The sequence below is a fragment of the Benincasa hispida genome, chromosome 9, assembly GCF_027475165.1.
Source record: "Benincasa hispida cultivar pf3 chromosome 9, pf3_genome.v1.1, whole genome shotgun sequence".
In the NCBI taxonomy this organism is placed as follows: Eukaryota; Viridiplantae; Streptophyta; class Magnoliopsida; order Cucurbitales; family Cucurbitaceae; genus Benincasa; species Benincasa hispida.
Genome location: NC_143486.1, coordinates 73,378,286 through 73,450,374, shown reverse-complemented (window position 1 = coordinate 73,450,374; position 72,089 = coordinate 73,378,286). Strand labels below are relative to the sequence as shown.

The 72,089-nt window shown below is 35.1% G+C and overlaps 1 long non-coding RNA gene and 2 pseudogenes across 1 annotated transcript; all 3 read right to left on the bottom strand.

The window, feature by feature from the left end:
- The window catches only part of LOC150034065 (uncharacterized), a 1,312-nt pseudogene extending 365 nt beyond the window's left edge, over window positions 1-947 (bottom strand).
- A 251-nt stretch (window positions 948-1,198) lies between these two features.
- On the bottom strand, window positions 1,199-1,877 carry LOC150034064 (uncharacterized; annotated as a pseudogene).
- A 29,080-nt stretch (window positions 1,878-30,957) lies between these two features.
- Window positions 30,958-42,528, bottom strand: LOC150034063 (uncharacterized). Its single transcript, XR_016532396.1, has 2 exons — window positions 42,322-42,528; window positions 30,958-31,188 (listed from the first exon to the last, which is right to left on the bottom strand). It is a non-coding gene; the product is annotated as an uncharacterized LOC150034063 (long non-coding RNA).
- Between the last annotated feature and the right edge of the window lie 29,561 nt (window positions 42,529-72,089).

Below are 72,089 nucleotides of genomic sequence, written 5' to 3'. Positions count from 1 at the left end.
GCTCCCAACTTGTGGAGGACATTACAGAGAAAAAACGAGTAAATAAGAATGAAGTAATCCTTACGCACTAGATGTCTACTTAATATGATGAATAAGTAGTCATTGTTAATTTATACTTGCCTTTACTGTTCTCCATAAGGTTTGCTTCTGATTTTTTTAATATTCTTTTGAGATTGAAACATCGCAATTGCCCTATTTGTCAAGAAATAACCACAAATTATTCTAAAATAAAATACACTTTAAAACAAACACTACAAATGAAAAAGGTTAACTTACCTGTCGGTTATATATCGTATATCTACACATGATGTTGTCCTTATTGAGTCTAGGTAGTACACAGTATCATCGTATGCATTTATAGCAAGTAGTGCCTAATGGCCACTAGTTAATAAAATATAATTAGTATTTTTATTGCTAATGGAAATTGATAAAAATAAAACGTGTTTTAACTCACCCAGGATTAAAAGAAGCAAGAACTAATTGGTTTGCTTCTAAGACCATTAGTTTACTACATAGGTTTTGAGTTTTAACTTCCTGAGAGTTATGTCTAGAGAAAATGAGAGATGGATCTACAAAAGTGTATTGTGAAATTTCCTTTGAATCAATAAAGGATGAGTGCAAGTACCTATAAAAGATTTATAACATAAACATAGATGACTAAAATTGAAAAGAAATATCAGAACTGAAGTCTACAAAAGTAATAACATTACTTATGCCATGTAAGCCACCAAAGTCATTGTCTTGACTTCATCTATGTTACAAAAGTTAATTATGTCCTCTCGCAGGACACAACTCTTTCGACTGATGCCAAAAAGTCAAACTGGAAGTTGTAAAGAAATACTAGACTCTTTGGCCATCACCTTCTCAACATATCTAAGAATGGATTTCAAAGGTATCGGAAGAACCGATGTGGAGTCATTAACTTCTTTTTTCTTAGTCATTTCCATTGAAGATTTCTCCTAATGCAGCAAAATCATAGCAACAAAAGTATATAAAGCAGAAAAAATTAGACATTTGATGAACTTAATTGATTTTACTAGTGTCACACTTACCTTAAAGATTTTCAAATCTTCTGCGTTGCAATTTAGCACAATCAATACTTCTAAAACACCTTTTGAATTGTGGAATTGGTGGAAAATACCCTATCACTTTTGAAGGTATTCGTTCTTTTCCCACATTTTGTATCCTTCCCATTTTTCTAGCTTGATTCACCACATTCAGGACATTCAATTGCATCTGCATATTCTTTTCTATACAAACAACAATCATTAGGGCATGCATGAATCTTCTCATATTCCATTCCTAGTGCACCTAAAGTTTTTTTTGCTTCATACATTGAATGTGGGAGCTCATTGCTAGTGGACAAAATTTCCTTTAAGGTTTTTAGTAATTCTAAAAAAACTAGTATCACTCCATTCTTATCTAACTTTTAAATTATACAATTTGACTAATGTAAACAATTTAGTGTATTTTTTACACCCTTCGTATAATGGTTTTTCAGCATCATTAAGCAACTTCTCAAATCCATTCAGATCTCTTGAATATTCCTCGTGAGCAACTTCAACCATTTCTTTTAAACTTCCAACATCAGTCTCTTCATACATATCGGTGTCAAACTTAGAAGATTCTCCACAATATGATGAGTTAGGAAGTTTTTCCCCATGCCAAAACCAAATTTTATAACTTTCATCAATCTCATTGACATATAAATGATCTCTAATATCCTTGCTACTATGCTTTTCAAAATTCCCACATTTCAAACAAGGACAATGAATATAGGAGCTATTTGTATTAGAAAATCCAAATTTTATGAAGTTTTCTACACCCAATTCATAATCTTTGGATAATCTACTCTTGTGCATTCATGATTTATCCATGATTGTAAATCTAGTAAGAAAATATGATAAAGAATGATCAACTTCAAAAAACAAGTTGTGGAAAACAAACAAGTTCCAAATACATTCAACTTGTCATTTCTAACTCTACAACATTCCAACCTCAAGAAAGTAAGACAAATTAGAGAACCTCAAGGAAAATCAGAGAACAAAGACAAACACATCTAAAAAAATTGAACCCAAGGTGTAATCAAACCTAAAAAAATTGAACCCAAGGTGTGTACGTGCTCTAATGTGCTAAACATATATTAATTCCAATAGCTAAAAATTGAACCCAAGTTTAGTAAAGCATTACTTGGTTCATAAACCCTAAAAAGTTAGACACATTGACATATCTAACTTTGGCAAGCATTTAATTAAAGAAAAGTGACAAGTTCTCTAAAATTAAAGCCTTAACTTTGGCAAAGTGACAATCCCAACTTTGGCAAGTTCTCTAAAATTCAATTTCATTCAAGAACAATATGAAAGAAGATTAAGACTTAAACCCAATCTAAATAAAAAAATCAAGCCCTAACTTTGAAACTTCATGCCTTAAACCAATAAAATCAAGAATTAAACCTAATCTAAACAAGAAAATCAAGATTAAGCCTAATTAAACCAAGAAAATCCAGACTTAAACCCAATCTAAACAAGAAAATTAAGACTTAAACCCAATCTAAATAAAAAAATCAAGATTAAACCTTAACTTTGAGAGTTCATGCCTCAAATCTACTTACCTCAATGAAGATTCTCTTCAAGATTGATGGAATAACAAAGATGCATCAAAGGGAAGTTAAAAACCAAGAAGATTTCAAGTGTATTTGGAATAGAATCGATTAAATCTGCTAGAACTTCTTTTAAATATGTCTGATAACTTTGCAATGCTACTAAAAGAGCATTGCAATGCTGTTGAAAAGCACGCAATTTTCCTATCAAAACCCATAGCGTTGCAACGCTGCGTGAGCGAGGCACACACGTTTTTCATTTTTCCGTCGTAGCGTTGCAATATTACCATGTATATTCTACAATTCTTGACGTTTTTAAAACGTCAATAATCCATTAATTGAGCTTGAAATTTTTAAAACGTCCAGTACTGTATTTTCTAGGAAAAATGCAGAACCCCCGCATTTTAAAATCAATTCTTGACTGTTTTTCTTTAAAATCACCTATTTCTTGAAAGTCTTTCATAAAAAGGTCAAGTATTTAAAATTGCAAATGTCAAGAAAGATGGTTTTTCTTGTAGTGACATGTGAACGGGGTATTATATATAAAGGAGTTTGTATAAGATCGGACCATGAAATGATTAGTCTCTTTATATAACATCGTTTATAATAGAGACTTACATTTCACCAGGATGACCATAGGTGACATGACCTGAATCCTGAGTGAGTTGTGAACTCTTACCTATAAAGAAGGTCTTTTGATTTGTATAGGTGAGAGTGGCCTATTGCCGACTCAATAAACCTAACATTTTGGGGATTCGTTTGATTGAGGAGTTGGGAACACAGTTGCACAAGATGAAATTCACTCATTCCCCAATGTTAGGGTAAGTAGATAAATTGCTCCCTTAAGGGCTGATTCTGGGGCTTAAACAATGTGGCACCACACCCTCTCTTGGTTCGAGGGAGGTTTGGTCATAGTAGGACTATGACTTATTGTTCATTAGAGGGATCAATGGTACTTAAGAACTTAGATGTAATTACCGGGCCAAAACGATATTTTTGGCCAAGCTGTACTTATGAGCAATTTGTGAAGGGTCATCGCGTTGTTGACTGGTTATATCCTGACACAGAAATATATATGTAGTGAAAAAAGTGCAGTTGTAAGTCTTTATTGGAGTGACTGACAGTTAATGAATGTTGAGTAATTTAATTAAAGAAATTTAATTAATTATTCAAGTACCATTGGAGCTTCAGTCTACAGGTCCATAAGATCCACTCGACAGTTGAATTGGGATAATTGAGAATCAAATTAATTTTTAGTTAATTTGAATGGTTTAAATTAATTGAGGGAATTAATTATATATGATATAATTAATTTAAATTAATTATATATTATATAATTAATATAATGTATTTGTTACATTATAATATAAATTTTATTTGAGAGGAGTTAAATATTTGAATATGATCGAAATATTAATTATGTGAATTGATTCATATAACTAAATTTAGTATAAATGTGATTTATATTAAATACCATGCATTGATGAGATAATTAAAAACTATAGGTTATATTGTATTTGATACAATATAAAAACTATAGGTTATGTGTGTTGGGTTGTATGTCCTAAAACTCGCAGTTTGTAAAGTTAAACATATTCTATTATCAATAAAGATATTATTTGACATTACTTTAATAAAGTTGTTATTGAATCTATAAATTACACTTATCTTATAAAGTCTAAATCCAATAAACTAAGATCCATGGCTATTATATGAATACTTGAACTTTATGTGGAGACCTAAAAGTGGATAGATTTGAGTAAATAGCCAAAATGGTCTATAGTATACGAATAAGGTTTGGGTGTCTTATTTTGGTAACACTATCGGATGCGACCCACTCTGTATTTATTACAAGTTGTTGTAAAGGTGCTACAAACAAATGATCTTGATTCGTTCATGTATTGACATGAGGAATGGGAGTATATGTGTAATGAGTTTGCATAAGATCGGACCAAGAAATAAATCACTCTTACTTTATAACGTTGTTTACTGTTTAAGACTGACTATTTCGCTTAGATGACCTAGGTAACTTGATCCTAATCCTAAGCTAACTATGAACTCCTGTTTATTCGGGATTATCCTTGGATTTGAATAAGTGAGGGTTGGCTCAACAACATTAGAGGATAAGTGGAACTTAAGGAGCAAGATGTAATATCAGGGTTAAACCAACATATTGACCCAATCGTTATTACGAACAACTTGTAAAGGGACGACTATCGAGCTATAGTGGTGTAACTTGATAGTTAACGAATATTGATTAATTTGGTCTAAAATATTTTAGCCAATTAATCTTAAATCGTTGGAGCTCATGAGCAGTAGGTCCATAAGGTCTCTCTACTAGCTCGTAAAACATGAACACATTGAATTAATAAATTGAGTGAATTTGGAATGATATCAATTTGAATTTTTCAAATTAAAATTAGGGTTTGAATTTGAATAAGTTCAAATTCAAAAATTAGGGTTTGCATAACTATATTCGATATAATTATTTAACTTTTAATTTATTGAAATTAAACGAAATTGGAGAGTTAATAATATTTAAATGTTGATTTAAATATTAACTACATGAATATGGTTTATGTTTGAAATTAGGTGTGTGATTAATTTAATATTTGATATTAAATTGTTATTTAATTAATTAAATATCTTTAATCAATTAAAAATCAAATTAATTTTCAATTTCAATTCAATTTGAGATATTGAATTTTGATGTTTTAAATTTAATTAATTATGAATTAATTAAATCAAAATTTAGTTAATTTTTGAAATTAATTAAAATTTGAATTTAAACTTACAAAAATTGGAAATTAGTTTTGAGTGGAATCTTCCCACATTTTCACAAATTTGAGGTGTTGCTCCTATATATACACAAATCCAATTTACATACATGCAATTGAGGTGGCCTTGAGATGTCTCCTTCAGTGCCTGCATGAAAAAAGTAGATAAAAACACTCCAATTTGGCTGAGTAAAGAGAGACTTGTTGCTGAAAATAGGTTTTCTACAGAAAGCTTGTTCATCATCTAAAACCCATTGCCCCCCACAAATTTACTCCAATTTTAGTTCCACTACTCAAATTCAAGGCTGAGAATAGTAGAGAAGATCTCTTGATGGTTCACTATTGAATTAGAGTTGGAATTATGTGAAGAGCAATTTGGAAATGGGAGAATTCATCAAAGGTATGTTGCTAAGAAGCCCTCTTCTTAAATTTCTGTTTAAGCATGCTTTTAGAACTCAAATTAAACGTAATTAGAGTACTTATTGATTCTGTTTTCTTTTGTTGCATGCTAATAGATCCTAATAATTGGTATCAGAGCGTGATTTAAGCACTCAATTAGCGTTAATTTGAGTTTTGGTGGGTGTTTTTCATAAGTTGTATGAAAATGATGAACTGATATGGTTTTTCTGAGTTTTGGTATTGATTTCTCTTCAATTATGTTGTAATTCTTATAATTGACTCTTGTTTGATGGGCTTTAATGTGTGCTTAAGTGTCTGTAATTTGATTGGAGTCATTAGAGTTGCAATTAGGATGTAATTGAAGAAAGAAGTGAAGAAAGTTGAGTAGATCAGTTTGAAGGTAAAATTGTAGAATTAGAAGAATCTCTTGCAGACTCAATATCTTTGCTATATGAACAATTTAACAAGGTACTAAAGCGCTTTGAAGATAAATTTGGGAATTGTGTGCCTTGACATGTTAAAGAAAGTGGAAGATTGATATGAAAATCCTTACAAATCTTATAATCGAAAGAAGAATGTTGATAATTCAAGCAGTATTGATCAAAATAAAAGAGAATCCTTCTGGTGTAGGGAATGTGAAGGATATGGTCATTATCAGTTTGAATGTCCAAATTACCTCAAACGACAGAATAAGAGCAATGTGTTAACTTTGTCTGATAAAGACAATGAAGATACCAATGAATCTGAAGAAGATATCAGAGCTCTTATTAGTAACATTTTCAAGGACATTCATAGGGGCAAAAATCAAGAAAATTTGTGCAAGGATAGATTTAATGAAGAAGAAGAAGATTCCCCTTAATCGATTGAAACTTCTAATCGTACTTTACATTGACAATGAGTAGAGGATGTGAAGGTTATAGAGGTCCAAAAGGAGAGGATAGAATCTCTTCTTGTAGATAATCACAGGTTGATAACTACTTTATTAGAACATATGCGTGATTTAAATCATATTAAGGTTGAAAAAGACTTTATGTGTAAATCTATGAGAATCTTAAATTCGGGAACTGATGTTCTTGATAAGATTCTGAAAAATGGAAAGGCTTTTAGTGATCTATCTGATCTTGGTTCCATTGGACCTAAATGCAAAGATGCAAGTCATTATTCATCAAAAGGGAAACAAAAAGTTAAGTTTGTCAGGGAAAAGAAACATGCCCCTGAAAATATACCAGAATCATCTAAACCCTCTATTAATCAGAAGCAGATGTAGCTACATGTATCTTCCACATTTACACAGACATCCTCTCAGAAGTTTGTATAACAAGCCAAGAGAGTGTGGATTTGTCATCACTGTGGTAAATAGGGTCATATCAGACCTTATTGTTTTAAATTGCATGGTTTTATAACAATTATCCTGGTCATTAGTTGCATAAGTCAGAAAAGATTATGTTCAAAGGCCTGTATCTTCTCAGCTAAAACATGAGTGACGTATAAAAACAGGTATTCGATGCAATGTGGTACTTATTTCTTTTCAATCCTTCACGAAAGATGATTGGTATTTTGACAGTGGATACTCAAGACATATGACAGGTGAGAAGTCCTTAATAACAAATATTCAGCCTTGTGAATCTGGTCATGTCGTGTTTGGTGATGGTACAAAAAGAGAGATTCCTTGTAAGGGGCAAATCCAATATCCCGATCTTCCCTCTCTCTAAGATGTCTTGCTTATGGAAGGTCTGACAACAAATCTTGCCAGTATCAGTCAGTTATGTGATCAAGACCTAAATGTTAATTTCTCGAAAGACAAATGTCTGGTGATGAACAATGAAAAATTTCTCATAATGTCAGGTATGCGTTCTTCTGATAATTGCTACTTGTGGATACGTAATGTTGTTGGTCATGTTTATAGCATCTCTAATTAAAATGAAGCTATGTTCTTGCCTAAAAGACTTGGTCAAGCTAGAAAACAAATCAAAGTTGCTCCCAATAAACTTTCTCAACTTCCCACTGATTTTGCTCTCCGAAGTCTTCATATGAATTTAATAGGTCCTATTTTGTTGGAAAATATTGGAAAATTTTGTGCAACTAAAGGAATCCACCATGAGTTGTCTTCCCAGCAAAATAGAATAATTGAGAGCAAATACATTTTTCTTCTGGAGATAACTCTTGATTTGATGCAACATACTACTTTTTTATCTTATCACTCTTGGATTAAAGTTATTATTGCTGATTGGCCTTTTTATAATTGTGTTGTTCTTAGACTGTGGTATGCATACTCAAATGATGGAATATGGAGGGGAAGGAATTCTATTAATGTCAAATATTTCAATATTTTTGGCAGCACATGTTATATTCTGATTGGTTGCGTTTTAAGATAAAAATGGGTCAAAGAAGTGTACAATATTTTTCTGAGATATTTTTCAACAGTTGAGCACGTCAGATTTCAAATTGAAGGATCCACTGTTTATCAAGAAGTTAGAAGGAAAGCTAAGTGTTTTTCAAATCTATGTTTATGATCCTGTTTTTAGAGAGATGTCTTAAAAGTTGGTGAAACTTTTTGTTCAACACATGCATACTGCGCTTGAAATGAAGGCAACTTTAGATCTTTGCAGAATTGACTTATAGTAGTTAAGGAAGATTTGGAAAGAAAGGCATGATGTTAAACAGGGTATTTTAACAATGAAAAACCTCACATGACATGTCACTCAATCCATGTTTCTATAGATAATTTAATTCGGCTCAATACCTCTCCTAAAGAACCTAAAGGTAATAGATCTACTATTTTATCTAGTAAAGAACATGAATCCTTAGTAGAAACAAGTGATCGCCTTTGTGTTAGTGAATTATGTTTAGCATGCTTTCTAAAAATAACAGAAAGGAAGGGAAGAATGCTTTACTCACCCTTGATGAAAATTCATTCTTCACGTTCTTCTTTCCCAATAGATCATGAACATTGCTCTCTCTTATGATCAAAGCAAAATCAAATCTCAAACACAAGACACCACCACCAAAGACTTCCTTGTTATTCTCAAGGTAAGCAACAAGAAGGAGTCATGGGCTTTTCTTTGAATTTTGATGAGGGAAAGAGATTTCTTTGAGAGAGATTTTGAGAGGAAGAAGAATACCAAAAAAAAAAAAAAAAAAAAAAAAAAAAAAAAAATCCTTCTCAGTAAGTTTCATGTATCTTGCCTACTTCCTCTTCTGTGATCTTGTGTTATAAGAGAGTGAGGAGAGTTATTCAAAATAACTCCCTCCAGCACATGTATGTGGTTTTGATGCTTTGGTCTATTCAACAGGCTATTCTATTGACGGCAATAGAATCTCTCTGCTGTAATTTGAATGAAAAGCTTGTGTTTTCCTTGAATCAGGTGATCCTGCGGGGGCTAGGATGAAACCTGGAAGTGGATATGGTATCGACATTTAATTATATTAAATTTAATATAATTAAAGTAGAACTTTATATTATGTCATATATAATATAATCATCACATGTTTGAATCATATTCAAACTATATTCTCTCACATGACCTATAGTTTTAATATTATCTATATTCATATTCATATTAATTTTAAGTTATAGTTTTATATGAATCCGATTCATATAATTAATATTTGAATCATGTTCATGTTGGGGTTGATGCCCTAAATCTCGTAGGGTTCTATAGTTTGTAAACACTTGTATAAACAAACATTTAAGTGATTAATAATATTTGATATTTTATTCACTCTGTCTATGAAATTTATGATATTTTAGTTGCATTAACCACAAACCAATAAACTAACATCTAAGATTATCGTTGTAACTTAAATATGTATGTGGAGACATACAAGTGGATCGTGTTTAAGCGATAACCTAAATGGTCTGTAGTATATGGATAAAGCTGAGTACCTTATCCTAGTGACACTACGAGTATGGCCCGCTTTGTAGGTGTTACAAATGTTGTAAAGTGCTATAAATGATCTGATCCTGCTCATTCATGTAATAGACATGCAAGTGGGGATATTCTATACAAAGGAGTTTGTATAAGACCGGACCACGAAATGTTTAGTCTTATTATATAACCATTCATAATAGAGACTTTCATTTCAAGGATGACCAAGTAACATGGCCTTAATCCCAGGTGAGTTGTGAATTCCTGCCTAAGAGGGTGGTCCTTTGATTTGCATAGGTGAGAGTGGTCAAATCGTTGACTTAACAAGCCTACCATTTTAGGGATTCTTCTGATTGGGGAGCTAAGAACTCAACTACACAAGATGAAATTCACTCCTTCCCCAAAGCAGGGGTAAGTAGATAAATTGCTCTCTTAAGAGATGATTCCGGGTCTTGAACAATGTGATGCCATACATTTTCTTGGCCCGAGAGGGGTTTAGTCATAGTGGGACTATGATCTATTGTTCATTAGAGGGATCAATGGCACTTAAGGAGTTAGATGTAATTGCAGAGGCAAAATGGTAATTTAGCCTAATTGTACTTACGAGCGATTTGTGAAGGATCATCGTACTGTTGATTGGTTATATACAATGGACACAGAAATATATTTGTAGTGCGAAGAGTGCAGCTGTCGTCTTTAGTGAAGTGCCCGACAGTTAACGGATGGTGGATAATGTGATTAAAGAGTTTACTCAGTTATTCACGTACAGTTGGAGCTTCAAGCTAGAGGTCCATAAGGTCCCCTTGGTAGCTCAATGGATTTAAGTTGAGAATCAGTTTTTAGGTTAATTTGAAATGTTTAAATTAATAAGAGGGAATTTGATCATATATGATATAATTAAATTAATTCAATTATATATGATATAATTGATATAATGTATTTGATACATTATTGTTTAAATTGGAAGAACAAATATTTGAATATGATTCAAATATATTTTCTATGAATTAAATTCATAGTTATTAAATTTAATATAAATATGATTTATATTAAATTCCATAAATAGAGAAAAAGAACTTTGGTTTATATATTGTATATGATGCAATATTAAAACTATAGGTTATAAATATAATATGATAAGTTAGTTATCATATTTATTTATAATTATAAATTATTTGATAATTAACCTTTTTTTCTCTCTAACCACCCCTTAGTGGGAAGTTATTTAGTTTTTGTGGCAAAAATAAGATATATGAAATACGATTTCATTTTTTCCCAAGTGATTACCATTCACGATTAAGTAACTACACGATAGCCTTGAGAGCCTATGCGATAGGCTCGCTTCTCTAAATGATAAAAAGTGTCTTGCTATACGATAGCCTTGCTTCTACTCGACCGTCTTCCTCCTCCAACTCCAAACTTCCTTTCTAACCAAAATTAGCAAGAGCCCACCACTCTTGGATTCTCACATCGAGAATACCAAGGTCACCAAGTGGTATTATTCTGTTTGTTTGAGTTTACTCGTTGCTGTTTATTGTTGTTCGAGGGAGTTCGTGACTTGTTCGACGTGTTCGTGAATGAGTACGATTGAGGGATTAAATTGAAGAACTGTTCTTCAAAGATATAATATGTAAACTTTGTTTTTATTTCAAAAGCATGCTGTAATTTAAGTTTTATGCGTAATCTGTTCTTGTATGACTGTAAATATATAAGTTCAATCACAATGGGATTTGGACGATCCGCTTTCACTCAAAGGTTCTCTATCAAAAGAGTTCATTCAATTAGTATTAGAGCCAGGTTGTGTTCTGATTTCCATGTTCCGTTTATTGTATTGAATTTCGTTTATAGTTTGGTGGGTTTTAAGTTTCTGCAATGCGTTTAACTGTTAAATGTTTGTGGATGTTGTTGATGGATAATTTCGGGATAGTTGTCTCTTTAAATGCTTTATGTTTACTTTTACAAAAGTTAATTGTAAGAGCCCTTGCATTTTTTAGCATAATTTTCTTGTAAATTAGTCTATATTCATTTAAGTTTTTGAGTCGTTCGTGAAGAAGCTTTAGATGCAAGAGTTGCAGTTTGCTTCGATGGAGAAGACAAAACAGTGGTCGCGTTTTGTAGCTTCAACTAGATGATCATTTGGTTATGGCTATGTGTTCGTGTAGAATTGTGCTATTCGATCGTGTAGCATTTTCTAAACGAGCACATAGCTATTGCTACGCGATCGTGTAAAGTGTTTACTCGATCATGTTGCATTGGCGGTATGATCACGTAGACACTCAAGGGTAAATGATCGTGCGGTATTTGATACTCGATGCAAGACATGCACGGTAAATGATCGTGTAGGCTATCATTCTCATCGCATAGTCATTAGCTACATGATCACATAGTATATAATAGTCGACACTTGCTACTCGATCATGTAGACTATCATGCTCATCGCATAAGCTACACAATCGCATGGCATGCGTTACTCGAAGCGCACTGCACAATCATGTGAACTTTCATGGTCATCGCATAGTCTTAAGCCATGCGAGCATTTCTACACGATCGTTTACACTCGACGCTCGTTGCTCGACGATTAGAAGATTTGCTACACGAACAAGTGACAAGGCTTCAAGGCGAGCGGTTCAAGACCTGGTTCACCTGTTCAAACTGGTTGACTCAAACTTTTGTAATAGTTTAGCATTTCCTTTCCGGTTTTTGAGATATACTATCTCGATCCATCAACTTTTATTAAATATACATGTGATGTATGTTTATCTTATATGCCATAATGTATGTCATATTGTTCTAAAATCTACCATAGGTTATGCATTTTTTCATGCATCATCTTTATATTATAAGAGTTATAATATATTAGTATGCATGATTGAATTATTAAGCATACTCACGCATCATATAATATAAGAGTTATAATATATGCATGCGTTATAGCATCTCCATGTATCATTTATACTATAAATGTTATAATATAAGGTTGTATGTTGGTATTGAATGTATGCTTAGTTCATTACTTGGATTATATAAAAGTTATATATTAGTAATGAATGAACATTGCATGAAGCATGACATTTAGGTTTATTTATAAATGTTATAAATAACTTATGCATGTCTAGCTAAGCAATGTGTAATGGTTTTAATTGTTTCATTTTTTTATAAAGGTTATAATTAATGAAATTAGAATTAAAATCAATAATAAATAGTTGCATGCACACCTTAGGCTTTAATCATCTTTTAAAATTATTTTAAAATTTGATTGAGATAGATCTAAGATCACAATTCTAATGAGATTAGAAATCTAAGTTTAATCTTTTAATTCGGTTTAACAGGATTAAATTGACTAATAAAAGATTAAATATGTAACAAATGTATCTAAAAGGGACCTTTTGGCTAAGGCTGGTTCTGGCTAGACTAGGGTACTTAAATCGATGGAAACATCGCACCCCTACCTGGGAATTTACCTAGAAAGGTGAATTGGATAGAGTTGTTACATGCATGCAAATTTGATGAAAGTCTGTTAAAGTATTTAATAAGACTTGAATCAAACTTGTTTAATCATCAGAGCAAGTGTTATTTTTTAGCAAATTAAACAAATCACTTAGATAAAATCAGTAGCCAGATTTTCTAAGTTAATAAAACCTAGACAGAATATTCAGTGAGAGGTAAATGGGGTATATGATACTTCACTTTGCTTTTACACCTTTCTCTCTAAAAAGTCCACACCGTGAGATCTATCCTCGGCCTCGAGGCATCTCTGGAGTGTCCCCCTACAGGTGGCATTTGGGTAGGTCAATACCAAGGTGAATGGAGAGTGTTGGGATTGGTGTCCTAATTCTCCCCGAGTCTCGTTGTTTTGTAAGGATACACATTGTTTGATGAATAAAATAATTGTTATTTAATTCTGGCATTTACTCATATCCAATAAACAAAGCTTCTTGGTTATCTTATGTAAACTTAAGCATGTATATATGATAAAGAAGTGGATCGTGCCTTAAGTGATAACCCAAATAGGTCTGTAGTTTAAGGATTAAGGTGGGATACCTGATCATGGTGACACTATGGATATGACCCACTTTGTAGAAGTTTGCAAGTGTTGTAAACTACTACAGATGGTAGATCCTAACCATTCATGTGGAGATGTACGAGCGGGGGTGTCCTATACAAAGAGTTTGTATAAGACCTGGACCACGAGATGACTAGACTCTGTATATAACGCCGTTGATACTAGAGATTTGCATCTCACCTAAACGACCATAGGTGACATGATCTCAATCCTAAGTGTTTTGGGAACTCCAACCTTTGAATGTGATTCTTTGATTAGTATGGGTGAGAATGGCTAGATTGCCAACTCAACATGCCTACCTTTCTGGGGACTTGTCTGATCTGGGAGCTGGGAACTTAATCCACAAGATGGAATTCACTTCTTTCCCGAAGCAGGGATAACTAGAGAGATTGCTCCCTTAAGGGCTGATTCCAGGGTTTGAACATAGTGGCCACAACTTCTCTTTGGAAGAGAAGATTCAGTCATAATAGGACTATGACTTATGTTCATTAAAGGGATCAGTGGTACTTAAAAAGTTAAATGTAACTACAAGGACATAACGGTTATTGGCCCATCTGTACTTACGAGCGATCTGTGAAGGGTTATCGCACTTTTGATTGGTTAAGATGGACACATAATATATCTGTAGTAAGGAGAGTTCAGCTGTCGGTCTTTAGTGGAGTGCCTGGCATTTAACGGATGGTGGATCCCATGACTAAAAGGTTTAGTTAGTTATTCACGTACCGTTGGAGCTTCGAGCTATAGGTCCATAAGGTCCCCTTGGTAGCTCAATGGATTAAGTTGAGGATAAGTTCTTGGTGTTGATTTGAAATGTTCAAATTGACAAGAGCTATTTTGATTATATATGATATAATCGGTATGATGTATGGGATACATCTAGTGGAGGATTAATGTAAATGAGATTTACATTAAGTACCATGGAATATAAAAAGAACTATGGTTTATATGTTTCATGAGATGAAATTTAAACTATAGGTTCTAAATATATTATGGTAAGTTGGTTATCATTTATATTTATAATATTAATTATTGGATAATTAATTCTTTTTCTCTAATAAGCAATTGAGTAGGAGGTTATTGGTGGTTCATGGTAACTGTGAGATAAAAGGAAAATGGTTTTCCTAATTTTAGTAAGTTTTTGCAAATGATGAAATATTGTTTTTGATATTTTTCTCTTGGAAAAGAATCTCACAGAGCTTGTCAAGTAAATATGGATTTACTAAGCGAAAACTTATTTTAGTAAACGATTGTGTAGTGTTTTGTAAGCGACAAACACGGTACTAAGCGATGAGCTAAACGATCGCTTAGCTTTTGCTAGATGATTGCTTACCTTTTGATAAACGATTGAGCATTGACCTATACGATAGGTTTCAGCTATCTCTCACTTGCCCAATTGTGTACAAGATTGTTCATTCCTCCTTCGTCTGCCTCAAACCAAGTCCAAACAGAGCCCACCCTCTGGATTCTCACACTGAGAAAACCAAGCTAGCCTTCTTGGTGGTGTCATACTCAACTCGACACCGTTGAGGTTCTGTAGAGGCCGTTCGTGTTGCTGGGGTGTTCGTGACCATGGCAATCATAGAGTTCCAGTGTGCGATGTTCGTTCTGTGCAGTGGTCATGTTGTTCAAGCGTTCGAGGTTGCTGTGTTCGAGTGTTCGTCAGTAGAGAGCGTGGAGACGAGTCGAAAAACATTCGTAGCTTTTCTCCTTGTTTAGTTGTTGTTTCATACTGTAACTTCTGTATTGATTGCATAACTGTATGTTTTGTTTTACAACTGTAATTGTATTATTCATACATGATTGTAATTTGGAATGATCTATTCCACTGCTCATGAAAATCTTGGATTCGATTTCATTCTAAGAGAATGTTCATAGTAAGTGGGAGCGGGACGTGTGACAACATATCCCTCGGTCTCTCTCATTAGGTTGAATAAAGTTTTTGTGCATCACCTTGTGGCACCCTAGGTGTGTCCCTTTAAAGGATGCCAATTTTGCACAACTCTTTATTTAATCTCCAGAAATGGATAGGGTTACTTTAGTCTCTTGTTCTAATCGGATTTCCCCTACGATTGACTCATTAGGGCGGGACTCTAGGGCCTAAAATGAGGGGTTACACTTACACAAAATTGTTAAGGATGTTAAAAAGTTTTGGACCGAACAATGCTGACTGTTAGATTCAGTTACAAAGGGTTGTTTCTATCTAATGGTTGAGATTGTCTCATTCCAATGAAGAGGCACTTGATCACCCTACGATGACTTTTGTCCTGCCTCTCTAGTACATCATTGCAAAATAGATGTCATTTAGGGTACACATGAACTATTTTGCTACAACTTAATTGGTTCTAAAAGTGGTTTAATGGAAGTAAACTTATTAAGTTTGTTCATTTTTCGAAAATTTTAATATGGCTATCGCTACTCTCTTTTTACTTGTCGCCGATAAGCTGACTGGCAAGAATTACGCTAGTTGGAAAAACAAAATTAACACAATACTGATCATCGATGACCTGAGGTTCGTCCTTACGAAGGAGTGTCCTCCTATTCCACCTCCTACCGCCGCTTGAAAAGTTTGAGACGCGTATGAGCGTTAGACATAGGCGAACGAAAAGGCCCGAGTGTATATCTTGGCCAGCTTTAACGACCTTTTTGCCAAGAAGTATGAGCCTATGATCACAGCACGCAAGATCATGGAGTCCCCCAGGGGAATGTTTGGACAACCGTCAGTGCAGCTCAGGCATGACGCTCTGAAATACATCTTCAATTTGCGCATGAAGGAGGGAACATCTGTTCGAGAACATGTTCTCAATATGATGGTCCATTTCAACATGTCGGAGATGAATGAGTTGAGCATCAATGAGGCTAGCAAGGTTAGCATTATTTTATAGTCTTTATTAGAAAGCTTCCTCCATTTCGTTAGTAACGCTGTTCTGAACAGGTTGACTATAGCCTTACAATTCTACTCAATGAGTTACAGACTTCCCAATCTTTGCTAAAAAGCAAGGAGAAGAAGGTTGGTGAGGCGAATGTTGCCTCATCTTCCAAAAAGTTCCATAAAGGTTCGACCTCTGGAACTAAGTGTGCATCTTCTTCTTCCGAAACCAGAAAGTGGAAGAAGAAGAAGGGTGGTAAGGGGAAGGCACCTGCTAACTCATAACTTGTTGCTTCAAGGGGTAGGCAACCAGTGAGGGTTGACAAAGCAAAATGTTTCTATTGCAACTAGGACGAGCACTGGAAGCGAAACTGCCCAAGATATTTGGTTGAGAAGAAGAAGGCCAAACAAGGTAAATGTGATTTATTAGTTTTGGAAACTTGTTTAGTGGAGAATGATGATTCTGCCTGGATTATTGACTCTGGGGCCATTACCTATGTTTTTTCTTCATTTCGAGGAATTAGTTCCTGGCGACAGCTTGGTGTTGGTGAGATGATGATGCGAGTTGGAACCAGACACGTCGTCGTCTCAATTGTGGCAGTGGGCGGTCTCCAGTTGACTTTACAGAATAGGTTTATCACTTTGAATGTTGTATATGTAGTTCTCGAGTTAAAGAGGAACTTAATTTCTGTAAAGTTGTTACTTGAATGTAATTTCAAATACATTTTTTAGTTAATAAAGTGTTTGTTTTGAAAAATGGTGTTGATGTATGTTTAGCTCATCTGGAAAATAATTTGTATGTGATAAAGCCATTAGCAACAAATGCCCTCCATAACATAGAGATGTTTAAAACTGCCGTAACTCAAAATAAACGACTTAAAATTTCTTCTAAAGAAAACACCCAACTTGGCACCTACGTTTAGGGCACATTAATCTCAATAGGATTGAGAGGTTAGTGAAGAATGGACTTGTAAGCGAGATAGAAGAAAATTCTTTACCTGTTTGCGAGTCATGCCTTGAAGGCGAAATGACTAAAAGGCCTTTTATTTGAAAAGGTTATAGAGCCAAAGAGCCTCTAGAGCTAACGCATTCAGACCTTTGTGGTCTGATGAATGTGCGAGCCAGGGGAGGTTATGAATATTTCATCACTTTTATGGATGATTATTCTAGGTATGGGTAGGTTTATTTAATGCAACATAAGTATGAGTCCTTTGAAATCAAAGAATTCAAGGTTGAAGTTGAAAACGCATTAAGTAAAACGATTAAAACACTTCGATTTGATCGAGGTGGAGAGTTTTTGGATTCAGAATTCCAGAACTAGATGATAGAACATGGAATAGTTTCCCAACTCTTAGCACTTGGTACACCTCAGTAGAATGGTGTATCAGAGAGGAGAAATCGAACCCTTTTGGACATGGTTTGGTTGATGATGAGTTACGCTTCCTTATTTGACTCGTTTTGGGATTTTGCACTAAAAACTGTAGCTTATATCCTGAATTGTGTTCCCTCCAATAGTGTTGCTAGAACACCTTTGAAGTTATGGAATGGTCGTAAAGCTAGTTTATGTCATTTCCGTATCTGAGGTTGCCTAGCACATGTGCTTGAGGCGAATCCTAAGAAACCAGAACCACTTTCGAGACTATGCCTATTTGTAGGCTACCCCATGGGAACAAGAGGGGGTTATTTTTATGATCTTGAGGAAAATAAAGTGTTTGTATCGACAAATACTACTTTTCTTGAGGAGGATCATATAAGGGAGCACAGACCTAGAAGCAAAATCGTGTTGAATGAGCTTTCCATAGAAACTATTGAATTTTCAACGAGAGTTGTTGTAGAGCCTAATACTTGAATAAGAGTTGTTGACGTAGGTTCATCTAGTAGGTCAAATCCACCTCAAATGTTGAGGGAACCTCGACGTAGTGGGAGGGTTGCGAACCCACCTATTCGCTATATGTGTTTAACTGAAATCTTAGTTATGGTAGCTAATGGCGAGGTTGAGGATCCACTGTCTTACAAGAAGGCAATGGAGGATGTTGACAGAGATGAATGGATCAAAGCCATGGATCTCGAAATGGAGTCTATGTACTTCAATTCAGTTTGGGATCAAAGCCTGATGGGGTTAAACCTATAGCCTGTAAATGGATTCGCAAGAAGAAACGAGGTGCTGATGGGAAGGTGCAAACCTTCAAGGCTAGACTAGCGGCAAAGGGTTATACCCAGGTAAAGGAAGTCGACTATGAGGAGGCTTTCTCGCCTGCTGCCATGCTGAAGTCTATCCGAATCCTCCTTTCCATTGCCTCATATTATGACTATGAAATATGGCAAATGGATGTCAAGATTGTTTTTTCTGACTGGCAATCTTGAGGAGACCATTTATATGGTACAGCCCGAGGGATTTATAGTCCAAGGTCAAGAGCAAAAGGTTTGCAAGCTGAACCGGTCCATTTATGGATTGAAACACGCCATCTCGATCTTAGAACATAAGGTTTGATACTGCGATCAAATCTTATGGCTTTGATTAGATTGTTGACGAGCCTTGTGTCTACAAGAAGGTCATCAACAGTTTAGTAGTTTTCCTAGTGTTATACGTAGATGATATCCTACTCATTGGGAATGATGTAGGCTTACTGACTATATTTAAGAACTGGCAAGTGACCCAATTCCAAATGAAATATTTGAGAGAGGCTCGGTTTATTCTTGGTATTCAGATCTTTTAGGATCGGAATAAGAAAATGCTAGCACTGTCTTAAACATCGTATATTGACAAGATGTTGCTGAAATATTCGATGCAAAACTCCAAGAGGGGCCTATTGCCTTTAAGGCACGGAGTTACATTTTCTAAGGAATAGTATCCTGAGACACCTCAAGAGGTTTAGGAAATGAGACGGATTCACTATGCATCTGCCGTAGGCAGTTTAATGTATGCGATGTTATGAACCTGTAGCTATCAAGGGGACTTTATGGACCTGTAGCTTGAATCTCCAATGGTATGTGAATGATTGACTAAACTCTTTAGTCATAAAATCCACCATCCGTTAACTGCCGAGCACTCCACTAAAGGCCGACAACTGCACTCTTCTCAGTACAGATATATTTTTGTGTCCATTGAATATAACCAATCAACAGTACGATAACCCTTCAAAGATTGCTCGTAAGTACAGCTGGGCCAATTTATAGTTTTGCCCCTGTAGTTACATCTAACTCCTTAAGTATCACTGATTCCTCTGATGAACAATACATCATAGTCCTATTATGAGTGAACGCCTCTCGGGCCATAAGAAAGTGTGTGGCACCACATTGTTCAAGCCCCAGAATCAGCCCTTAAGGGAGCAATCTATCTACTTATCCCTGCTTTGGGGAAGGAGTGAATTCCATCTTGTGTAGCTGAGTTCCCAACTCCCCAATCAGACGAATCCCCAAAGTGGTAGGTTTAAGTCGGCAATCTGGCCACTCGCACCCATGCAAATCAAAGGATCGCCCTCCTAGGCAGGAGTTCCGAACTCACTCACGATTAAAGTCATGTTACCTATGGTCATCCTAGTGAAATGAAAGTCTCTGTCATGAACGACGTTATATAACGAGACTAAACATTTCATAGTCCGGTCTTATACAAACTCTTTTGTATAGGACACCCCCGCTCGCATGTCTCCACATGAATGATCAGGATCAGACCATCTGTAGTAGTTTACAATACTTGTAACATCTATAAAATAGGTCGTATCTGTAGTGTGACCAGGATAAGGTTTCCCTCTTTTATCCATATACTACAGACCATTTAGGTTATCACTTAAGGCATGATCCACTTGTATGTCTCCACATACATGCTTATGTTACAACGATAACCAGGGATCTTAGTTTATTGGTTTATGGTTAATGTAAATAAAATATCTCATATTTCATAAACAACAGTGAAGAAAATATCCCATATTATTCGCTCACAAGTGTTTGTTCATATAGGTGTTTACGAACTACAGGACCCTACGAGAATTAGGACATCAACCCCAACAATCTCCCACTTGTTCTAAAGCGACTGGGTGTACAAGATAAAAACAAGCACAAAACAATAAACTAGGGCACTATGGCCCAGTACAAAATCTCCCACTTGCTCTAGTCCAACCGCGGATGATCCCATAAACCCATGCTCTGTAGGTGACGCTAAAAAACTATAGTCGTGAGAGTCTTCATAAACGGGTCAGCAACGTTGTGTTCCGAAGCTATCTTCATGGCTATCATGTCCTCTCAATGCACAATCTCGCGGATGAGATGATACTTATGCTCTATATGTTTGCTACGCTTGTGACTACTAGGCTCCCTGGAGTTCGCCATAGCACCATTATTATCACAATAAAGGGTGACGGGCCTCGACATATCTGGAACAACTTCCAGATCAGTCAGAATCTTCATGAGCCAAATGGACTCCTTAGCAGCTTCACAAGCCGCTACATACTCGACCTCCATTGTGGAGTTAGCGATGCACCCCTGCTTAGTGCTTCGCCATACTATAGCCCCTCCATTAAGAGTGAACACTGAGCTCGATGTGGATTTTCGAGAATCCTAATCAGTCTAAATGTCAGAGTGTGTGTATCTAGTAAGGATCAAATCCTAGATCCATACATGAGCATGTAGTCCCTCGTTCTCAGAAGATACTTCAGGATGTTCTTGACGGAGGTCCAGTGACCCTGTCTTGGATTAGACTGATATCTACCCACAACATAGCAAATGTCAAGTCAAGTACATAACATCGTATACATCAAACTGCCAACAACAGATGCATAGGGGACCCGTCTCATTTCCTTAACCTCTTAAGGTCTTAGGACATTGCTCCTTAGACAATGTAACTCCATGCTGAAAACGCAGTAGGGCCTTTTTAGAGTTCTGCAACGAGTACTTGATCAATATCTTGTCAATGTACGATGTTTGAGATAGCGCTAGCACTTTGTTCTTTCGATCCCGAAAGATTTGAATACCAAGAATAAACTGAGCCTCTCCCAAATCTTTCATTTGGAATTGGGTCGCTAGCCAGTTCTTAACTGAAGTCAGTAAACCTAAATCATTCCTAATTAGTAGGATATCGTTTACATACAACAGTAGGAAAACTACTTAACTGTTGATGATTTTCTTGTAGACACAAGGCTCATCAACGTTTTGGTCAAAGCCGTAAGATTTGATTGTAGTATAAACCTAATGTTTCAAGATCGAGATGCCTGTTTCAGCCCAAAAATGGACCGATTCAGTTTGCATCCTTTTTCTCTTAACCTTGGGCTATGAATCCCTCGGGCTGCACCATATAAATGGTCTCTTCAAGATTACTATTCAGAAAGGTAGTCTTGACATCCATTTTCCATATCTCATAGTCATAATATGAGGCAATGGACCGGAGTATGCCGATAGACTTCAACATGGCAACAGGTGAGAAAGTCTCCTCATTGTCAACTCCTTCCACCTGGGTATAACCCTTTGTCACAAGTCTAGTCTTGAACGTTTGCACCTCCCCATCAGCACCCCGTTTCCTCTTGTAGATCCATTTACAACCTACAGGTTTTATCCCATCAGGTTGATTTACAAGATCCCATATTGAGTTGAAATACATAGACTCCATCTCGAGATCCATGGCTTTGACCCATTCATCCCGGTCAACATCCTTCATCGCCTTCTGATAAAACAACGGATTCTCAACCTTGCCATCGGCTACCATAGCCAGGATTTCAGTGAAACCCATATAGCGAACAGGTAGGTTCGCAACCCTTCCACTACGTCGAGGTTCCCTCAACTCTTGAGTTGGATTTAACCTACTAGATGAACTTCGATCAACAACTCTTATTGATGGAGCAGGCCCTTTAACAACTCTTGTAGAAGTTTCAGTAGTTTCGTTGGAAAGTCACGCAACATGATTTTACGACATGGACTGTGATCCCTCATATGATCTTCCTCCAGGAAGGTTGCGTTTGTCGACATAAACACCTTGTTTTCCTTAGGATCATAAAAATAACTCCCTCGATTCCTTTTGGGGTAGCCTACAAATAGGCACAGCCTCGAACATGGTTCCAGTTTCTTTGGATTAGCCTTAAGCACATGTGCTGGGCAACCTCATATGCAGAAGTGCCGCAAACTAGCTTTACGCCTGTTCAACAATTCCAAAGGTGTTCTGGCAACACTCTTTGAAGGAACACAGTTGAGGATATAAGCTACAGTCTCCACTGCAAAACCCCAATATGAGTCTGGTAAGGAAACATAACTCATCATTGACTGAACCATGTCGAACAGGGTTTTGTTTCTCCTTTTCGATACACCATTCTGCTGAAGTGCACCTAGCGTTGAGAGTTGGGACATAATTCCATGTTCTATCATATAGTTATGGAACTCATAATCCAAAAATTATCCACCTGATCTGATCGAAGTGTTTTAATCCATTTATCCAATGCGTTTTCAACTTCAGCCTTGAACTCTTTGAACTTTCAAAGGATTCTGACTTCCGTTGCATCAAATAAACATACCTATAATGGGAGTAATCATCAGTAAAAGTGATGAAAGACTTATAGCCTCCCATGGCTCGCAAATTCATCAAACCATAAAGGTCTGAATGCACTAACTCTAGAGGCTCTTTGGCTCGATAACCTTTTCCTGTAAAAGTTGGGCATTTTTCTTAGGAGAAACTTTAAGTAATTTATTTTGAGTTACGGCAGTTTTAAACATCTCTATATTATGGAGGGAATTTGTTGCTAACGACCTTAGCATATACAAATTATTTCCCAGTTTTGCTGAACTAATCTCAACACATCTTTTAGAATAAACACTTTATTCACCAAAAAATTGAGAGTATATTTACATTCAATCAGACACTTTACAAAAATTAAGTTCCGCTTTAACTCGAGAACAACATAGACATCATTCAAAATGATAAATTTATTCTATAAAGTCAACTGGATCCCACTACCATAGCTGAGACGACGTGCCCAGTGCCTACTTGTATCATCAACTCACCAACGCCAATAATCCTTCACAATTTGCTCGTAAGTTGGGCCAATTTACCATTTTGCCCTCGTAGTTACATCTAACTCTTTAAGTACCACTGATTCCTTTAATGAATAATACATCATATTCCTACTATGAGTGAACACTTCTTGGGCCATGACAAAGTGTGTGGCACCACATCGTTCAAGCCCCAAAATCATCCCTTAGGGGAGCAATCTATCTACTTTCCGCTGCTTCGAGGAAGGAGTGAATTCCATCTTGTGTAGCTAAGTTCCCAGCTCCCCAATCATACGAATCCCCAAAGTGGTAGGTTTGAATCGGCAATCTGGCCACCCGCACCCATGCAAATCAAAAGACCGCTCTCATAGGCAGGAGTTCCCAACTTACTCAGGATTAAGGTCATGTTACCTATGGTCATCCTAGTGAAATGAAAGTCTCTGTCATGAACGATGTTATATAACGAGACTAAACATTTTGTGGTCCAGTCTTATACAAACTCCTTTATCCATATAGGATCAGACTTATATCCATATACAAACTCCTTTATTCAGTCTTATACTAAACATTAGGATCAGACCATCTGTAGCAGTTTACAATACTTGTAACATCTATAAAGCGGGTCGTATCCATAGTGTCACTAGGATAAGGTTTTCCTCCTTTATCCATATACTATAGACCATTTAGATTATCACTTAAGGCATGATCTACTTGTATGTCTTCACATACACCCTTAAGTTACAATGATAACCAGGGATCTTAGTTTATTGGTTTATGGTTAATGCAAATAAAATATCTCATATTTCATAGACAATAGTGAAGAAAATATTTCATATTATTACTTCACAAGCATTTGTTCATACTGATTTAGGGCATCAAACCCAACAATTGGGACTATGATCTATTGTTCATTTGAGGGATCAGTGGTACTTAAGGAGTTAGATATAACTATAGGGGCAAAATGATAATTTGGTCCAACTGTACTTACGAGCGATTTATGAAGGGTCATCGTATTGTTGATTGATTATATCCAATGGATACAGAAATATATTTGTGGTGCGAAGAGTGCAGCTGTCGGTCTTTAGTGGAGTACCCGATAGTTAACAGATGGTGGCTAATGTGATTAAGGCGTTTAATAAGTTATTCACATACCGTTGGAGCTTCAAGCTATAGGTCCATAAGGTCCCCTTGGTAGCTCAATGAATTTAAGTTGAGAATCAGTTTTTGGGTTAATTTGAAATGTTCAAATTAATAAGAGGGATTTTGATTATATATGATATAATTAAATAATTCATTTATATATAATATAATTGATATAATGTATCTGATACATTATTGTTTAAATTGGAGGAACAAGTATTTGAATATAATTCAGATATATTTTCTATGAATTAGATTCATAGTTATTAAATTTAATATAAATATGATTTATATTAAATGCCATAAAATAGAGAAAGAAAACTATGGTTTATATATTGTATATGATGCAATATTAAAACTATAGGTTATAAATATAATATGATAAGTTAGTTATCATATTTATTTATAATTATAAATTATTTGATAATTAACTCTTTTTCTCTCTAACCACCCTTTAGTGGGAAGTTATTTAGTTTTTGTATATGATTTCATTTTTTTCCAAGTGATAGCATTCACGGTCGATTAACTACACGACAACCTTAAGAGCCTATGCGATAGAGTCGCTTCCTAGATGATAAAGAGTGTCTTGCTATGCGATAGCCTTGCTTCTACTCGATCGTCTTCCTCCCCCAACTTCAAACTTCCTCACTAACCAAAATTAGCTAGAGCCCACCACTCCTAGATTCTCACACCGAGAATACCAAGGTCACCAAGTGGTAGTGTCCTATTTTGGATTGTATCTGCATGCAGCGGAAGTGGCAAGGATCAATAAGTACTCAAATTCATTAATTTTGGCAGAAACTAAAGCATGCTCTTGCAGAAATTAATGGGGTTTAAGTCATACCTTCAAAGAACCCTTGAAATCTCGATTTTCAGTTGCAAATCTCTCCAAATATTTGTACAGACCACCACAAGATCTTCCCTACTATTCTCTTGGTACTCTAGATTGAGTTGTGGACTCAAAATAAGCTAGAATCAAGGGAATTTGGAGAATAGCTCAGCAATAACTCACTTGAAGAACTCCTTCAATCGAATTTTTTAGAAAAATTCTTATGATTGCATTGCCTCAAATTCACTCCAATCTCTTCAATATATTGCAGGCAATCATGCAATGAGAATGACTGCATGAGATGCAGCTCATGCTTGGAGTAATTGAAGCTAAAGATGGTGGGTTTAGTGTGAGCTACTTGAAAAAGATGATGAAAAATCCCAATTTTCCAATTTTTATATTTTTTAACTTAACAAATTCCAATTTTGATTTTAAAATCATATTTGATTCAAAAATGAAAAAATTATTAATTTTACAAATTAATTTTCTACTAAAATTAATAAATAATTATTTAAACAATTTAAATAATTCTAATTAATTTAATATCCAATATTAAATTAGTTTTACAAAAATCCATTTTCATATATTTAAATCATATTTAAATATAAATTCTCCAATTCCATTTAATTCTAATTTGAATGTTTTAAATTAACTTATCACACTACTCTAGAGCTAATCCATTTCCAAGCTAGTAGGGGGATCTCGTGGACTTACAGATCATGGGCTCCAACGATCCAAGATTAATCTGCTAAACTCATTAGACCGAACTAACCCCCATTCGTTAACTAATGGGTCACTCTACTAAAGCTCATAGTTGAACTCCTCTCATTGTAGATATATTATGTCCACTCGATATAACCATGATTAGTAAGTTAACTCTTCACAGGTTGTTCATAATAACGACTGGGTCGAATCTCTGTTTTACTCTCGAAATTACCTTTTGTTCCTTAAGTCCCCATTGATACTCTAATGAACAATTGTTTTGTGATCCAATCAACAAAATCGAGTCCCTTTCAAGCCAATGAGAGGGCGGGACCCCTTGTTCAAGACCTAGAATTAGCACTTAACGGAACAACCTCTCTACTATCCCTAACAGCAGGTAGGGGTGAATTCTGCCTTGCACCCTATGTCCTCAGCTATCTATCCGGTCTTACCCCTGAAATAGGAGGTTATTGAGTTGACGCTATTGAGCCAACCCTCGCCTATGAAAATCTAAGAATAATCTCGAATAAACAGTAGTTCATAGTTAGCTCAGGATTAAGGTCAAGTTACCTAGGTCATCGCTTTGAAATAGTCAGTCTTAAATAGTAAACAGATTATAAAGTAAGAGTGACTAATTTTGTGGTCTGATCTTGTACAAACCCTTTTGCACAAAGACACCCTCACTTCTCATGTCTCAACATGAACGAATTAAGATCATTCGTTTGTAGCACTTTACAACTCTTTGTAACAACTATAGAGCAGACCACATCCAATAGTGTTACCAAAATAAGGCATACAACCTTATTCATATACAATAGATCATTTTGACCATTTACTCGAACCTGATCCACTTTTATGTCTCCACGTAAAGTTCAAGTACTCATCTAATAGTCAAGAGACTTTTAGGTTTATTGGATTTCTAATAAGCAAAATATCTATTCAATAACAACTTATTGAATTTTCATAATAAGTTTTATTGTTTACAAACTACGAGTTTTACGACATAAAACCCAACGTCTTGTTTGGTTCGAGTTTACTCGTTGCTGTTTGCTACTATTCGAGGGAGTTTGTGACTTGTTCGACGCGTTGTGAATGAGTACGATCGAGGGATTAACTTGAAGAACTGTTCTTCAAAGGTATAATCTCTAAACTTTTTTTTTTATTTCAAAACATGCTGTAATTTAAGTTTTATGCATAATATATTCTATTATGACTGTAAATGTATGCGTTCAATCACAATGGAATTTGGACGATTCGCTTCCGCTCAAAGGTTCTCTGCCAAAAGAGTTGCTTCAATTCAAATATTTTTCTCTCTCATGAAACTTTATATTAGAATGTATCGGTATACATTACATCAATTGCATCTTGTACAATTAATTCCCTTTAATTAATTTGAACAATTCAAATTAATCCTAAAGTGATTAATTCTTATTTGACCTTTATTGAGCTAGTAAGGGGATCTTATGGACTTATAGATTAGAAGCTCTATTGATACGAGATTAATTAATTAAATTCTTCGATTAAATTAATCAACATTCATTAATTGTTGGTCGCTCTACTAAAGATTAACAGTTACACTTTTCGCACTATAGATATATCTATGTATCCATGGGTATAACCAATCAACAGTAATTTACCCTTCATAAATTGTTCATAACTACAATTGTGTCAAATTACCGTTTTACTCTTGTAGTTATATCTAACTCCTTAAGTACCACTAATCCCTCTAATGAACAATTAGTTATAGTCCAATTGTAAACTAAACCCCTCTCTAGCCAGTAGGAGGGTGGGACACCTCATTGTTCAAGACTCGGAATCAGCTCTTAAGAGAGCAATTCATCTACTTTCCTTATGATCGGGAAGGAGTGAGTTTCATCTCGTGTAGCTGTGTCCCTAGTTTCCTACTCGGACAAATCCTCAAAATGGTAGTCATATTGAGTCGGTAAATTTGGTCACTCTCATCCATAGAAATAAAACGACTACCCTCATAAGTAAGAGTTCACAACTCACTCAGAATTAAGGTCATGTCACCTATGGTCATTCTAGTGAAATGTAAGATTCATCAAGTCTGGTGTTATAAAAAGAGACCAATCATTTCGTGGTCTAGTCTTATACAAACTCTTTCTATAGGATACCTTCACTCACATGTCTCTACATGAACAATCAAGATCAGATCATTTATAACACTTCATAACAATTTAACAATTACAAAGTAGGTCGTATCTGTAGTGTTACCAAGATAAGGTATCTAGTCTTATCTATCTACTACAAACCATTCAGGTTATTATTTAAATATGGTTCATTTGTATGTCACCACATACATGTTTAAGCTACATTCAATAACCTAGAATCTTAGTTTATTGGATTTGGGATAGTGCAAACTAAATGTCATATAAAATAACAATTTATTTTTATTAAATAAATAATTCGTTTACAAATAATTTACAGACTATGAAACCCACGAGATTTAGGGCATTAACCCAACATCTAGTACTTTTGTAGAGAAGTCCACAAATGTGACTCCTCTTGACTTGCATGTGAGTTTTAAAGAATCTAGGGATGTGAATGTTGACAAAATTACCTATAATGTTGATAGTACTGTGATGAAGGTTGTGAACTCTGTTAACATTGTTGTTGATCATATGTTGAGTTGTTTGTTATTCTGAATATTGTGCATACTAAAACCACCATGGATAGTGTTTTAACTTTAATGTCATCTGTTATTAGACATATCACTATTCCTATAATTGTTGTGTCTGTTGTTACTTTTGATCATTTTAATGTTTCCACACAACTTATCTTTGGTAGTATTGATATTTATTCTGTGAATTATAATGAATCATTAGTGCCGCAAAGTTTGTAGTTGCTAATACTGAAAGTGTGATTGGACATATTGTGGATGCTGAGATACCTCTTGAGCTTCATGTACTGTGTGAAGTCATTGCTGATATTACTGCTCTTGTTAAATTTGTGGGTAAAACCATTGTGTCTCATGATGCTATTGTTGAATCTATTGTTCCAACTGGAAATTTTGTAAATGTGAGTTTTTTGTTTGTTACCACATATGAAAATATAGAGGATGTTAAGTCCCTATCTGTTGATCAAATTGAAATAATTGCTTCTGTTGCTATTGATATTGATCCCCAAGATGTTGATTCTATTTTTACTAAGGGTGTAGACAAAATGTTGTGTTTGTTGTTGATTTAAATGTGCCTAAGGATATAAATTTTGATAGTGGTCGAGTTGATCAAATGGTTGTGAGTACTGATAGTCAATATGCTAGTAAAAATAATGGTTGTTGAAAATTTTGATAGTCGTGAATCAAATATTGGCCTGCATGAAGTTGTAGAAAAGTTTACTTTTAATCGAGAAGAAACTAGAGGTTCTGGTCCAGTTGTTGATTGCTTACTTGGTTAATAGGGAGGAGCATCGGTTGTTAACATGTAACATCCCAAAATTTGAAGATTTTTTTTTTAAAAAAATGATTATGTTAAATTATTAGGATGTCATTTTGTTGGAGCTAAACTTTGAATTTTGATTTCCCTTTAATTTTGGATTTTTGGAGCCAAGATTGATCTAATTTGGAAAAGATAATCGATTTAATTAGATTTACTTGATAAAGATAATTAACTTAATTTATTTGAGGAAAATATTTGATGTTGGTTTGATTAATTATTTGAGAAATTAGGGAATTCTTTTTGTCATATTTGGAAAAAGAAGAAGGAAAGGACAATTGTCCTCCACGCACACAACGCACGCACACGCGCGCGCATACACCTTTTCCTATCTAACAACCGACAGTCGACCACCTTTTGGTTTCTGCCTCTGTGAATCATCGTTCGCACGAAGGTATTCCGTCTAATCTTTCTCCCTCTCTGATCTCCCTTCTCGATTTCTCTCTATCCTTGTATGATCTCTCTTTGTAAGCATTTTCTCACAAATCTGATCGTCGTAAACCTTCACGTGCACCATATCTGTCTTTTTCACTAGTTATAGAGTTGTCTGACATTGAGACTGTCGCTTGTCGTGCACTGTCATTGCAAGAATCTTGGATTTGGGTAAGATTTTGGTTATTTTGGAAAGTTTTTGTGGGATTTTCTTATAGTTGTTGAAAACTCATTAAGGTTTGGTTTAGGTTTCAACTTGCCCATAGTGTTTTGGTGCTAGATTTGAGTTTTAGAGTTTTTTGAAGTGTTGTCTAGCGAGAGTAAAGGTCATTTGGTAAATTTTCAAGACTTCGAAACCCTTTTTGAATTAGTGATAAATGCTGGAAATTGGGTTTTAAATATTTAATTATGGTTTATTAGTAGACTTGAATCATTAAGTGAAGTTTGGAGCAAACTTTGTGTTGTGTAAGCTATTTGCAGAGTTCTAAATTGAAAAGTTTGTCGTTACCCTTGAAAAGTTAAATTTTGGTTTGGCTCATATTTATAATTTGATTCAAGGGTTCTAAAAGCTTAAAGGGAAATTGGTTGCTGGAAAACAATAATTGGAGTTGATCTAGAGATAAGTATCTCACTACTAGTTTGCGTTCGAACCAGTCGTCCTAACCTTATGATGATGATAAGACTGATTTATATAATGTTATGGACTATTTTTGTCACACCCCCTCCCAGTTTACCCTCTAAAACCGGAAGAGGATATGACGGCAGCAGTTACCGACATAGGTGCCAGTACTTACTGCCTAACTTAAGTGAACCTGCTTAAACCTGAACATGCAACGACTTGGCACAAATCACATCCATGAAATTAAACCGTTGAAGTCTTAATTATGGTTCCAAAAACAAACATATGTACAACGAAAGAAGATGACTAAAGTAACATGTGTCCTAAAAGAAAATAAGTTCCACAAGTCTCCGACTCCTTTTCAAATGTGTGTACATTAAAACAAGTTTAACCTAAGCTTCTTCCTAAGGTCACTAAACATTGGGTGGAAAGCTGCAGTGGATTCAACCGCGAGGGAACTGACCGCTACCTGGGAAAAAAGGAAAACATTTGAAAACTATGAGTTGGTTGCCCAGTGAGTGACACATAGAAATATATTTCTTCTCAAACCTTTCATATGCTTTAATGTAACATAAATAACATGTTGGAAAATAACCTCAAGAAACTTGCATAGTATCATACATTAATTATAGCGTTATAATCAATCATGCTACCAAACCTTAGTTGAGAACGAGCACTCATAGCTCAAGCTCCCACATTCATTCAAGGCCATTAGACCCATACTTTGGTCTCTTAATAAAGACTCTGGCCAGGAGACCCATACTTCAGCTTCTCATAAAGAACTACCTACGTGCACATGGAGTATACTAAGTACTATCAACACCTTAGGAACTTCCTCGGATACCTTCTATACCTTCGGTACCCGGTATATTAAAAACATAACATCCATGGAAGATTCGAGCATCATTATTAGTCAATATGCATGCTTCACAATTAATAACATATAGTTACATTACTTTTTATAAATTCTTAACATACACTAGGATTAAAAAAAACTCATTTAAAACACAAGTATAAACTTTAGTTGCTTGGAAAACCCATGAACGTTAGCATGGAATTCATTTGAAACGCATGTCCCTTTTGTGAACATATTTGAAAACATTTAGTCACTGACAAATCCTTGGGTTTGGTTCTTCCTAAGCTTTGTAGGCCTCCCCAATGGACGTAGCTTCTACATATAAAAGAATAAGAGTTTAGTTGCTACTTGGCCTCCCTTCCGAGACTACTCTTTTAACTAAGCTCATACTTGGTAAGGGGTTGCCTAATCGTGCAAGATTTTCCAGATTCAATTTCTAACGTAAATAACTTGAAAACTAGAACCCCCAAACATGTTTGGAATTTCGATACCAATGTTACCTCAAAGTTTCAGCATGAAACTCCTTGTGATTTAACCTGGGACCTCGAATCTTTACCGACAGCCCTAACCGCAACTCCCTGCTTGAGTAAAGATTCTAGGGTTAAATCCTCAAAACATAAAACTCGAACCATAGACCTTTTCTTGCCAAGGTTCCTTCTTCAAACTCACTTAAAAGAGTGTCTACAAGAATACCTTAAAGTCTCAGCTTGAAAATCCAAGTGATTCAGTCTAGATCTATGATTCTTCGTCAAGTGCTCGAAAACATTGAAAAATAGACCTCCAACTCCTTCTTCCTTCTTCGACCTTCTAACTCCCTTCCAAAGGCTCAATTTTAAAAACGAGACTTAAAGAGCTTTCCAATGGTACTGAGTTCGCCTAGTTTTCTCGAGTAAAACGTCCAAAACGAGCCCTTGAAATTCTCTTCCTTTTTATACTACTATCCGACCCTTCACCTGAAATCTCCTTAAGCCACCTTACCAACTAGTGGAGATCAAGGGCCGAGATTAAGCCATTTGTCCAAGTAACTAAAAGAGAAGTCTACAACTGAGCGTAAATCTGAGTGTTTCAAATAACTCGTTTCTCGCTAGGGAAACTCAATGGAGAGAGGTCCTTACTCGAGAGAAATTTCTAGGACTCTTTGTTAAATACTAGATGGGAGAACTCGCTACTCGATGGGGAAACTCGGCACTGAGAGCTCGCTCGACACACACTTCTCACTTGATGCTCGATCTCGACACGCAAGCCTTCCTCACTTACCCTCGACACTCGCTTCCTTCCTCACTCATACATAATCGACATCGATATCCTTTACTCGGTGCTTGACCCTTCTCGATTAACTTATACTTTACGCTCGCCTCCTTCTTCGCTCACTTATTCTCGACTCTCGGCAGCATTTACTCGATGCTCGCTTGATGCTTACTTGATGTTCAAGCATCTTTCTGTACGATCAACACTTAGCCATTGTTGGGTTTTGTGTCTTAAAACTCATGGTTTGTAAACAATAAAACTTATTTTGAAAATTCAATAAGTTGTTATCGCTTATTAAAAATCCAATAAACCTAAAAAACCCTTGACTATTAAATGAGTACATGAACTTTATATGGAGACATAAAAGTTGATCAGGTTCGGGTAAATAGTCAAAATGATCTATATTATACGAATAAGTTGGGTACTTTATTCTGGTAACACTATTGGATGCGGCCTACTCGGTAGTTGTTACAAAGAGTTGTAAAGTGCTACAAACAAAGTGATCCTAATTCGTACATGTTATGACATGAGGAGTGGGGCATCCTGTGCAAATGGGTTTGTACAAGATCGAACCACGAAATCAGTCACTCTTACTTTATAATGTTGTTTACTATTTAAGACTGACTATTTTAAAGTGATGACCTAGGTAACTTGACCTTAATCCTAAGCTAACTATGAACTTTTGTTTATTCTGGATTATCCTTAGATATTCATAGATGAGGGTTAGCTCAACAGCGCTGGCTCAATAAACCTCCATTTCAAAGACAAGACCGGGTAGATAGCTGAGGACATGGGGTGCAAGAAGAAATTCACTCCTACCCGCTATTATGGATAGTAGAGAGGTTGTTCCCTTAAGTGTTGACTTCGGGTCTTTAACAAGGGGCCCCACCCTCTCATTGGCTCGAGAGGGACTCGATTTGTTGATTAGATCACAGATCAATTGTAAATTAGAGGATTAATGGGACTTAAGGAACAAGAGGTAATCTCGAGGGTAAAACAGACATTTAACCCAACCGTTATTATGAACAACCTGTGAAGGGTTTAACTTACTAATCATGGTTATATCGAGTAGATATAATATATCTATAGTGAGGGGAGTTCGACTATGGGCTTTAGTCGTGTGACCCATTAGTTAACAAATGGGGGTTAATTTGGTGTAATGCATTTAGCCAATTAATCTCGGATCGTTGAAGCCCATGATCTGTAGATTCGCGAGGTCCCCCTACTAGCTCGTAAATGAAATAGCTTTAGAGTAGCGTGATAAGTTAATTTGAAACGTTCAAATTAGAATTAAAGGAATTACTAATTATATGAGATATAATTACACGTTTAATTTTAAGAATTAAACGGAATAGGAGAATTAATATTTAAATATGATTTAAATATATGAAGGTGGATTTGTGTAAAATTAATTTAATATTTGATATTAAATTAATTAAAATTTTTAATAATTATTTATTAATTTGGAAAATTAATTTATGAAATTAATTTTGCAAAGTTAATAATATTTTCAATTTTAGAAATCAAATTGTTTTTTTATTTCATTTTGGTGAAAATTGAAAAAGTTAGAATAACACAAAATGGAATGTTGGTTTTTTCCAATAACATCTTCAACTTGCTCACACAAAACCTACCTCATTTGGCTTCATTAACTCCAAGCATGAGCTGCATCTCATGCAATCATCTTCTTTGAAAGATAGCCTGCAATATATTGAGAAGATTGGAGTGGAATTGAGGCATGCATCTATAGAACTTTTGTTGAAAAGTTATTCTTCAAGTGGGTTGTAGTAGTGAGTTATTCTCCAAGTTCCCTTCATTCAAGCTTATTTTGAGTCCCACAGCTTAATCTAAAGTCAAAGAGAATAGTGGAGAAGGTCTTGAGGTAGTCTACAACAAGATTTGGAGAAGTTTGCAGTTGAGAACCGAGATTTGAAGAAGTTCTACAAAAGTATGGCTTGAAACCCTCTTGTTTTAGTATGAGCATGCTTTAGTTACTGCCAAAATTAATGAATTAGAGTGCTTATTGATCCTTGTTGCTTCCACTACTTGCTGATATATTCCAATAACCAAAATTTCCCCTGTAAAGCCAGAATGATGTGTAATGAGAGCTAAGCTTCCTTACTTAACCATTTTTCCTACTTCAAACTCATCTTTTACTTTGGGATGCACAAATCCAACCCAAATTAGATATTCAACCCAACATTTTGCTTAACTTAAACAATAAACATAATATAAAAGGGAAAAGTAAGGTGTAGATCTTACAATTTTGACTGCAATTTTATGATATGATGACTGAATGCATGTTTGTAATTTTTCATGAGTTAAGCGATTGTGAATATGATAAAGGATATATATGTGGACTGATGCATGCTAAGTATATATGGTAACTGTTAACCTATTTTATCTGAGCAATGTACACTTTACGACTGATTCTGTGTTCCTTTGAGTTCACACCTATGACTATTATGTGCACCTCAGGTTCACATTTATGACTGTTGTGTACCATCGGGTATACATGTAGGACTAATGTGTGCTCTCTCGGGACACACCTATGACTGACATGTGTACCTTCGGGTATACACCTATGACTAACATGTGTTCCCTTGGGACAAACCTACGATTGATATGTGTACCTTTAGGATACACACCTATGATTGATATGTGTACCTTTAGGATACACACCTATGACTAATACATTTTTCCTTTTCGATCACATTTACGATTGATTTGTGACTCTTCAGGTTGACCATGATTGATATGCTATAGGATGTACACTGTCACTTAGATAGGAAGATTAACATATTACCTAGAGGGCTTAATAGTGGGTCATTTATTGAGTGCTTTTATACTTATCTTTTTTTTTTCTTTATGTTTTTCAAGTGATGACAGGAGCAGGTCGGTGAGGGATAGATAGGGCCCATCATTGAGCCATATAGGGACAAAAGAAGTCGATACCACTAAGTCTCCATCTCTAGTTATTTTAATTGTTTTGAAAATAAGATTTAATGTCAGACAATATATTTTATTGTTTTGAATGTTTTCTTTGTAAATGTTTTAAGGGACTCATATTAAATGTTTTTTTTTTGTTCATTTATTGATTTAATAAAATGAATTGAAATACTTGTCACTATTTCAATAAATTTATGATTTAACGGTCAAAACACTTTGAATATAAATGTGTAATTAGGAGTAACTATCCTTGTTAGAGTACTGAGAAGGTTGGGCCATTATAGTTGGTATCAGAGCCTAAGTTTTAGATTTTATAGACTTACTTACGATGTAATTGTTAAGGTTGATGCCCTAAATCTCGTAGGATTCTATAGTTTGTAATTGTAATGTGCAAACATTTTTTTTATGTAATAAAATATGTGATGTTTTATTTCAAAATTAGTTATGTTAAACATAAACCAATAAACTATAATCCAGGGTTATCTTGTAGCTTAACATGTATGTAGAGACATATGGGTGGATCATGTTTAAGTGATAACCTAAATAGTCTGTAGTAGATGGGTAAGGCTGGATACCTTATCCTTGTGACACTACGAGTATGGTCCGCTTTGTAGATGTTACAAATATTGTAAAGTACTACAAATGATCTAATCCTAATAATTCATGTGGACACATGTGAGCGGAGATATTCTACACAAAGAAGTTTGTATAAGACCGAACCAAAAAAGGTTTAACCTTATTATATAACGTCGTTCATAATAGAGACTTACATTTCACCAGGATGACCATAGGTAACATGACCTAAATCCTGAGTGAGTTGTAAACTCCTGCCTATGAGGGTAGTCCTTTGATTTGTTTGGGTGAGAGTGGCCAAATTGCTGACTCAATAAGCCTACCATTTTAGAGATTCATCTGGTTGGGGAGCTGAGAATACAACTACACAAGAAGAAATCCACTCCTTCCCCAATGTCAGGGCAAGTAGATAAATTGCTCCCTTAAGGGTTGATTTCGAGGCTTGAACAATGTGGTACCACATCCTCTCCTGGCCCGAGAGGGGTTTTGGTCATAGTTGGACTATGGTTTATTGTTCATTAGAGGGATCGGTGGTACTTAGGGAGTTAGATGTAACTATAGGGGCAAAACAGTAATCTTGGTCGAGCTATAATTACAAGCAATTTGTGAAGCGTTATTGTACTCTTGATTGGTTATATGAAGGATCCCAATGAAGGATCCTTGAGTGGAAGCAACGAATTGTCCAAATTCTAAAAAATTTACATAATACAGTTTTACAGAGAAAAGAAAACAAATCATGCATTTAATTTAAAAAATACAGCATGCATACAAAAGAAAGAATTAAGGTTTCAGAAACCCTTACCTTTGAAGACCTTATACACGTAAAAATCCTTCTTTGTGCAAATCACGAATGACAATCAAAAAGGCGAATTGAGACACTACCAATTGGAGACCTCGATATTCATAGGTAGAGAACCCATGAGGTGTGGGCTCTGGTGAATTTGGATTGAGAAGGGAGAAAAAATGAGGGAAATTTTCTTTTTCCACAGAATTGTTCTGTTTAAAAAATATCATTCTTCTCTGTGTCTTTTTTAGGAAAGATAAGCAGAATTTTTGTAAACCTCTAAAAGCCAACTTCCACGTACAAGATGTGGAGAGAATTAAGGGAGGGATGTAAACCCCTTAATCTCAAATTAATTAATTTTAGTTAATTAATTATTTAATATTTTGATGATAACAAGCCTACTTTTATTCATTGAAAATTTAATTGTTATCAAGTGTCTATTGCGTAGATCTCGAAACAACGATTCCAATGCAATTTGAATCACTCAAATCAGAGTTTAAACAAAGAAGATATTACTGAAATAAGCTTAATGGGAAAATTCTGAGCCAATGACGTGGCAGAGTTTTTCTCAATCAAAGTGGACCTATTAAAAGGTGTTACTTGAAGTAATGAAGTCGTGACACATGGTGGGCTTTTAATTTTTGGATTAATTTTAAAAAGAAATTGAATTTAATACTGTTTTATGTTTGTGTCTAATAATTAGTTCTTGACACATGGTGGACATTGCTTTTTATTGGGTTTTAAAAGAAATGATTTCAAAAGATATATATTATTATATTTTTTCTTGTGTCTAATGGCTAGTTAAGTTTAAAATTTCTACAATTTATTTTACTTTTCTAAGATCTAACATCCCAACTTTAAATGTGGTTTTCAATAATTTTTTCTTTCTATTTAAACTCATCTTCAGTTCTAAATCATGACAACAATTTTTATTATTTTCAATCCTCCATAACTCATTAATCCACCATTGTTGCTCTCTCTCTCCAAACTTTAATTTTCTTCTTTTTATCTTGTTCTTGAGAAGGATATTTTATATTGTAAGGATTGATTGATTGAGTACTAAATTTGTAAATTCATTCTTTTGGAGAGTTTGTCGAGTGTACTATTTATTTTTCTAAACTATTGTAAGGGTTGCTCTTGATCCCAGAAAAAGAGTCGTTGTAACGGTTTGATCCTCAATCATGGAAAGGATCGGATTTTTTCTTGTGTCGGAGAAAAGGACGTTATACGGTAAGACTCTGAGCCATGGAAAGAGTTAAGTTTGTAGTGACATACCCAAGAGGCACTTGGGAAAGTGGATGTACGTCGAGTTTGACAGAACAACTATAAAAATTTCTAGTGTTAATTTTATCTATCCCTATGCTACTTTAACTTTGCAATTAATGCGTTATTATAGTTTATTGCGTGAAATTAATTTCAATCTTTGTTCATACTTATATATTTTGATTGGTAGTTATTAAATTTCTATATTTATTATTAATCTTGTTATTAGAATCAATTTGGGGGCTTTAAAGTGGTATTATTAACTTCTTGATTATTTTGGGTTGAATTTATTTGCATGAATTTATTGTTTAAATTATTTGTTAGCAAAAAGTTTTGTTAATTTATCTAATTGAGCCCATCTAGTGAAAGAGTTTTAATTAGTTTTAATAAACCCTATTCACCCCCTTCTAGGGTTATTATACCGATCCTTTAAGGCACACATTGGTACAAGAAGCTAATGAAACTATCAATTTGATTTAAAAGTGAAAGTAATCTAATTTCAAGTAAAGAACCAATTGTATAGGTCTTAAAGTTAAGTAAGTTAGATCTCTGAGGATAAGCACTAGCACAAAAGATGAACTTGAGAATATAATACTTCCGTTCTTAAGGCTTTCTATAAATGGTTCTTGCAACGTTGGTTTGTAAGTTTATGAAAACACACAGCAAAAGAAAATAGGATCATAAAACACACTAATTCATTAATTTTGACTTTGAATTGAGCACGTTCATGAAATATTAAGAGGGTTTCATACATACCTTTGAAGATCTTCTTCAAACTTGGAATTCAGCTGCAAACTCCTTTTCTTTTGGTCGTGAACCACCACTATGACTTCCCTACTATGCTATAGGGGCCTTAGATTGAGTTGTGGAACTCAAAATAAGCTAAAATTTTGGAAATTATGGAGAAAGGTAACTATGTTTTCACTGTTGAAAAACACCTTCTTCAACTTTCAACTTTCATCCAAAATTTAGAGTTTTGCATGACCTTTCCTCAGCCTTAAAACTCTCCTACATGCAATCATATTGCATATGAAAAAGTCAAGGCCTTCTTCAGACTTTGAGTGGAATTTGGGTTGAAGTATGACTAAGTTAGCCGTTTGAAAATAGTGGGAAAATCCCACATTTGGGATTTTTTCTATTTTTCAAAATACCTTTTAATTTTGAAATTGATTTTAAAAAAACAAAATCATTTTTCAATTTTAATTCTGTAAATTAAACTGAAATTTTACTAATTTTACAAAAATTAATGTAATAATAATTTTTCTAATAAAATTAATAATTAATAATTAATTAAAAAATTTATAACTAATAATTAATAAAACAATTTAATTAATTCTACTAATTTAATATCAAATATTAAATCAATTTATCACCAATTCTACAATCATGAATCTCTATTCATGAATTTAATATTTAAATCATATTTAAATATTAATTGATTCTCCAATATCGTTTAATTCTAAAATTAAACGTGTAATTATATCACATTCGTGATAAGTTATATCATATAGCTCACTAATAGGGAGACCTAATAATTAATAAAACAATTTAATTCCCTTAACTCGAATTTGAACGTTAAATTAACTTATCACGCTACTCTAAGGCTTATTCCATTTGTGAGCTAATAGAGAGACCTAATGGACCTACAGATCACGAGCTCCAACGATTTACAATTAATTGGATAAACACTTTAATCCAAATTAATTGACATTCGTTAACTATCGAGATATACCACTATAGCTCGACAATTGCAGTCTCCTTACTGTAGATATATTTCTGTCCACTATAACTATAATTAGTAAGTTGACTCTTCACAGATTGTTCATATTTACAGCTAGGTCAAAATTATCGTTTTACCTGTGTAAATACATTTTACTTCTTAAGCTCCCAATAATCCTCCAATGAATAATTGGTTTATAGTCCAACATATAAACCATGACCCTCTCGATCATAAGAGATCGAGACCTCATTGTTCAAGATCAGGAATCAACGCTTAAGAGAACAACCTATCTGCTAACCCTAAGTCAGGTAGGAGTAAATTCTATCTTGCATAAATATGTTCCCAGCTATTTATCTAATCTTATCCCCAAAATGGGAGGCTTATTGAGCAATGTTATTGACCTATTCTCACCTATGCAGATCAAATAATAATCCTGAAAATAAATAGGAGTTCATAGTTAGTTTAAGATTAAGATCGAGTTACCCTAGATTATTGAATTTGGAATAGTCAATTTTAACCGTAAACGATCGTTATAAAGAAAAGTGACTATTTCGAGGTCCGGTCTTATGCAAACTCATTGCATAGGATGCCCCTACTCACATGTCTCCACATGAATGATTTTGGGATCACATCATTTGTATCAATATACAAAATAGACCGCATCCAATAGTGTCACCAGGACGAGGTACCGAAACTCATCTATATACTTATAGACCATTTTGGCTATATACTAAAACTTGATCATCTTTTATGTCACCACATAAAGTTAAAGTAATCATATTACAGTCATAGATTCGTTTATTTGGTTTTTATAATAGAATGCAATATCAACAACAATTTATTGAAAACTACCCAATAATACTTTTATTGATAAATAGAATATATTAACAATATTTACGAACTGCGAGTTTAGGACATTCCCAACATGGTTAGCATATCATATATAGATAAATAAGTTTTTCAAATGATCCAAGGTTTATCTTAGACGCTCAAGCTATGTTTATTAAGAGTAGATTATGGTAATCTAGCCAAGTTGCAGGAGACAGAGGAAAGGTGGGGTTGTCAGATGTCGAATTCAGATCCCAGATCCTAGCCCAAATCTTGGACTTAGGGCACCACAAATAGTATGTATGTTTCTCTTGCTTGGACAACATGGTGACATATTTTAAGGAGTTTGGGTATTCCCGATATGGATTTGTGAATAAAAAAAGTTGTCATCCCAGAGCAATCTTCAAGCATTATTTACCGTTATTATGACTTTATGGTGATATGTTTTGGATTCATCAAATACACTATAGCGTCCAAAGACTTCAAAAACTGAGTTTTCAAAGAGATTTCCAGACTTGTTCTTATTAGTGTGGGTTAGCCCCATAGTGCATCGATTAGCTTTACTGCCAGTGTTCCATACAGTTCAAACTGTTTTTGATGTTATTATGTTAAGAAAGTATTAGGCAAATTAGCATCATGTGTTGGATTTTTAGCCCTTGCATTTAAATGAGAATTTAAGTTTAATGGAGAAGCCAAAGCAAATTATCACAGTGAAAGTGAAAATTTTGCATAATTAGGAGATAGGAAAAGTTAAGGTTATTTGGCAAAATCAATAGTTTGAATAGGCAATTTGGGAGTATGAGGACCGGTTGGGAAAAGAGAACTAGAGTTCTTTCAGGATTTGAATCAAGGAGAAGAGTGTAACATCCCGAAATTTCAAAATATATTTTTTTAAATTGATTATCTTAAATTATCGAGATTTTATTATTTTTTTTTTTAGCCAAACTTTGGGCTTTGGTTTCCTCTAACTTTGGAATTGATCTAATTTGGAAAAGGTAATTGATTTAATTAAATTTTCTTGATAAAGATAATTATTTCGAATTATTTGAGGAAAATATTTGATGTTGGTTTGATTAATTATTTGATAAAGTATGGAATTTTCTTTGTCATATTTGGTGGAAATTTGAGATTTGTGGGTTCAAACCATAGAGTATGGATGTTGGAGGATATAAGTGTGAATTGGAAAAAAAATAAATATATATGTATGTGTGTGTATATATACCCTCCCCTCCCCCCCCCCACCACATATCTTTCTCTCCATTCGTCTTGGATGGAATGTAGAAGCATGCAACGGAGTTCTAAAATCATTCTAATTACACTTAATTTGAGTTCTAAAAGCATGCAAAACAGTTTTTCAGTCGAGGGTTTCCAGAACATTTACCTTTGTAGAATCCTCCAAATCTGAACAACTTTCCGCGAATTTGAGCTTCAAATCAATAGTAGACCACCAAAAGCGTCTTCTCTCCTATTCTTAGCCTTGGATTTGAATGACGGAACTCAGTATTCCAGTGAATTGAAGTGAGAATAGGAGAGGGTTTGAGAGATAGAGAGAATTCTGCAGAACTTCCGGAAATTCCAGAATCCCTTCTTCATATCTGATAAATTTGAAGCCTTTATATAATTGATACATACAGCCACTGAAGGATAATGTTGAATGCCACTTCAACTTGCATTGGGAAGTGGGCTAAGTGTAGTAATTAGGTGTTGAAATGTGGAAATCCATTAAAATTTCCAAAACTAGGATATTTCCACTAAGAAATTTGATTCTTCAATTTGACTTTTGATTTAATTCAAAATTAAATCAATTTAAAAATAAATTTCTAAAATTGAATTAAAAATTGAAAAATTAATTTGATTTTAATTAATTAAATAATAATTTAATATCAAATATTAAATTAATCAAACACCTAATTCGTACATGAATCCTATTCATGTAATTAATATTTAAATCAACATTCAAATATTTTAAACTCTCCAATTTCGTTAAATTTATCGAAATTAAACGTTAATTATATCAAATATAATTATCCAAACCCTAATTTGAAATTACACAATTCAAATTCAAACCCTAATAGGAAATTTGAACACTTCAAATTGAAATCCCTAAATTCAATTTGAACATTTCAAATTGAAAATCTGAATTTTGATTTTGAACATTTCAAAATAACTCAATTCACTGATCCAAGGTGTTAATGTTTTACGAGCTAGTCGAGGGATCTTATGAACCTACGATCATGAGCTCCAATGATTTGAGATTAATTGGCTAAACTCTTTAGACCAAATTAATCAACATGCGTTAACTACCGAGTCACACCACTATAGCTCGATAGTTGCACTCTCCTCACTGTTGACGTATTTCTGTCAACTTGATTTAATCATAATTAGTAAGTCGACCATTCATCGGTTGTTCATAATAACGACTAGGTCAAATGCTGTTTTACCCCCGAAATTACACCTTGTTTCTTAAGTTCCACTGATCTTTTAATGAATAATTGGTTTGTGATCCAATCACTAAACTGAATCCCTCTCGGGCCAATGACAGAGTGAGGCCCTTTGTTCAAGTCTTAGATTCAGTACTTAAGAAAACAACCTTTCTCCTATCTCTAATTTGGGCAGGTATGAATTTCGTCTTGCACCCTTTGTCCACATTATCTACCCAGTCTTACCCCTGAAATGGGAGGTTTATTGAGCCGAGTTGTTGAGCCAACTCTCACCTATGCAAAACTAAGGATAATCAATCCCAAATAAACAGGAGATCATAGTTAGCTCGAGATTAAAGTGGAGTTACCTAAGTCATCTATTCAAAACAACCAGTCTTAAACAGGAAACAACGTTATAAAGTAAAAGTGACTTATTTCTTGGTCCGATCTTATGCAAACTCATTGCATAGGATGCCCTCACTTCTCATGTCTCCACATGAACGATTCGACATCACATCATTTGCACTATCTACAAAGCGGGTTGCATCCTATAGTGTTACCAGAATAAGGTACCCAATCTTATTCATATACTATAGATCGTTTTGGCTATTTACTCGAACTTGATCCATCTTTATGTCTCCACATAAAGTTTAAATCTTCATGTAATAGCCATGGATTTTTGTTTATTGGATTTAGTCTTTACAAGTGCAATTTACATATTTAATAACAGTTTTATTGAATAAATGTTAATAACATCTTTTATTGATAATAGAATATGTTTAATCTTTACAAACTGCGAGTTTTAGGACATACAACCCAATAATCTCAGCTTCACACCCTACCAGATCCTCACTGTCTATCTGTTGCCACGAATGTCGATGATCTTTGTCGTTGGTCACCATCAACTTTGTCCACCAACACACAGACTATTCATCGTGTGCCTTCGCCCATTTGACCATTGATTGTCGACTATCGTTCGGTTGTTGCCTGTGTATATCGTCGTCCGAACAAAGGTATTCCAGTTAGTTTTTCTCTCTCTTCGATCTCCCTTCCTTATTTCTCTCTCTCCCTATGGAATCTCTCTTTCTAGGCATTTTCTCTCAAATGTGATCACCATCAGCCTTCATGTGCTCCAAATCTATCTTTTTGCTGGTCGTAATGTTGTCAGAGATTGAGATTATTACTCATCGTGCACTGTTGTTGCCAGAATCTTAGATTTTGGTAAGATTTTGGTTATTTTGGTAAGTTTTCGTGGGTTTTTCTTGTAGTTGTTGAAAACCCATTAAGATTTTGTTTAGGTTTTTACTTGCCCATAGTGTGTTGGTGCTAGATTTGAGTTTTAGAGCTTTTTGAAGCATTGTCCACCGAGAGTAAAGATCATTTGGTGAATTTTTGGTGAGCATTAAGACTTGAAAACCCTTTTTTGGATTAGTTATAAATTCTATAAACTATATTTTAAATCTTTAATATGGTTTATGTGTAGACTTGAATCATTGAGTGAAGTTTGGATTAATTTGGAGCAAACTATATGTTGGGTAAATTATTTGCAGAGTTCTAAAATGAATTTAAGTTTCTCGTTGCACTTTAAAAGTTAAATATTGGTTTGGCTCATATTTATGATTAGATTCAAGGGTTCTAGAAGCTTAAACGGAAATTGATTGCTTGAATAACAATAATTGGACTTGATCTTGAGGTAAGTATTTTACTATTGGTTTGTCTTCGAACCAATCGCCCCAGTTTTATGATGATATAAGACTATTTATATAATTCTATTGACTGTTTTAATTGCAATTTTATGATATGATGATTGAGAGCGTGTATGTAATTTTTCGTGAGTTAATCGACTGTGATTATGATCAAGGATATATATGTGGACTGATGCATGCTATGTATATATGATAATTTTGCCTCTTTTAACTGGGCAGTGTACACTTTACGTCTGATTGTATGTTTCTTCAGCTTCACATCTATGACTGTTATATGCACCCTTGAGTTCAAATTTATGACCGTTGTGTACCTTCAGACATACACCTATGATTGACATGTGATCCCTCGGGACACACCTACGACTGATATGTGTACCTTTGGTATACACTTATGACTGACATATGCTTTCTCGGGACACACCTACGACTGATATGTGTATCTTTGAGATACATACCTACGATTGATATGTGTACTTTTGGGATGTACACCTATGACTGATATGTGTTCCTTCGGGATACACGTCTATGACTGATACGTGTTTCCTTTGGGATCACGTTTACAACTGATTTGCGACCCTTCGAGGACACCACGACTGATATGCTATAAGGTGTACACTGTCGCCTAGATAAGAAGATTAACATGTTACCTAGAGGGCCTAGTAATGGGTCACTTACTAAGTGTTTTTATTCTCATCCTTTCTTTCTTTATGTTTTTCAGGTAATGACAAGAACAGACTGACAAGCGACAGACGGGACACGTGACAGAGCCATATGAGGAGAAAATAAAATCGTTTCTACTCAGCCTATGTCTCTAGTTATTTAAATTGTTTTGGATTTAATGTCCAACAGTATATTTTATTGTTTTTAATTTTTTCTTTGTAAATATTTTAGGGGACTCCGATTAATTTTTTTATTTATTTGTTCGTTTATTGATTTAATAAATTAATTTAAAATAGTTACCCCTGTTTCAATAAATTTATGATTTAACAGTCAAAACGCTTTGAATGTAAATGTGTAATTATGAGTAACGGTCCTTATCAGGGTACTCATAAGGTTAGGTCTTTACATAATGTTGGTTGTTTTGTAAGTCAAATAAAAAGGGGAGAATGAGTTTGGTCTAACACACTAGTTCTACATTTTCTTATCTGGTTTGGTTTGTTTGTGATTGATTTGGTCTTGTTTGGTTTCCGCTACTGTGCTTTGTTGTATGATTTTTTTTTACCTTAAAAAATAGCCAAAAGGGGAGATTGTTAGAAGTTTATTATTATAGTATAATTGGTTTATTTGTTAAAGGAAAAACTTGAATATCATGTTTATGTAACATGATCCATCTCGTGCTAATTCTGCCTTAATATTGGTTCCTTAGAAGTTGAAATTTGTAATGCATATATGTTGATGTGCTCTCTTGTCTTTTATGACATGTCATACAAAATATTGTAACCTTGTCTATGACATTGTTACATGACCGATAGAAAAATTTGCATAATATATTTTCCTTATCTGTCCAGCAAGATTTTCAAGATTTTGTTGTCTACAATATTTTTCCTTGTAGAGTTGGTTATTCTTTCCATAAAGATATTCTCAAAGCTTCTTATATATATGTGTGAAAGATCTCATACCGAGAGTTCCATGAGCGGGTTTAGACCGCTCCAAATTCACAGTGACCGAAACACAAAAGATATACATTCCACACAAACAGTTATGCATATAAACCTAATTATCAACATGCTCAGAACACAATAATTAACAAGGAAAGGGTTCATACCAGATGAAGACACTCTTCGAACGTCTAAACCCTAAGCAGCGGAAAACCTCCAACGGATCGACCAGCACCCGGCGAGTAGGTCGACTACAACAACATGATCAGAACGTACACAAATACTGCAGCAGGAACGACACCACCACAAGAGAAACTCGGGTATCCTCGGTGTTAAAAACCCAAAGAGTGGGATTTGGTAAGTTTGGTAGAGGACGGAGGAGAACACGTCGTGTAGACGATAAGCAAGTGGGAGATGAAACTCTGCTATCATATAGCGGAAATGCTTATCATATAGTAGAGCTACACGATCATGTATGAAAGGCTGAATGATCATTTAGGAAAATCGTATACGATCGTTTAGAGAAAACGTGAGGCAAACGATCATTTAGACGGATGAGCTTCTATTGTATAGGATCTCACGATCACTTTCACGGATTCTTTTGGGCGCGGATGATAATGTGAATGCACGATAGTGAAAAATGAAAACGATTTTCATTTTTAATCCGCCGGTTACCATAACCTACGTAGCCCACTTCCCACGTCCGAACATGGATAAATTTGTTAATTATCAAATAATTAATCAATTAATTTAATTAGTAAATATAATCATATTATATTTATATCCTATAGTTTGATATCAGTATCTACTATAGTATTTTCTCCTCTACTTGATATAAATCATATTTATATCTCATTTCCTCCAAAATAATATATCTCATACATTTAGCCAATTATATCATATATAATTAACCAGTCAAATTATATCATATATAATTGAACTTACTCTTGTCAATTTGAACATTTCAAATTAACCCAAACACTGGTTCTCGATTTTATGCAAGCTACCCAGGTGACCTAATGGACCTGTGGCTCGAAGCTCCAACGGTATGTGAATAGCTGACTAAAATTTTTAGCCACGAGATCCACCATCCATTAACTGTTAGTGATTCCACTAAAGACCAATAGCTGAACTCTTCTTACCATAGATATATTTCTGTGTCCATCGATTTTAACTAATCATGAGTACGATGACCCTTCACAGATGCTCGTAAGTACAGCTGGGCCAATTTACCATTTTACCCCTATAGTTACATCTCACTCATTAAGTACCATTGATTCCTCTAATGAACAATACAAAAGTGGAACACCAATCGGGCTAAGAGAAGGTGTGTGGCACCACATCGTTCAAGCCCCAGAATTAGCCCTTAAGGGAACCTCTATTTACTTACCCCTGCCTCGGGGAAGGAGTGAATTCCATCTTTTGTAGCTAAGTTCTCAGCTCCCAAATCAGACGAATCCCCAAAATGGTAGGTTTGAATCGGCGACCTAGCCACTCGCATTCATACAAATTAAAAGGACCGCCCTCAATGGCAGGAGTTCCCAACTCACTCAGGATTGAGGTCATGTTATATAAAGAGATGTTAATACTTCGTGGTCAGATCTTATACAAACTCTTTGTATAGGATGCCCCCATTCGCATGTCCCCACACGAATGATCAGGATCAGACCATCTGTGACAAGTCACAATACTTGTGACCATTCCACAAAGTGGGCCGCATCCGTAGCATTACCAGGATAAGGTTTCCCTCCTTTATCCATATACTACAGACCACTTTTGGTTATCACTCAAGACATGATCCACTTGTATGTTACCACATACATGCTTGAGTCACATACAGATAGCCAGGGATTTTATGTTTATTGGTTTGTGGTAAAGCAAATAAAACAAATAACCGAGCAAAATACAAGATGCGAAGTAAATATCATATACTAACATCACAATTGTTCGTACATACTGTTTACAAACTATAGGACACGAGACTTTAGGGCATCAACCCCAACAATATGGTGTTTTGTTCATATTTAGGGTTGGCCGTTTTGGAGAATATTCATGCCATTGTCTTATGTTTGTGTCGAACACAAATGTGTTAATCTATGAGATTGTGAATCTTTTGCAATTATTGATCTTAAGTGATTCTCTAAATCTTATTGATTTGTTCAAAATGAGTTTTATTTATTGTGGTGGTTGAACTATAATTTAAATCTTTGTTGATCTTGAAGTTGTGTCGTTGTTCTTTGTTGAAGCATGCTTTATGAGAAGATTGGTTTTGTCTTAGGGGGAGCCTAAGACATCATCTTTTGAGAAGAGATTCTCTTACTTAAAATCAGTCTAAATTCATAATGTGAAGAGATATTCACAAGAAGGTGGAAAAATACTAGTAGAAAGAGTCTTACACTCAGGGGGAGCCTAAGTGATCATTCACTAATATTCTTATAGTTAGGGGGAGCCTAAGTATGTTGAAGTTGAGGGGATCTCAAACTTTGGAGGAGCTTAAGTGATTGTTCTCTAAGTTGGGATATTTGAGTGTCACAGTAATTGCCATTTACTTACAGATATGTACATCTTTTTAAATGCTTGACTTTATATTAGTGAATATATTTTTCCACGGGCACACACTGCCCCCCAAACGTAGGTGGTATTGCACCAAACTAGGTTACCAAACTATGTGTTTTTTTTTTGTTATAGTTTTCTATATTTATTTATGATGTCTTTAGAAATGTTGTAACATCCTATGTGACAAGTTTGGTCGTGTGTTAGATAACCAAAATTTTCAAGAATATGTAATCAAACACATTTGTATTTTTATTTTTGAACAATTTTTGTAAATTGTTTAAATTCAAAGGACTTTTTGAAAAACATTTCACCTCTATCTAAAAACTCGAGCACGGATGGATACCACCATGACTATATCTTATGAGGCTTTCCACTTCTTTGTTTGACATTTTTGGATTATACCAACATGAGTAATGGCTAAGTTAAAGGTCTGACATCACTCTGATACCACTTCTTAGGGACAACGAACCTTTAGATATCTCAATGCTAGTATGATATTATTCATTTTAGGTATAAACTTTCATGGCTTTACTTTTGGTTTCACCCAAAACCTCATACCATTTATGATAGTTGTCTTTCCTTATCTACCATGATCATCTTCTTGTCTAGCCAATGTAAGACTTTGATTGCATTCCATATACCAACATAATTGCATACTAAACCCTAACCTACAATCTGACACTTAAAACTATAAACCCCTCGATGACCTTTTTTTTTTTTTTTTTTTGGCATATTACAGCATGTATTCCACTAATATGAAAGTATATTGTAACTTTGTTGTTGTATGAAACAAAAGTATTATGTCTACCTTGAAAGAATTGTTACATATAAAAAATTGTAAAATATATGTAAAGATTTTAAGTTGACATCCTAATTGAGTGTTAAGAATTAGGAAAAATATGTGTGCATATTTGTAGAAGTTAAACCAAAAAATAACCATCAGAGAATCATACTTTTTTATATTACAGAAAATTGTACCAGATATCTCTTACTTGGAAACTCAACTATGCACTCCAAACATAGACATCAAAACTTCAAATTAAACAACTATGCACCCTAACACACATACTTCCTAACTTCACATATATATTAACTTCATGCTTCATAACCCAACTCAGCGCACCAGGCAGCTCCAAAATTTTGAGTTTGGTTTCAATTTAGTCCATAGGTTTTAAAATATTGCAATTTTACTCTTGAGATTTGAGTTTTGTTTCAATTTGTTTCCTAGGTTTCAAGATTTAAGTTTTTATATCTTTATTTTTCACTAAATATTTACTTTCTGCCTTTAAAAGTAATGAGTATTAATTAGTAGGTAGTTGTGTTGAATGGTAAAACTGTTGAAAATATTTTCAAGTACAGCAAAATGTCATTGTCTATTAGTGATAGACCAAAATATATGTCACACCCTCTCCCGAACTTACCTCTTTCGCTTGGAAGGAGGCATGAAGACTGTAAATACCACCCTTTTGTGATACCTACTGCCCATCTCTACTGACTTAGCTTTAACTCAAACTTAACCGAAGATAAAATTAACTTAATTTTCATATAACATAAATTAAAGTTCATACAAATTTAATAGGTTTTACAAATCATTTGTCCAACCCATTTCTAATTACTAAATAAGACATTTAACTCGTGGTAGACCTCGTTTTCTTGTAACAACCCAGATTCTTCTGCTACTGGGAAGGACAACATAAGAGAAAAGAATGAGCTAAAAGCCCAATGACTGAACTATAGAGTCTCTTTCAACCTTTAAGAACAAAGACTCAATAGCAACAAATCAACATCAAAAGGTTGCTACTCAAACCTTAGGCTTGCACGTATCTATTTCCTATCATCCCTACACCCACGGTAGACAATTAGCTTTATTTCCATATGTACGCATAGCTTTACCTCCTGTAGGCTTAGAAATTAGACTCATCGATCCTCTGACCATCCTACATGAGGTTCTTTCTACAAGCTCAGGAGCTAGGCCTTACAACCCTCTGACCATCTTGTGAGATTCCGTCATAGGCTTAGGAACTAGGCCTTATAACCCTCTGACCATCCCATGTGGTGTATTCTTTATCAACAAACAAATTACGCATATAAATGTATGAAAATTCACAACAACAACATAAGAAAATACCACTCACAGTTTACTGGTTTTTCCCTTCTTCCAAGCCTCCTAGCTTCTTCTGGAATCCCATGTAAGAACAACGAAGTTTTGGCAGTAGAAGCAGAATCTTCTCAATTTTTAATTTTACACATAATTGAAATTTACAGAAGAAAAAATATGCAGAAACACAATTTTATAGCATGCTATTGAAGGAGAATTTTAGGGTTAGGAGAAATATGTACCTTTGTAGAACTATTTCTTCTTCTTCACAAAATTCCCTTTCCAAAACGTTCACGAACCAAGCTTCACCACAAGAGGACACCACCAATAGAATTTTCTCTGTATTCTTCTTAGGGTGGGCTGGGAATATCAGGAGTGTGTGGGCTCTGAAAAATTTGGGAAGAGGGATTGAGATTCTTCTTTTAGAGAGGAAAATTTTCTTGCAGGGAGATTTCTTTTGATTGTTATCACTATGGCCTTCTGTGAAGAAGATGAAGTAATCGTCAAAAACTAAACCACTCTGTTCCACGATATTATGAGAGAATTAAGAGGGAGAGAGTTACAACTCCCTCCCAATATTAAATTCAAATAAATAATGAATTTAATAAAAAAAATTATTTATTTAATATATATATATATATCCTATAGTTTGTTTTTCTCTAGATAATGCATGTCATTTAATATAAATCACATTTATACTAAATTTAATCATATGAATCTCATCCATATAATTAATATTTGAATCATATTCAAATATATAATTCCTCTAAAATGAAATTCATATTATAATATATCATATACATTATATTAATTATATTGGATATAATTAAGTTAAATTAAGTATATAACATATAATTAATTCTCTAAATTAATTTGGACAATCCAAATTAATCCAAAATCTCTATTGAGCTACAGAGAGGGCCTTCTGGACATGTAGATTGCAGCTCCAATATCCATTAACTGTCAGTCATTCCATTAAAGATTGAAAACTGCAGTCTTCGCACTACAGATATATTTATGTGTCCATTGAATATAACCAGTCAATAGTATGACGACCTTTCACAAATTGATCGTAAGTACAGCTGATCCAAAATTATCGTTTTGCCCTTGTAGTTACATCTAACTCCTTAAGTACCACTGATCCCTCTAATGAGCAATCAGTAGTCCAACTATGACCAAAACTCTCTTAGTCCAAGAGAGGGTGTGGTGCCACATTGTTCAAGCCTCGGAATCAACCCTTAAGGGAGCAATTTATCTATTTACCTAGACGTTAGGGAATGAGTGAATTCTGTCTTGTATAACTGTGTTCTCAGCTCCTCAATCCAAGAAATCCCAAAAATGGTAGGGTTATTGAGTTGACAATTTAGACACTCTCACCCGTACAAATCAAAGAACTACCTTTATAGGCAAGAGTTCACAACTCACTCAAAATTCGGGTCATGTCACCTATGGTCATCCTGGTGAAATGTAAGTCTCTATTATCAACGATGTTATATAATGAGACTAATCATTTCTTGGTCCAAATCTTATACAAAATCCCCTTTGTATAGAATACCCCCTCTCACAAATCTCCACATGAATGATCAGGATCAGATCATTCGTAGCACTTTACAACAATTGTAACATCTACAAAGCGGGTTGTATTCGTAGTGTCACCAGAATAAGGTACCTAGCCTTATCCATCTATTGTAGACTATTTAGGTTCTCACTTAAACATGATCCACTTGTATGTCTCTACATACATGCTTAAGATACGAAAAATAACCTTAGATGTTAGTTTATTGGTTTCTGGGTTAATACTACTAAATGTCGAATAAAACATCACACATTTTATTAAATAAATAAACTTGTTTGTACATTACAATTACAAACTACAGAACCTACAAGATTTAAGGCATCCCAACATCCCAAGCCTGCATTAACCTAATTTTAGCTGAAAAAATCATGTTTAGGACTAGAATAACCTTATAATACCTTCTTCACCCTAAACTAAGTTTACCCACTCCAACAGACATGAAACTAATCCTTCGAACAACCTAAGACAACTGTGGACGTAGGGTCGAACTTCCTCAGCACCAGTTGGACACCTGGTTGCCCTTCACAACCAAGTTAGACGCATGGTCTCTACTTCTCAACACCTAGATGATGACTCCAATGCCTAGGCACTCCAGCTCAACGCATGGACCTCCCTCAAAACCCTAATTCTCTTCAACTCTCCCTTTTTTAGTCCTCCTCAAGAGAACTTTGAGTTGTATGGTGAGGGGTGAGTCCTTGGAGGTATTTATAAGTAAACTCATACCACCCTTGTCACCAACTCTAAGCCTTCAATGGATGACACCTCATTTTGCATGAAAATCCGTGCCAACACCATGTAAAGTCCAACACAAGGTTCCTTGACACCTCTTACTTGCATGCGAAACTTATGTGTCTATACCATGCATATACCAATGCATGTTGCCCTCTAAGATATAAATCCATCACATTGCATGCTCCACATTGCACCTTAGGCATCCACCTCAAGCTTTGACAATTAGTTAAATTTATGTCATGCTTCCACATGGCCCATTTTGCTGTCAACTTGACCTTACTCCTTAAGGAACTCATCTCCAATACATAGGTACCCAAAGATGTCCAAAAACTTTCCTACTATGTGTCCATGATGGTGTTCAATACATACCTCCCTTGGTTTGTGTATCAAAGACCATTCTCTTAAAGTTTATATCTCCTAAAGTGACTTTCCCAAATGCCTAACACATTGGCTCATGCTTTCAAGCATGTTTGTTCCATCAAGGTATGCATTCACCATGTATCTTCTAAGGTTTCTTGGTGCAACTTCTTACTAAATGGTTGCCTCATGCTTTAATCTTACTCTTCATGTGCTTAAAACGGAATTCACATCGCCCTCTATGTTTCCACTCTACCCTCCTATGCGTCCAACCCTCAAGTCCTTAGGGTTTCACCCACTTATTGTGTCATATGTGTAGGAGTATATCAGCACGCAGCGAAGCAATAAGGATCAATAAGCATACTAATTCGTTGATTTTGGCTATAAATAAAGCATGTCCATACAATAATAAGAGGGTTTCAAGTCATACCTTTGTAGAACCTCTTGAAACTCGAATTCAGCTGCAAATCTTCTCCAAATCTTCTTGTGAACCACCTCAAGGCCTTCCTTAGTATTCTCTAGGAGTCTTAGATTGAGTTGTGGGACTCAAAATAAGCTTGAATAAAGGGAATTTTGAGAATAAGCTCACTGATGCACCATGGAAGAGCACCTTTTTCAACCTCAAGCTTTTCAGAAAAAAACCATATGTTACATCAGTTTGCATGCTCGATTCTCAGTCCAATCTTCCCTATTTATTGCAAGACCATCATGCAAAGAAGATAGTTGCATGAAGAGTACCTCATGCTTGGAAGATTGAATCAAGAAGAAGGTGGGAAAATGAATGAGCTATTTGGTTTGTGTTCATGGAGAAATCCCACTTTTCCCTTTTCAAGCTTTTTCAATATTTGAATTTAAATTTGATTTCCAAAATTGAAAAATTTTATTAATTTTACAAAATTTATTCATTAATTAATTTTCTAATAAAATTAATAATAAATAATTTAATTAATTCTAATTAATTTAATAAATTAATTTTAACAAAAATTCCACCATCATGAATTCCTATTCATAAGTTTAATAATTAAATCATATTTAAATATTAATTGATTCTCCAATTCCATTTAATTCCAAAATTAAACACGTAATTATATCACATAATTACTAATTCCCTTAATTCTAATATGAACGTTTTAAATTAACTTAGCACGCTACTCTAAGACTAATTCATTTATGAGCTAGTAGAAGGACCTCGTGGACCTTCAGATCACAGACTCCAATGATCTGAGATTAATTAGCTAAACTCTCTAAACCGAATTAACCCTCATTGTTAACTAATGGGTCACTCCACTAAAGCCCACAGTTGCACTTCTCTCACTGTAGATATATTATGTCCACTCGATATAACCATGATTAGTAAGTTAACCCTTCACAGGTTGTTCGTAATAACAGTTGGGTCAAATATCTGTTTTATCCCCGAGATTACCTATTGTTCCTTAAGTCCCACTGATCCTCTAATGAACAATTAGTTTATGATCCGATCAACAAACCGAGACCCTCTCGGGCCAATGAGAGGGTGCGGCCCCTTGTTCAAGACCTAGAATCAGCACTTAAGGAAACAACCTCTCTACTATCCCTGAAAACGGGTAGGAGTGAATTCCATCTTGCACCCTATGTCCCTAGCTATCTACCCGTTCTTACCCCTGAAATGGAGGTTTATTGAGTCGGAGTTGTTGAGCCAACCCTCACCTATGAAAATCTAAGGATAATCTCGAATAAACAGGAGTTCATAGTTAGTTCAGGATTAAGGTCAAGTTACCTAGGTCGTCGCTTTGAAATAGTCAGTCCTAAATAGTAAACAATGTTATAAAGTAAGAGTGACTAATTTTGTGGTCCGATCTTGTATAAACCCATTGCACATGATGCCCCCACTTCTCATGTCATAACATGTACGAATTAGGATCACTTCGTCTGTAGCACTTTACAACTCTTTGTAACAACTACAAAGTGGGCCGCATCCAATAGTGTTACCAGAATAAGGCACCCAACCTTATTCATATACTATAGATCATTTTGACTATTTACTCGAACCTGATCTATTTTCATATCTCTACATAAAGTTCAAGTACTCATGTAATAGTCATGGATCTTTTAGTTTATTAGATTTATTTCTAAAATGAAATAAGCAATTCACATGTTCAATAACAACTTATTGAATTTTCAGAATAAGTTTTACTATTTACAAACCACGAGTTTTAGGACATAAAACCAACAATATGTTGTCCAACACTTAGAAATTCCCAACCGAGACCTCTCATGTGTTCACTACCTCAGTGTTATGCATCCAATCCTAGCTTTCTCACTTAGTTATGCATAGTTGAATGCATGGTTCTCCAACACCTCACCATTTCTTCCTCTATGTGTTCACCTTGCCCTAGACATTCCAAGATGGTTCATCTTGCCTTAACATGCTTCCAAATGACCCTATATTGCCCAAGCATGCGTTCAAGGCTCTTATAGTTCCAATTATGTTTCCAACTCTAGGGTAACTCATCCAAAGCTAAGGCCTTACTTTTAACATACCTAGTATTTAGTCCAAATTTCTTCTTCTACCTTGGACTATGTGTTCACCTTGTCTCGCAACACTTAGCCATTTTGTTATCCTTTATTTTCAGGCCAACTCTTTGCTTTTTGCTTCTCTAGGTTTAAAGCATAGTTTGAACACTTAGCCAAAATTCTGACTCCAACCTACTATGCCTCCAACACTTAGAAATTTTTTCTAAGTACAACTATTTTCTCCAAAGCATAGTTTGAGTTCAAGTTTGAGTTCATCCTTCTACTTATGGAATCTTGTGAGGACTTGGGTGTTACAATATAAATCTATCATTGATCTATCACGATCTATCACGGATGGAATAGTAAAATTTTTCTATATTTAGAAATAAATTGGCTCATTTTTATTTATTTGAAAACAACCTTTACTGAACTTAAATGAATCTTAACTAAGTTTCACCAATTTTCATTAAGAATTGGTAAACTGGAAGAATTTTAACTAATTAAGTTTCACTTTTTCTATTTCCATTAAAATTAAAATCATATTTAGAAAGTCACTTCATAATTATTTTACTTTCATTTATATTTGATACAAAGTCAAAATTAAAGAATAAACTAATGAAAAAGTTTAAATAGATATTGCTATTTCATATTCATATATCATGGAAATAGATTTGAATTCTAAAACTATAGCTTACTTTATATATAAAAATACATTTTCATTTAAATTTTTAATATAAATTATTCATTGAAACATAGTATGTTTAATGGATATAAATTATTTATTTTTAATATACTAAAATTTTATAAATTATTTATTTTTAATATACTAAAATTTTATAAATTATTTATTTTTAATATACTAAAATTTTAAAATATTGTATTTACTTTGTTTGATACAGAACCAAACTTATGAACAAACTAGAACAATAATTTAAATAATTATTGTCTATTTCATTTTTGTAAATCATTTTAAGAATAAATTTGAATTCTAAAATATATACATAAATAGAAATGTCTAAATATAATGAGTTTTTACATAAAGCTTAATGACTCTTTTGTCATTCACAGCCATGTCATTTACAAAGTTATGTAAATAAATCACCTTAGCTTCGATTGAATCTACTCCTTGTCCTATTTACTATTGATGTTTACTAAAATGTAGAATCAATTGGTGAGACCTACCATCAATTCAAGATTATCCCGTAAAAGAATAATCGCATTCGATTTAATTGTATAAAAGGCCCTTTTATAGGACCCAAATGAAAACTAACCTCAAATTTAAAAACTAATGAGATTTGGTCTTTTACTGATGTCATCACTTTGTGAAATTACTACTTTAACCATTTTTCCTTCTTCCTTCTTCCTTTTGAAAAATTTTTCTTTTTTCTTTTTTCTTTTTTTATTTTTTTTTATTTTTCTGCGTTTCTTCTTCTTCTTCTTCTTCTCCGCTTTCAATTGGTTCATCTTCGTTTGTGTTCATCTTCATCTTCCCTTCTGCGTGCGTTCATCTTCCCCTTCGTCTGTGTTTGTCTTTACCTTCACTTCAGGTTCGTTCTGCGTTCGTCTTCTTCGTCTTCTTCTTCCGTTGCAATGAAGAGTAAGAATCAGCAAGCGAGAGCGAAAATTGGGGAGCGAGAGTGAGAATCAGTGAGAATCAACAAGCAAGAGCGAGAATCCGTAAGCGTAATGGGGGGTGGGATCAAGAATTAGCGAGCAAGAGTGTTGCATTTTTGCACTTGTGCTGTCTTCTATCTTATTTTGAGATAATGTGTTAGGTGATAGAGATTAATATTTCATGAAAAGCTCTAGTTGCATACAAGTTTTCTTGAGTTAGATCCAAGTACAAATCAAACCCAAGTTTCCTTGCAAGCCTAGGGTCAAACGCAGGGATTAGTTAGTACTAACACAAGATGGTTAAATGATCTTTCACAGTGATGATTCAAGTATAGATATATGTGTTGAGATTATAAACTAAACTAGCATACGTGCCAGAGAAAGAGGTTGGAAAAAAGAGGATGCATCGACATAATGTGTAATGCATTTGAATACAATATGATGCTTCCTTAGTAATAGACAACAAGCTTGTATGAAATCAATGGAATGAGATGCGGTTGGGAAGATGATAACTTATAGAAATACAAGTTATTAGTCTTTTACTTAGAATAATGAGGTTAGATAGGCTGAATGCATTGATAATACTAAGAATTCATGCTCAAAACTATATTTAAGCTGAAGTACATTTAAATTCCCTGTTGACCGTATATCATGAGTTAACCTATGTCGAAGTGTTATATTTTGCAGTTGGTTGCAGGATTTGTTCGCATGCACCGAGCTCTTACCCAATGAAGGAACATTTGATTGCATGCCTTGGGATCTTTGACACAATCCCAATGGATCTTTTGCCACAACTTCAGAATATTGAACATGGTAGCAGTGCTGAAATTCTCACATACCAAGTCAGAGATGTTGACTAATCAGAGCAAAAAACCTAATGCTGTCAGCGTACGACTCTATAAATAGAGCCTTGACGATCGTATGGGGACAGATAGTACATAAATAAATTTTTAGTCGAGAGATCAGTCGAGTGGGGAGAGTGACAAATCCTTAGCCAAAATCCTTGGACCACGAGCAAGAGCACATTTGAGAGCATCATGGAGTATTCTCCCACTTCCAAAAGACCCTCCGATTTACCATTGAAAAAACTCGTCAGAGTAAGTTCTTGAGAGAGCCTTCTCTATAGGACACAGCTTAAAGCAGAGGATTGTTGATTATTGCACATCACTTCTTACTTCTCGCTTTTGCTTGTTGTATTGCATTTTGGGATTAAGATATTAATTCATTTTGTAATCCGCATCTTCTACTTCTATATATTATCATGACTATTTTCATCATCACTTTCTCATATCAAAAGTAGTACGCTATAAATCCTTATTGTTGCTCATTATTTTCTAGTCTACTACAATCTTTCTTTCTCTACTCATAGACTAAAAAATGCTTGCAAAAAACTTTTTCTCCAAACCCGTTTTCTAAAACTGTTTTCCTTAAAATGTTGGTGGAAGTTGAGAGAGGCACTTGGTGTACCATCGGCAATCCGTATTCGGATTTGCTGACTTATTCGTGGGCGGGAACAAGTGTCGCACAATCGCTAAGAGAAGCTTCCGAAAGTGCGATTGTGATAGTTAGTCCCTCTATCTTTACCATTTCTTTTTCCTTTTCCATGGGTAACTAAATTCCACGGGGTAAGGGAAAGCTTAATACCATAAGCTAAGTTTATGCTATGAGGGTTAATCCTATTTGCTTAGTGTATAACTATGTAAATGGTTGCCCATGATCACTCGTAGAGTCAAGTAGCTATAACTAACTTCCCGAGAGGGTAAGTAGTTGTGGAACTCACTAAGTAAAATAAGAAATGTTTCTAGAAATAGAAATAACCTTATGCTCAACGAAACATCATTCATGCGTCATAGAGATATGACAAATGTGGCTAGTCGTCGAGATGTGTGCGATGAACGGATGTTAAGGAGCCTGGATTACCCTTGATGTTAGATTTAGGAACTTAGAATTGACTTCACCCAACCCTGCTCTCTCCATTCATTCCACTACAAGCTAAAGTTGCTTCTTTCTTAGAATTCTCGGGATCATTCTTAAGTTGCTCATCGCTTGCTTAGTTACTTTTATCGCATAGGTTCATGTTTGCATGTCTATAATTTCTCTTCCTCCATTGTAGTTTTATTAGCTCTCATTGCAAACACATAAACCACACAAACACTTTAGTAAACGAGTCAGAGTGTTTGACCTCAGTTCTCACCGAGAAACTTATATCCTGTTTATATTTAGACTTGATATAAGAAAACTTGTGACAAACGCATAGTTGAACACATAACATAGCTACAATCCAACACATACTTTATCTCAATGCAACATCATTCCTAACACAATCCTGACACTCAACAAGTTTTTGGCGCCATTGTCGAGGACTCGGCAACTAATTTTCTTTATGTGTTTTTGCAAGCACCCCTTCAATCTAAGAAGTATTGTTAGCTTGAGCGATCAAGCTATAAAAAGTATATGAGTAAGGGTACCACACCTAAATTCAATATTTTCCCCGAGGTCGAACGAACATTCCATCGCAGAGCTAGAAACAACGACATACGAAGAAGGAACTAGCCCAGGAATATGGCCAACAATAAAAACAATGACCCTGAAGGAGGGAATGGTCTACATGGACAGGGGCAAAGAACCCAATTCTACTAGCTAATGACTGCAATATACCAATGCGGAACTATGTATCCCAAACTTGAATGATTTCTTTCTGGACATCATGCTATCAATGATTGATAGGAATGCTCTATTTGAGATGAAGTCAATAACGTTGCAAATGATCCAAATCGTAGAAAGTTTGGAGGGGCTCTTGGAGAAGATCAGCATGCCCATCTAACCAACTTTGTGGAGATGTAAACACGATCACTATTTCTGGCATGACGCCAGAAGGGATCGAGCTCTCTCTCTTTCCTTACACTCTCAAAGACGAGGTTAAGCAATGGGCCTATTTCTTGGAGCCAAATGGAAATTTTCTATAACAGACTAAATCAAGCTTTGGAATCATTAGCCAACGCATCTACTGCAATTGGACTCATGGACAAGATATATACAGAAGGCAAGGCAATTCTAGACAGGATCTCAAGGAACACTGATGAATGGGTAGATGATGGGTATGGCAAAAGGAATTGAATTTATGCAAGATGAATGCTGCATTGGTTGGGTCGGATGTAGTGAGCACATTGGTTGCTCAGATGGCTATAGTCACTTTCTTCCTGAAGTTGATGGCTATTAACCAAGGTGTATTGAGTGGAAACTCTACTCAACTTAATACGCTGACCAATGTTATAAGTTGCGTGTAGTACGGGGAGCCTCACTCTTATGAAGTATGCCCGCACAACCCTCAAGCCATTTATTCAATTCACAACAACCCATTCAGCAAGACATACAATCCGGGTTGACGAAATCACCCAAATTTCTCTTATGGAGGAAACCAACAATAGCCTGAGCAGCAAAATGCACCTTCACAACCAATGCATAGAGGAAACCCCCCAGAATTCCCTCAACACAGTGAAAGCTATCAACTTGTCCATAATTTCCCACAACATGCGTCGAGTTCCAATGCATCCTCATCCTTAGAGCTGTTTTTGAAATAATATCTTCAAAAAAATGATGCACTGATCCAGAGCCAAGCATCCTTGATCCGAAATTTAGAAGTTCAGGTAGGACAGATTGCCAGGGAATTGAAAAATAGACCGTCAGGCACCCTACCGAGTAACATCAAAGCCCTTCGCAATAATGGCAAGAAATAATGTCAAGTAGTGACATTACGAAGTGGAATGACACTAGCTAACTCGGAAAAAAAACTCCCGAGACTCCAAAAAATTAACATCTCCTACTCCAGCAATACCCGAAATTTCGAGTCCTATATTCCTAAACGATTCCACAAATTTTGAACCAACTGATAATCTTTCCAGTGATACTACGCATGCTTCCAACAAACCACTAGCAACATTGAATTCTTCAGACAAAGATGCCTTTGCATCATATAATCCAAAGTCATCGGTGCAGGATTCTATTATGGCTAGGGAGAAAAACAAAGTAAGTGGAGTCTTGTTCGCATCACCACCATTCCCCAACAAGCTGAGAAAGAAATATGACATTCATCAGTTCAAGAGATTTCTAGACGTCCTTAAGGAGTTTCTTATCGACATTCCTCTCATGGAAGCTCTTAAATAAATGCCCAACTATGTAAAATTCTTGAAAGATACATTGTGAAAAAAGCGAAGGTTGGGTGAATTTGAAATAGTTGCATTGACTCAAGAGTGCAGCACCCTGTTTAAGAACACCATCCCTGTAGAGATGAAGGACCCAGGAAGTTTTACTTTGCCTATTCGATTAGAGGAATAGATGTTGTATTGGGGTTGATACCCTAAATCTTGTAGGGTTCTATAGTTTGTAAATCTTGTATGAACAAACATTTCTGTGATTAATAATATTTGATATTTTATTCACTTTGTCTATGAAATATATGATATTTTAGTTGCATTAACCACAAACCAATAAACTAACATCCACGGTTATCGTTGTAACTTTAACATGTATATGGAAACATATAGGTGGATCATGTTTAAGTGATAACCTAAATGGTCTATTGTATATGGATAAGGTTGGATACTTTATCTTGGTGGCACTACGAGTATGGTCCGCTTTGTAAGTGTTACAAATGTTGTAAAGTGCTACAAATTATCTGATCCTGATCATTCATCTATTAGACATGCAAGCTGGGATATTCTATACAAAGGAGTTTGTATAAAATTGAACCACGAAATGTTTAGTCTCATTATATAATCATTCATAATAGAGACTTTTATTTCACTAAGATGACCATAGGTAACATGACCTTAATCCTGAGTGAGTTGTGAACTCTTTCCTATGAGGGCGGTTCTTTGATTTGCATGGGTAAAACTGTCGAGATCACCGATTCAACAAGCCTACCATTTCAGGAATTCGACTGATTGAGGAGTTAGGAACTCAACTACACAAGATGGAATTCACTCCTTCCTCGAAGCAAGGTTAAGTAGATAAATTACTCCCTTAAAGGCTGATTCTAGGTCTTGAACAATGTGGCACCACACCCTCTTCTGGTCCAAGAGGGGTTTAGCCATAGTGGGACTATGATTATTGTTCATTAGAGGGATTAATGGTACTTAAGAAGTAAGATGTAACTACAGGGGCAAAACGATAATTTTGCCCAGCTGTACTTACGAGAAATTTGTGAAGGATCATTATACTGTTGATTGGTTATATCCAATGGACATAGAAATATATCTGTAGTGCAAAGAGTGTAGCTGCCAGTCTTTAGTGGAGTGCCGACTGTTAACCGATGGTGGATAATGTGATTAAAGAGTTTAATTAGTTATTCATGTACCATTAGAGCTTCAAGCTATAGGTTCATAAGGTCCCATTGGTAGCTCAAAGGATTTAGTTGAGAATCAGTTTTTGGGTTAATTTGAAATGTTCAAATTATAAGAGGGAATTTCATTATATATGATATAATTAAATTAATTCAATTATATATGATATAATTGACATAATGTATTTGATGCACTATAGTTTGATCGCAGGAACAAATATTTGAATATGATTCAAATATATTTTCTATGAATAAGATTCATAGTTGTTAAATTTAATATAAATATGATTTATATTAAATGCCGTAAAATAGAGAAAAGGAACTATGTTTTATATATTGTATATGATGCAATTAAAACTATAGGTTGAAAATATAATATGAAAAGTTGGTTATCATATGTTATTTATAATTATTAATTATTTGATAATTAAACCATTTTTCTCTCTAACCACCCTTAATGGGAAGTTAAATGATTTTCTGGAAAATTTGGGATAAATGAAATTTAATTTTATTATTCCATAATGAATCTGTGTTGCACGATTGAGAGATTACATGATTTTCTTGAGAGTCTATTCGATAGACACTTCACCTACACGATTGAAAAAAAACTCTATGCGATAGAAAAGTTCCTCCTCGATCGTCTTTCTCCTCCAACTCCTAAACACCCTCTAACCAAAATAGCCAGAGCCAACCACTTCTGGATTCTCACACCAAGAATACCAAGGTAACTAAGTGGTAGTGTCCTTTCCTTTGGTTCGAGGAGTTCAGTTGTTGTTTGTTCGAAGAGGAGTTCATGCTTGTTCGACGCGTTCGTGAATGCTCGTGGGATTTACTTGAAAAAGATTTCTTCAAAGGTATAATCTCTAAACCCTTGTTTCTTGTTAGAAAGCATTATGTCGTTTACTTTTATGCATAATCTATTTTGTTGATTGTAAATTTTCGTTCAATCGAAATGGGATTTGGACGATCTGCTTCCACTCATAGGTTTTCTGTCAAAAGAGTTCCTTCATGTTGGCCATACGTTGTGTGTTCCCGGCACAAGCATCAACTTGATGCTGCTATTGATATTCAAGAAGTTGGGAATCGATGAGGCCAGACCCATCACTATAACCCTGTAGCTTCCATAATGCATCCAGAGGGGAAGATTGAGGATGTGCTTGTTAAAGTTGACAAGTTCATCTTCCTTGCATACTTCATTATTCTAGATTACGAGACTGACGTAGACATTCCAATCACCTTAGGATGCCCATTTTTAGCAACGGGGTGCACTCTGATTGATGTACTAAGAGAAGAGCTAACCATCTGCGTTGATGATCAGCAAGTGAAATTCAATGTGTACAACGCATCGAAATTTCCATATGAGCTAGAGACTTGTCAGCATATAGATGATGTGAGGATGAGCTGCTGGGAAATATGTGAATAAGAACTGAGAGAAGAAAGAGAAGAATAATTGGTGATGGAAGAGGTTGTCCACGCCATAATTACATCTAACTTGAGCTTTAAACCCCTAAATTTCGATAAACATGAAGCAGCAAGAATTAAGTTGTCATTGGAAGAGCCCTCTATACTTGAGCTCAAGGCCTTACCTGTACACCTCAAATATGCTTATCTTGGGGATAATAATACTCTGCCAGTCATTATCCCCTCTGTGTTAAGTGTTGATGATGAGATGTCCCTGTTGCAGGTCCTGAAGAAATATACCAAGGCCATAGGATGGACACTGACAAACTTTCGAGGTATCAACCCCTCGTACTACATGCACGAGATCAGGCTTGAAAAGGGAAAAGAAGGCTCAATTGAGAGGCAATGCAGGCTAAACCCAACCATGTGAGAAGTGGTGAAAAAGAAGATAATCAAATGGCTCGATTCAGGAGTCATTTATCCTAGCTGAGTGAGCCCAGTCCAATGTGTGCCTAATAAAGGAGGAACGATGGTAATCGCAAATAGCAAAAACAAGTTGATCCTTACCAGAATTGTCACTGGTTGGCGCATCTGTATGGATTACCGCAAACTAAACCAGGTGACTAAAAAGGATCATTTTCCTCTACCATTCATCGATCAAACGCTAGATAGGTTGGCTAGAAATGAATTCTTTTGCTTTCTGGATGGGTACTTTGGGTACAACCAAATAGCCATAGCGCTTGAAGACCAAGAGAAGACCATCTTCATCTGTCCCTTTTGCACATTTTCCTTTCGGCTCATGCCCTTTGGGCTCTGCAATGTGCCGAGGATGTTCCAGCATTGTACGATGGCGTTATTCTTCAGTTCCTAGAATAATCGGTGGAAGTCTTTTTGGATGACTTCTCTGTGTTTGGTAATTCATATAGTGATTGCCTCACTAACTTGGAAAATGTGCTGAAAAAGTATGAAGAAACCAACTTTGTCCTCAACTGGTAGAAGTGCCACTTCTAAAGCAATAGTGAAGTTCTGCAGTGGAAGTGAGATTGTCCCCAATTTTCATTTTTACAGAAACACAAATTTACATAACAGTATTATGCATTTAAACAATAAATTACAACATGATTTGAATGAAGGAATTAGGGAAAAGAACTGAAACTTACCCTTCAAGCCAATAATCTTGTAATTCCTTCTCTGGTCATGAATTATCCATCTATAACTCGATCTTCGAAATTGAATTTCCAAATAGCCACCACCACAAATAAACCTCCTATATTCTCCTTAGGGATTGAGAATTAGCAAGAGGTGTGGGCTCTGCTAAGATCTTTGGGAAGAGGGAGAGAAACTTGAGAGAGAGAAGAAAACCTAATTCTTCTGTGTTCTTTAGAATTACTAGAAAAATTTCTCTCACGGACACACTCTGTGAAGAAGATGAAGAAGTCGTAAAAAAACTAAACCCTTACTCCACGATTTTCTAAGAGTAAATTAAGGGGAGGGAAGTTGTAACTCCCTCCCTTTAATTGTTAATAAATTAAAATAAATTTAATTATATATATATATATATATAAGCTATTTGTTATATCAAATATAATACATAACCTATAGTTATTATATTGTATCAAATACAATTATAACTTATAGTTTTATTACTCTCAATAATACATGGTTTTTAGTATAAATCACATTTATACTAAATTTAGTTATATGAATCTCATTCATATAATTAGTATTTGAATCACATTCAAATATTTAATTCCTCTCAAAATAAACTTTATGTATAACGTATCGAAACATTATATTAATTATATCACATATAATTAATTTAATTAATTATATCATATATAATTAATTTCCTCAATTAATTTGAACAATTCAAATTAATCCAATATTAATTCTCAATAATTCGTGTTGAGCTACATAAGATGTTGGGTTTTATGTCTTAAAACTCACAGTTCGAACGATAAACATTTTCTATAATCAATATACTTATTATTGATTTCATGAATTGTATGAAAGTCTAAATTCAATAAACTAAGACCCATGACTATTGTATGAGTACTTGAACTTTATGTGGAGACATAAGAGTGGATCAGGTTCGAGTAAATAGTCAAAATGATCTTTGGTACATGAATAAGATTGGGTACCTTATTCTGGTAACACCATTGGATGCGGTCTACTCTGTAGTTATTACAAAGAGTTGTAAAGTGCTACATACGATGTGATCCTAATTCGTACATATTATGACATGAGGAGTGGGGGCATCCTATGCAATGAGTTTGCATAAGATCAGACCAAGAAATAAGTCATTCTTACTTTATAACGTTGTTTACTGTATAAGACTGACTATTTCACTTAGATGACCTAGGTAACTCAATCTTAATCCTGAGCTAACTATGAACTCCTGTTTATTCAGGATTACCCTTAGATTTGCATAGGTGAGGGTTGGCTCTACAGCGTCAACTCAATAAGAATCCCATTTCAAGGGTAAGACCTAATAGATAGCTGGGGACATAGGGTGCAAGACGGAGTTCATACCTACCCGATTTAGGGATAGGAGGAAGGTTGTTCTCTCAAGTACTGAATCCAGGTCTTGAACAAGGGGCCCCACCTTCTCACTGGGCTGAGAGAGTTTGGTTTAGTGATTGGATCACAAACCAGTTGCTCTTTAAAGGATCAGTAGGGACTTGAGGAATAAGACGTAATCTTGGGGATAAAACAGATATTTGACCCAGTTGTTATTACGAACAACCTATGAAAGGTCGACTTGCTGATTATGGTTAAATCATGTGGACATAATATATCTACAATGAGAGGAGTGTAACTATGGGCTTTAGTGGAATGATCCACTAGTTAACGAATGGGAATTAATTTGGTCTAATGAGTTTAGCCAATTAATCTCGGATCGTTGAAGCCCATGACCTGTACGTCCGCAAGGTCCCCTTTCTAGCTCGTAACGGACTAGCTCTAGAATAGCGTGATAAGTTAATTTAAAAGGTTCAAATTAGAATTAATGGAATTAGTAATTATATGAGATATAATTACGTGTTTAATTTGAAAATTAAACGGAATAGGAAAATTTATATTTAAATATGATTTAAATATATAAATATGGATATGTGTTAATTAATTTAATATTTGATATTAAATTAATTAAGTTTTATTTAAAAATTAATTTATGAAATTAATTTCATTTTTCAATCTTTTAAAATCAAAATGGATTTTGGAAATATCATTTTTGATTTTATGATAAATTTGGAAATTTAGAATTGCAAAACACAAAATGAAAAACTTGGTTTTTCATTATCCATCTTGTACTTCCTCACACAAAATTAATCAACTTTGCCTTGTCTTACTCCAAGCATAAGTTACAACTCATGCAACTCTCTCTCTTGCATGTTGATCTGCAATATAATGAAGAGTTTGGAGTAAATTTCGGGTATGCAATCAAGAGATAATTTTAGAGAAAATTCGGGTTGAAGAAAGGGTTCTTTCAACAAGATTTCTGCTTTGAGCTATTCTCCTTCATCCCTTGATTCAAGCTTGTTTTGAGTCCCACAACTCAATCTAGAGCACCAAGAGAATAGTGGGGAAGATCTTGAGGTGGTATGCAACAAGATTTGGAGAAGATTGCAGCTGGAGAATAAGCTTAGAAGAAGTTCTACACGAGGTATGTCATGAAACTCACTTCTTTTCTGCAAGAGCATGTTTTAATTTACCAAAATTAATGAATCATAGTGCTTAAATGATCCTTGTGCTTCCATTATTGCTGATAGAATCCTACAAAGGGGACTTTATAGACCTGTAGATTGAAGCTCCAATGGTACTTGGATAATTAAATAAACTCTTTAATTAAATTACCCAGCATCCATTAACTGTTGGTCACTCCATTAAAGATCAACAGCTGCACTCTTCACACTACAGATATATTTTTGTGTCCATTGGATATAGCTAGTCAACAACACGATGGCCCTTCACAAATTTCTCGTAAGTATAGCTGGGTCAAAAATACCGTCTTGCCTCTATAGTTACATCTCCTTCAATACCACCCATTCCTCTAATGAACAATAAGTCATAGTCCAACTATGACTAAATCCCTTTCGAGCCAAGAGAGGGTTTGGCCACATTATTCAAGCCCTGGAATTAGCCCTTAAGGGAAAAATTTATCTACTTACCCAAACATTAGGGAATGACTGAATTCCTTCTTGTGTAACTGTGTTCCCAACTCCCTAATCAAACGAATCCTCAAAATGGTAGGCTTATTGAGTCGACGATCTGGCCACTCTCACCCATACAAATCAAAGGACTACCTTCGTAGGCAGGAGTTCATTACTCACTCAGGATTCAAGTCATGTCACGTATGGTCATCCTGGTGAAATGTAAGTCTCTATTATCAATGGTGTTATATAATGAGACTAATCATGTCTCCACATGAATGATTAGGATCAGATCATTTGTAGCACTTACAACACTTATAACATCTACAAAGCAGGTTGTATCCATAGTGTCACCAGGATAAGGTACCCAGCCTTGTTCATCTACTACAAACTGTTTAAATTATCATTTAAACATGATCCACCCGTATGTCTCTACATACATGTTTAAATTACATAAAATAACCTAGGATCTTTGTTTATTGAATTGGGTGTATGCTCATAAAATAACAATTATTTTATTAATAACAATTTGTTTATATAGAGTTTACAAACTATGAGAATACAAGAGAGATTTAGGACACCAATCCCAACAACGTCATGGTTACTGAGGGCATAGTGTTGGACCACAAGATTTCCAATACAAGCCTGGAGGTGGATCAGGCAAAAATTTATGCGATTTCTAAACTACCAGCATCGATGAATGTGAATACTTTAAGAAGCTTTTTGGGCCATGCGGGATTCTACAAGAGATTCATCAAGGAATTCTCCTAGATTTCTTGACCTTTAAGCGCACTTCTTGAGGCAGACAGTCCTTATAATTTCAATGGCACTTGCATTCATTCGTTCAACACGTTGAAGGATGCGTTGATATATGCGCCCATCCTGAAGGCACCAGATTGACGCTACCCTTTAAACTCATGTGTGATGGGTGCAACTATACGGTCGAAGCATTGTTAGGTCAACGCAAAGACAGAATCCTCTACCCTGAAGGAACTCTTAAACAAGAGTACCCATAAGCATGTTCGGATCTTTCCTATTTTATTATGACTGAATTACCACACACACATTCTAACAAACAAGTATGCAATTTAACATTAATTATAGGCATGCTTTAACAAATAAATAACAAAAGATTGAGTAACCGTACTAGCTGAAGACTATCTTCACTTTGTACTCAATCCAGCGGAAGCAAACCTTTACGATCCTTATCGCCTAGCAAACAGTCAGCTACCAGCAGCACGATCATCTATACGAACGGCAGCACACGAATAAGTAGCAACCGGGGACGACACAACCATTTAAAGCCCTTGGTATTCTCGGAGTGAGAATCCAAAGAGTGGTCTTTGATGGAATTGGTAGAGGAAGGAGGAAAGGGATGATTGTGTAGAATGACAAGCAAGTGGGAGAGAGCTATCATTTAGAGGGTGTTTGTCGCTTAGAGAAAGATACACGATCGTGTAGATTTTACTAAGCGATCGTTTAGTAAAGAGTAAGCGATCATTTAGAAAACTCGGTGCGCTAAGCGATCATTTAGAGAACACGTGTGATCGTTTAGTACGCGAGGTGTGCGATCGTTTAGGCGATAAGGCGCTATCGTATCGTCAGGTCTTATACAAACTCTTTGTATAGGATGCCCCTACTCGCATGTCCCCTACATGAATGATCAGGATCAAACCATCCGTGACAATCACAACACTTGTGACCATTCCAAAAAGCAGGCCGCATTCGTAGCATTACCAGGATAAGGTTTCTCTCTTTTATCCATATACTACAGACCATTTTGGTTATCACTTAAGACATGATCCACTTGTATGTCACCACATACATGCTTAAGTTACATACAGATATCCATTGATTTTAGGTTTATTGGTTTGTGGTAAAGCAAATAAAGCAAACAACTGAGCAAAATTAAGAAGTGAAGTAAAATATCGTATATTATACATCACAAGCGTTCGTACAAACTGTTTACAAACTATAGGACATGATACTTTAGGGTATTAACCCCAACAGTCTCCCACTTGTCCTAAAGTAAAGTGGGGTGTATAAAAACTAGTACAAAACAATAAACTAGGGTATAAAAGCCCAGTAAAAGAAAATCTCCCACTTGCCCTAGTCCAGCCACGAGTGATCCTGTAGACCCATGCTCTGAAGGTGACCCTAAAATACTGTAGTCGTGAGAGCCTTTGTAAATGAGTCGGCAACATTATGCTCCAAAGCGATCTTCAAGACAATCACGTCCCCTTGATGCACTATCTCGCAGATCAGATGATACTTCCGCTCTATGTGTTTGTCGCGGCTGTGACTTCTAGGCTCCTTGGAGTTTGCCACTACCCCACTTTTATCACAAGAGAGTGTAACGGGCCTAGACATATCTGGAACAACTTCCAGTTCTATCAAGAACTTCCTGAGCTAGATGGTTTCCTTAGCAGCTTCACAAGTCGCTACGTACACCGCCTTCATAGTGGAATCGGTGATGCACCCCTACTTAGTGCTTCGCCACACTACAGCTCCTCCATTAAGAGTAAAGACTAACCCTGACATGGACTTGCGAGAGTCCTTATCAGTCTAAAAGTTAGAATTTGTATATCCAGTAAGATCTATACATGAGCATATAGTCACTCGTTCTCCGAAGATACTTGAGGATGTTCTTCACTGCGGTCCAGTGACCCTGGCCTGGGTTAGGCTGATACCTACTGACTATGCCTACAACATAGCAGATGTCTGGATGAGTACAGAGCATCGCGTACATCAAACTGCCAATGGCAGACGCATATGGGACCCATTTTATCTCCTCAACCTCTTGAGGCGTCTTAGGACACATGTCCTTAGACAAAGTGACACCATGCCTAAATGGCAGTAGGCCTCTCTTGGAGTCCTACATCGAGTACTTGAGCAACATCTTATCAATGTACAATGCCTAAGACAGTGTTAGCACTTTTTTCTTACGATCTCGAAAGATCTGTATACCCAGAACAAACTAAGCCTCTCCCAAATCTTTCATTTGGAATTATGTGGCTAGCCAGTTCTTAATTGCAATCAGTAGACCTACATCATTCCCAATGAGTAGTATATCATCTACATACAACACTAAGAATACTACTGAAGT